General features: G+C 36.9%; 2 protein-coding genes, 2 long non-coding RNA genes and 3 pseudogenes across 6 annotated transcripts; 3 read left to right on the forward strand and 4 right to left on the reverse strand.

Moving 5' to 3' along the window:
* Positions 1-7266: 7266 nt before the first annotated feature.
* Positions 7267-17753, reverse strand: LOC139781147 (uncharacterized; annotated as a pseudogene).
* A 1333-nt stretch (positions 17754-19086) lies between these two features.
* On the reverse strand, positions 19087-19995 carry LOC139781151 (uncharacterized). Its single transcript, XM_071719985.1, has one exon. It carries the CDS (start codon positions 19993-19995, stop codon positions 19087-19089), a length of 909 nt encoding a protein of 302 aa, XP_071576086.1.
* A 7698-nt stretch (positions 19996-27693) lies between these two features.
* LOC139781143 (cGMP-dependent 3',5'-cyclic phosphodiesterase-like) lies at positions 27694-30156 on the forward strand. Of its 3 annotated transcripts, XM_071719973.1 has the most exons (6): positions 27696-28332; positions 28560-28669; positions 28769-28908; positions 28994-29180; positions 29255-29457; positions 29530-30156. In XM_071719973.1, exons 3-6 carry the CDS (start codon positions 28798-28800, stop codon positions 29713-29715), a joined length of 687 nt encoding a protein of 228 aa, XP_071576074.1. In that variant the 5' UTR covers positions 27696-28332; positions 28560-28669; positions 28769-28797; the 3' UTR covers positions 29716-30156. The 3 variants fall into 3 exon arrangements, with proteins under 3 accessions (XP_071576072.1, XP_071576074.1, XP_071576073.1); XM_071719971.1 differs by having other exon boundaries at positions 27694-28669; XM_071719972.1 differs by having other exon boundaries at positions 27698-28669; positions 29276-29457.
* Positions 29735-31346, reverse strand: LOC139781145 (uncharacterized). Its single transcript, XR_011720435.1, has 3 exons — positions 30641-31346; positions 30291-30560; positions 29735-30102 (listed from the first exon to the last, which is right to left on the reverse strand). It is a non-coding gene; the product is annotated as an uncharacterized lncRNA (long non-coding RNA).
* Positions 31347-32132: 786 nt separating this feature from the next.
* LOC139781152 (receptor-mediated endocytosis protein 6 homolog) lies at positions 32133-35808 on the reverse strand (annotated as a pseudogene).
* A 4855-nt stretch (positions 35809-40663) lies between these two features.
* On the forward strand, positions 40664-43479 carry LOC139781146 (GTPase-activating protein and VPS9 domain-containing protein 1-like; annotated as a pseudogene).
* Positions 43480-45638: 2159 nt separating this feature from the next.
* On the forward strand, positions 45639-46365 carry LOC139781148 (uncharacterized). Its single transcript, XR_011720436.1, has 3 exons — positions 45639-45718; positions 45802-45927; positions 46053-46365. It is a non-coding gene; the product is annotated as an uncharacterized lncRNA (long non-coding RNA).
* The last annotated feature ends 25479 nt before the right edge of the window (positions 46366-71844 follow it).

A 71844-nucleotide genomic window follows, 5' to 3' on the forward strand; every position in this document is an offset into this window, starting at 1 on the left:
AAGAAGGAAGGAAGGAAGGAAAGGTATTTAAAAGAATAAATAAAGAATTTTAATTCTTTTTTATTTTTCCTTTTGGATGTATCAAGATTGTTTTTCAAATACGAGATTTAAAAGCATTGGGTAAAAAAGGAGATAAATGATAAGGAAAGAAGGAAGGAAAGATATTTAGGGTAACTCCAGTATTTATGTCACGCGGGTTTTACTCCGCAGATGTCAGAAAAAATGAAGGAATGAAGGTATTTGCCCGCAATTATTCTTTTACGTGCCTTTATGCCCATATTAGTATTGTGTTGTAATTTCAGTTCTTTACTGTTAATATTAACGAAACTGTCGTGATTGAATCGATTTCTTTACCGTAGTAAGAAGCCCGATCTTGTGTTACGACCTACGTAAAATGATTACTGTAAGAAATGTAAAAGGTTTAATGGTTATTTTATGATACATAAGGTGTAGGGATAGTAAATGATGGAATACAGCAAATACAAGTGCATAGCTCTTATATGTTTTGTTTACTTAATATCTCGTATATTTCTTCTATTTAGGATATAGGCAAGTTAGGATGCGAGATTTATGCCATATAGTCTCCCTCTCTAAAAAAGGAGTGCAAAGTCGATACTCGAATGTATCGCGGTTATTGTTGCCTCTCTTTTTGCCGCGATGCCGATTGGTTCTCTCTCGATTGATTGCCGTCGCGCGCCGTGGCTTGCTACATCTCGTGAGGGCCTGTCATCGCGGAGTGTGAACGTTTTGACAGTTTGAACGTTAGCGTAATGTCGTGTGAGTATAATAGTGTGATGACGTAGTAAAATTAAGTAATAGTAGTAAAAAGTTAAATTATAATAAAAATTATAAAATTTAAAAAGTTAAATAGCGCGCGTGCAGCGCGCGTCTGTGAACGGTCGTTATCGAAAAATTCAGATACGTTTCAGATAAATTCTATATAATGTTTTTTATTATAATTTTTTATATTATTTTTAATATTTTATTATTTTACATAAGATACTTTGTGTTATCTTTTTATTTCAGTTATTAAATCAGTTCGCAAATTGAAAAAAGTCAAAAAAGACAGAGAAAGAAATAGAAGAAGACGGAGAGAAAAAGTGAGAGATAAAAGAGAGAGGTAAGCCTTAAAATAATAATTAAACTTATATTGGCGTAACTCGTTTACGATGAAGATGCGTGTTTCGTCCCGTAATTTTTTTATTCTTTGTGATTAGATTTAACAAGGTTAAAGATGGAACAAGAAAAAAAGAAGGAGACAGAGAGAATAAGAGAAAAGAGAGAGAAGAGAGAGAGAGAGAGAGAGAGAGAGAGAGAGAGAAGAGAGAGAGAGAGAGAGAGAAGAGAGAGAGAGGAGAGAGAGAGAGAGAGAGAGAGAGAAGAGAGGAGAGAGAGAGGAGATAGAGAGAGAGAAGGAGAGAGAGGAGAGATGGAGGAGAGGCAAAAATTTGAAAAGAGAGGAGCTGAGAGAAGTCCGCCGATCGGATAGAGGAGACGAATAGATAGAGATAGAGTGAGCAGAGAGAGGAATGGAGATGACAAATGAAAGAATCGGTGGGTGACTAAGTAAACGGCATGATAACGGGGAAAAACGCGCAGAAGCAATAGATAGAGGTCAAATGACAACCCTTGTCAATGAGTTCAGTTAGCCAGTGAGAAGCGTTCATGGCATAGTTTACAATTTATTTAAAACGGCTATATATGCATGGTGTAAAAATTCGTGTCATCCTGCAAATTATACTATTTCTCTGTAATTTTATATGAGTCATTTCAGAGACTAATCTTCTGGATAAATATCTTTCTTTATCAAGGATTTCCACGTTCTCCCAATCAAATTCGTGATCCAAATTTAATCTGTGTTCCGTGATGACAGATTGTTCGTGGTATTTCTGTGAATGTGGTTACAATGCTCTGAAATTCGCGTTTTAATTGCCTTATCGTCTGGCCTACATATGAAGCGTCACAATTTTTGCAGGATATTTATAAACCACATTTTTATTAGATTGAGTTTGGGAGAACGTCTTTTTGTACCTTGATAAATTTGTTAAGTTTATTTAAGCTGAAGAAAGAGTTAAGTTTATTTAAGCTTGTTAATGCTAAGGATGGCTAAAAAATGAGCCGAAAACGTTTATTTTCAATGTACTCCAAGAAGACGAATAAACTGATTCCACGCACGAAGAACCGCGTTCGACCCTAATAGCCCCTTTTTCTCTATTATTGTAATTCCCGATAGTCATTCTATGATTTTAATTAAACATATATTGTGTGTAACTCGTGTGCGATGAAGATGATGATAACGTGTTTGTTCGTAATTTTTGTATTCCTTTGTGATTAGATGTTTTGTGTACAAAGTTAAAGATATAAACAAGAGGAAAAAGTAGGAGACGGAGAAAAAAGAAATGAAGAAAGAAAAAGAGAAAGAGGAGAGAGAGAGAGAGAGAGAGAGAGAGAGAGAGGGGGGAGGTAAGCCTTAAAATAATAATTAAACATATTGTGCATAACTCGTCTACGATAAAGATGATGATAGCGTGTTCGTTCGTAATTTTGTTATTCTTCGTGATTAAATATTGCAAAGTTAAAGATGAACAAAAGAAGAAAGAAGGAGACAGAGAAAGAAAGAGAGAAAAAGAGAAAAAGAGAAAGAGAGGCAAGTAAGCTTAAAATAATAATTAAACTTATATTGTGCGTTACTCGTCTTGATGAAGATGATGTGATGGCGTGTTTGTTTGTAATTCCTTAATTCTTTGCGATTAGATATTGCAAAGTTAAAGATGAACAAGAGAAAAAGAAGAAGACAGAAAAGGAAAGAGAGAAAAAGAGAAAAAAGGAAGAGAGAGAAAGAGAGGCAGGTAGCCTTAAATAATAATTAAACTTATATTGTGCGTAACTCGTTCTACGATGAAGATAGTGATAACGTTGTGTGTTCGTAATTTCTTCGTTCTCCATGATTGGGATATGAACCAAGTTAAAGATGACAACTAAGAGAAAAAGAAGAAGAGTCGAGAGAGACCGAAGAAAGAAAGAAAGAAAAGAAAAACATAGAGAACAGAGAGAGAACAAGAGAGAGAGAGAGAGAGAGAGAGGGGCGAGGCCGTGGGAGTTAAGAATTTACTTTCGTAATCAAAGAGATAATAGGCATGTTAAAATTTTGTATATAAAAATTGTACATATTTTTTTTCGAGGTTTTTAAATAATTATTAAAAGTGTATTTATATCGTTGCAAAAAACATGAAATTAATTTAAATAAAGATTTTTCCTGTACAAAGTCATTTGAAAGTCATGTTGTTATGTATATACCGTTAAATTTTTCTTAATGCGTTATTATTAAAGAGCAATAGCGTTGCAAATGTTGTTTTGTGTAATGATATAGAAAAAAAGCTAAATGACGCGCGCGTAGCGCGCGCTTGTAGTGTTCTAGTAATCTATAAAAAATTCATTGTCCTAAGATGTAAGAAATTATACTTTTAAAAATAAGTACATAATATAAATATACATTGGCCTAAGATGTATGAATAATTCTGTTACAAGACAAATGAACAAAAGTAATTATTATTATTATATGCTCTAGAAAGATATAAAGAAGTGCTCTAGAAACCACACGCAGTGCTTACTGCTTACTGCACATGAAATTTAAAATAAAGAGAGAAAAAATTAAAATCAATTTAATCTTTTAAATATTCCGCTACAATATTGAATTTTTTAACTTGTATGTATTATATTGATCTATTGTTTATAAAAATTGAATATGTATAAGTAATAAAAAGAAATGTGAATATGAGCGATTTAAATTTATTATTACACAATTGAATAAGCACATTTAGAATTAAAATTGCAAATAATTGTTACATGAATGTCTGATGATAAAAACCTTTGTCGCTCAATTTCCTTTAGCTGTTGATTGTTTTATTATTACATTTATTTTATAACCCTTGTTATTTTGATAAATTGTTGAATGTATACTTACTTATGTTTACTCTTTGAATGTCGTTTTAAAAGGTTGAAATCTTTTACATAAAATATTATTATATCACATTTATTACATCTTGCTTTATATTCTGATAAGTCCAAATAATATTCCCGTAGCTTATCAGGTAGTGTGTAGCACAGATGTTTGAGATGTTACGCTGGTTTTTGAAGCGTTTCGGCGTTTATGCTACAATGATACACACCCACGTACACGCATATGGAATATTGCTTCATGTATGAATGTATGTGTTAAAAATTGCGCTGAAAATTTTATATGTCTGTGAAGTTGGCATATCATTTTCCAGCAGATCAAAAATAAAAGGGAGTTCTTGTCGCATGCAGTCGAGTTCTATAGTTCCTGATACTTTTTAGTAATAGTTCTGGTGATTTTGCCAAAAAACAGTCGATCGAAAAAATGATCTGCTAACTTCCCGTAGCAGATCATTTTCTAGCAGATCAAAAATAAAAAAGAGTTCTTGTCGCATGCAGTCGAGTTCTATAGTTCCTGATACTTTTTAGTAATAGTTCTGTTGATTTTGCCAAAAAAGTCCATTGAAAAAATTATCTGCTAGTTTTTCGAAATCTCGGAGTTCCGGTTTATTTAAAATATTTTTCGAACAGTTCTGAGCATACTGAGCATTTTCTAAAGAGTTCCCGACACTAGCAATGTTGTATAATTGTTTAAAAAATTAATACCGCTCAAAAACCGAGTACTTAGAGAGAAAAGAGTGATATGCTGTACGAAATGTAACAGTTCCGGTTTATTTAAAATATTTTTCAAATAGTTCTGAGCGTACTGAAGCATTTTCTACAGAGTTCCCGACACTAGCATGTTGTATAATTTTTTTATAAATTAATACCTCCTGAAAGCCGAGTATTAGAGAGAATAGGGTGATATGCTGTACGAAATGTCGCAGTTCCGGTTTATCTAAAATATTTTTTGAATAGTTCTGAGCGTACTGAAGCATTTTCTACAGAGTTCCCGACACTAGCAATGTTGTATAATTTTTTTATAAATTAATACCGCCCGAAAGCCGAGTATTAGAGAGAATAGGGTGATATGCTGTACGAAATGTCGCAGTTCCGGTTTATCTAAAATATTTTTCGAATAGTTCTGAACATACTAAACGCTGATTATTACTCGCCAACAGTTCCCGACACTGGCAATGTTGTATGATTGTTTAAACAATTTAGGCCAGTCATATTAGAGTAATTTAGGGGGTTAACCTTCCAATTACTCTTTTCAGGTTGCAACCACCATGAATCGCTTTGATTTAAGGTGCTGTAAGTGGGATTAATTTTGCTTCGCATAATTAATGCGCATTAAAAAGTTATTAACAATATTATCAACAAAAAACGCAATTTTTTTTATTTTTTCTCAAATATCTCGAAAACTAAGCAAGATAGGGTAACTAACTACACGTACTTTTTTTGTAGAGCGTAAAATTATCTACAATAATGATCTGAACAACATTTATCGTCAAGTCAGTCGTTTAGCTTGCACGCGCCGTCAAAGTCCGAGACTCGGATCTCGAAAACCCTCGATTCATCGTTTTTTTGATGTTGCGTCGGTTTTATATTAATTATAATTAGATTTTGGCCATACCGTTTTTTTCACTCACTTAATTCATTTTAGGGTTGTGATTGATTGAGGTTATATGACTATATGGAAGATCACGGCATGTATTTTATTTTAAGTTTTGCTCGAGATATTTTTTTCCTTGATAGCGATGATGAAAACGAAACTTTAAATATTCCAAAAGTTTCTCAGTATGCAGAAGAAACTGTACCTCGCTTTTCTGATGAAACTTTCAAAATGCATTTCCGAATAACGCCGAATACTTTTGAAGCATTATTAATAAAAATGTGTAGCATCCAAAACGATAATATTATTCATGTTGGAAATAAACCACTTCCAATGGATAAACAATTAACGATTACACTTTGGTGTTTGTCAAACATTGAATCTTTCCGGTAAGTTATACTCGTAAACTGCCATAAGAGTGATAAAAAAAATTTATTATCTTATATACATGTAATTGAGAGCAAAAAACATATATTTTGTTATTTTTTAGATCAGTGGCCGATCGTTTTGGCATTAGCAAAAGCACTTGCTGAGATGTACTGTATAGAACTTATAAAATTCTATTAAAGGTTAATTTAAGATATAAAATTATATCATGGCCAAATAGGGAACGTGCCTTGAAAATAATGAGAGAATTCCAACAAATTAATGGATTTCCTAGTAGGTAAATTTTAAATTTTTTATTATACATAATTCTCTAAATTTTCATTCTTAATCTTGTTTCAGGAATTATCGGAGCTATCGATGAAACAATTCGCATATTAAAACCGAAAAAGCATCCAAATTCTTACTGCAATAGAAAAAATTATCATTCTGTTCTATTACAAGGTGTATGTGATAGTAAAAAAATGTTCCTAGATGTTTATACAGGAGAGCCAGGATCCATTTATGACATGCGATTGTTCAGAAAATCCGATTTATGTGAAAGGATAAAGAACTTATCAATTGATTTTTATGAAGATAGCCATATAATAGAAGATCTAGCCTATAAGTTATCTACATGTCTTCTGGTTGGCTTTAAAAATATTGATAGATTAAGTAATAGACAAAAAATTTAATTACAAGCTATCACAGTGTCGTGTAGTAATAGAGAATGCATTCGGTTTACTTAAAGGTCGATTCAGGCGATTAAAATACCTAGAAACGGTTAGATTAGATTTAATTTCTTTATTAATTATTTCTGCATGTATTTTGCATAATATATGTATTTTAAATCAAGATTTACCTGAAGAATTTGTAGATGAGATAGAATGGAGGGACATAAAAGCACAGGATAATTTTATTGTAAACGTTAATGAAGAACAAGAAAATAATGTAGCTCTGTTGAAACGAATCGAAATTATGAACATTCTTCCGATATAAAATTATGTAGTATATAAGGTTAGTTAAACATTAATTAAGTATTTTAGTTATAAGCAAAATTGCAAAGGTTAGTTATAAACAAAAGTACAAATGTAAATGTAATATAAAATGATTGTTAAATCTTGAAAACTGAAAATACAAGGAACATACGAGATAAAGTATATAAGTCGAGATACGACTTACATAGTATGGAAATGATATATTAAATTAATTATTAAATGATATATTAAACTAAAGAATGTGTGAGCGTTCAATTGTGATTATTAATTGATTAGTTTTATGTATACATTAAATGTAAGAACGGAATGTAACTAAATTTGCAAGTTGTATATGATAAAAAAACTACACATACATTAAATATTAATATATTTTATTATAAACTCAGTAGTACAAATGTAATACTAATTAATGAAAATATAATAACTATTCAATCATTAATTTTTTTGTTAAAAACAACTTATTTTGTCTTATTAGAAATCTTAGCACCTTTTCCTCTTAATGACTAGATATTCTTAAATCTTAGTATTTAATAAAACAAGAAATAACACGTATATGCCTTAAGCTTCTTATTGAAAATTACATGTTAATCTAACAAGTTTGTGCCTCTTTTTGCATATAAGTAGTTAAGTTTTAACTTTTAACATAAATAAATAAATAAAAGTATGGTTAGACTTGACTTAATCACAGAATACCTCAATAAAATAACGTTTATACTAATGTTACTAATCTATTACTATATTAAAGTTTAAGAGACTAATAGTACTTTACTTACAATTACTTATTGCAGCTATATCACATTTAACTATGTTAGATATTATACTGTTTTTCACAAAAAATACTTTGTATTAACATGTATTTGACTTTAAATAAGTTATAAAAGAAATTAAACAATTAATTAATTTTTAATTTTACTTCCTTTACAGGTAAACCCACAGATGAATCACCTCCAATAATTGATAATATTTTTAAATCAGAATCTTTAAGCTGAATTGGTTCCCCGATATTGCCAGTAAGTTTTTTTGTGCTTTACCCTTTGCTGCCCGCGCTCTAGCTTGGTTTCTTTGATCACACCAAAGCTATAACATGGAATATATAAGTAATAACGCGTACATCTTCGCTCTGAGCCCGACGAATTCCGTCATGATCGCACCATTGTTTTCATCTTTCATTAAGCACGGCACCTTCTTGTTTGCAAGCGGTACCACAGTTAGTAGTACCACATTCTAATCTAATACAGGACAGTAAAGGTGAAGTCCCATGGAGCTAGCATATAGCTTACTGGCGTATGGCGTATTAAGCTTGGCTAATTCACAGGCTTTAAGCTCGTTTTCGTTACGCCAGCACGAACATCGGCTGTCCCATGGAGCGTATTTAAGCAGCGTAATAATTAATAAGCCAATCACAGTGTTGCTTTACAAAGCTTATTTTCAAAATGGATGCTCAAGGGGTCTTGTGATTGGCTTATTGATCATTACGTCGGCGTAAATACGCCCCATGGGATAAAATTTATGTCTGTGAAGTTGGCATATCAGTTTCCAGCAGATCAAAAATAAAAGGGAGTTCTTGTCGCATGCAGTCGAGTTCTATAGTTCCTGATACTTGTTAGTAATAGTTCTGGTGATTTTACCCCAAAAACAGTTGATCGAAAAAATGATCTGCTAACTTCCCGTAGCAGATCATTTTCTAGCAGATCAAAAATAAAAAAAGAGTTCTTGTCGCATGCAGTCGAGTTCTATAGTTCCTGATACTTTTTAGTAATAGTTCTGTTGATTTTGCCAAAAAAAGTCCATTGAAAAAATTATCTGCTAGTTTTTTGAAATCTCGGAGTTCCGGTTTATCTAAAATATTTTTCGAATAGTTCTGAACATACTAAAGCATTTTCTAAAGAGTTCCCGACACCGGCAATGTTGTATGATTGTTTAAAAAATTAATACCGCTCGAAAACCGAGTATTTAGAGAGAATAGGGTGATATGCTGTACGAAATGTCGCAGTTCCGGTGTATCTAAAATATTTTTCGAATAGTTCTGAACATACAAAAGCATTTTCTAAAGAGTTCCCGACACTAGCAATGTTGTATGATTTTCTTATAAATTAATACCGCTCGAAAGCCGAGCGGTTAAATTTTTTAAACAATCATACAACATGCCAGTGTCGGGAACTCTTTAGAAAATGCTTTAGTATGTTCAGAACTATTCGAAATGTATTTTAGATAAACCGGAACTGCGACATTTCGTACAGCATATCACCCTATTCTCTCTAAATACGATCGGCTTTCGGGCGGTATTAATTTATAAAAAAATTATACAACATTGCTAGTGTCGGATACTCTGTAGAAAATGCTTCAGTACGCTCAGAACTATTCGAACAATATTTTAGATAAACCGGAACTGCGACATTTCGTACAACATATCACCCTTTTCTCTCTAAATACTCGGCTTTCGGGCGGTATTAATTTTTAAAAAAATCATACAACATTGCTAGTGTCGGGAACTCTTTATAAAATGCTTTAGTATGTTCAGAACTATTCGAAAAATATTTTAGATAAACCGGAACTGCGACATTTCGTACAGCATATCACCCTATTCTCTTTAAATACTCGGCTTTCGGGCGGTATTAATTTATAAAAAAATCATACATCATTGCTAGTGTCGGGAACTCTTTAGAAAATGCTTTAGTATGTTCAGAACTATTCGAAAAATATTTTAGATAAACCGGAACTGCGACATTTCGTACAGCATATCACCCTATTCTCTCTAAATACTCGGCTTTCGGGCGGTATTAATTTATAAAATAAATCATACATCATTGCTAGTGTCGGAAACTCTTTAGAAAATGCTTTAGTATGTTCAGAACTATTCGAAAAATATTTTAGATAAACCGGAACTGCAACATTTCGTACAGCATATCACCCTATTCTCTCTAAATACTCGGCTTTCGGGCGGTATTAATTTATAAAAAAATCATACAACATTGCTAGTGTCGGGAACTCTTTAGAAAATGCTTTAGTATGTTCAGAACTATTCGAACAATATTTTAGATAAACCGGAACTGCGACATTTCGTACAGCATATCACCCTATTCTCTCTAAATACTCGGCTTTCGGGCGGTATTAATTTTTAAAAAAATCATACAACATTGCTAGTGTCGGGAACTCTTTATAAAATGCTTTAGTATGTTCAGAATTATTCGAAAAATATTTTAGATAAACCGGAACTGCGACATTTCGTACAGCATATCACCCTATTCTCTCTAAATACTCGGTTTTCGAGCGGTATTAATTAGGCCAGTCATATTAGACATCGAACCTTCCAATTACTCTTTTCAGGTTGCAACCACCATGAATCGCTTTGATTTAAGGTGCTGTAAGTGGGATTAATTTTGCTTCGCATAATTAATGCGCATTAAAAAGTTATTAACAATATTATCAACAAAAAACGCGATTTTTTTTATTTTTTCTCAAATATCTCGAAAACTAAGCAAGATAGGGTAACTAACTATACGTACCTTTTTTGTAGAGCGTAAAATTATCTACAATAATGATCTGAACAACATTTATCGTCAAGTCAGTCGTTTAGCTTGCACGCGCCGTCAAAGTCCGAGACTCGGATCCCGAAAACCCTCGATTTCATCGTTTTTTTGATGTTGCGTCGGTGATTTTAAAACTAAGAGTAGTCCAAAAAATCAAAATTTTTTGCTTACATAGCTACAAACTAAAGAAAAAGGTTCTAAAAAATCGGTTATACCCTGAAAAGTATTCTTTGTAGTTCTCAGATGATGTGTGATTTTTTGGGAATTTTTAATTCCATTTTAAATGACTGAAAAAAATCACCGACGCAACATCAAAAAAACGATGAAATCGAGGGTTTTCGAGATCCGAGTCTCGGACTTTGACGGCGCGTGCAAGCTAAACGACTGACTTGACGATAAATGTTGTTCAGATCATTATTGTAGATAATTTTACGCTCTACAAAAAAAGTACGTATAGTTAGTTACCCTATCTTGCTTAGTTTTCGAGATATTTGAGAAAAAATAAAAAAAATTGCGTTTTTTGTTGATAATATTGTTAATAACTTTTTAACGCGCATTAATTATGCGAAGCAAAATTAATCCCACTTACAGCACCTTAAATCAAAGCGATTCATGGTGGTTGCAACCTGAAAAGAGTAATTGGAAGGTTAACCCCCTAAATTACTCTAATATGACTGGCCTACATCTCAGATTTGCATTACCGAACGCAGTAATTGGAATTCTTCGTCTTTTGCGGTATCGACGTTCTCTTGTGATCGTCAATTACAATTAATGGCAGTTTTCACGTGATATTATTATAATTGGAGTCGTTCAAACTCGACACAGGTGCCACCGGAATATTATTCGTAACTCTTGGTATCGCGGCAATGACTTCGGTGTCAATTTCGTTACTACAGCGGAATCATTTATCACGGATTCCTCCAAAGTGGGCAATCGCAGCTCGTTGATATTAAATTGCATATTTTGTGTGGATGGACGCAACATTAACATAAAGTCTTCCGTCTCTTCCGGCACCTCGGAGTGCCCTCGTCTCAGCGTCACGAAACTCGCGAATTTCATTGTATCATCCGCGTTACTGTCTTCTACGTTATCTAAACTTTTTTCATGGTTGGACACAGTCTCTACCGGCAGTATCTCGCAAATACTACCATCCGCATCTTTCTCGGGCAGATATGATTTGGAACGCTCGGTAATGGGCGCTGCATCTCTCTCTGAAGTTTGCATATCGCTCATAGATTCGTTTAAGGGGGTAGTCCTCTAAATAATTTTTTAAAAAGAAAAAGATGGACGAAGCCCTCCACGTCAACCTCGAAGGGATGCTGTATGGGCCAGGCATGTATGGACTAGAGGTATGTTGAACTAAACTGCAAAAAATGTAATCCGAAACTTCAAACGCGTTTTTTTCGAAACGGTGTTTTTGAAATCAGTGGCCGGCATAACGTTTTATCGACACGTACGATTTTGATCGGACTTTGCGTTTCGCATTCTCAATTGAATTATCTAGTCCCCTACGTAGCCGTTTTTGGATCCCTTGAAAAATCTGTGCTCGGTGCACGTTTCTGTGCCGATTTTAGGCTGAAAAATAACGTTTTTTTTTAAACGTTTTTTTAACACGTCATCATTTTTTTTTTTTATTTTTTTTTTTTCAATTCTCCTACGTAGGGGACTGGATTTAGCATTTGACAATAACTTAAAAACATTTATTTTGTTGCAGGACCAATCGGAAGACCCCCAGGCCGGCCACCGAAAATGGGCGTTTCCAGAACAAGGGGTGCTTTCACCTCGTGCAGCGGTCACGGGAAGCGGCCGATGGAGTAAAAAAAAATTATGCCCGAAAGCTATTTATATGATTAATAAATGGATACACTCAAATTTGTCATTCCCTTTTATTTTAGTATTAAAAAAAAATTCCGAAAAACACCAATTTTACAGCCATATTTAGAGGACTACCCCCTTAAATTCGATGTCTCTTCTATGTTGCTTTCTGTGACGCTCGAATCATCATACACCTTGTGATGTATTATTGTTAACGTCAGAATCGTCAACAGAATCGAGTTCCTCTAGCTCGTTATCTCGCGACGGCATAGTATTGTTAAACAGCCAGCTCGGGCCTTCCAGTGGATCTTCCTCCTAAATTTTAGTATTATTTTGTGACGGTCTTGAGTTACAGTTTTCCGCTACACTCAAATTCCTACTAATATCTTTATTAGAGACCTTATTACTTATTTGCCCATCAAGGTCTTTTTTCGATGTGTCCACGTGTGTTTCATCTTCCTCATTCGAGTTAATCGATACCTGCGATGTTACGTTTACTCTGTCTGATAGATCGGGAGGTGTATCATCATTACTCTCTTGAGTTTCAATATCAATCCTGGTGCCAATTACCTACGGGAAAATAGTAATGCAATAACAGTTTAAATATATGTAATATCTAAAAGGTAAGGCAAGAGTTGATACCCTTATTAGACATATTAGACATTTTTTTACATTACATGGATGAAGCAACTCTCCAAAAAATTGGAGAGTACTGCAATAATTTAGTAATATTATCCTGAAGTTTTATTGTATCACTTACATTAATATGTCCCGTAGTTGTTGGAGTTTCATCTATTTCGGACCATCTATTTCGCGATCGCGAAAAAGATACTACAATCTTGAATGGTGACTTCTCCTTCTTCTTCTTAATCTTTGTTTGTCTGCCACTGTAAATGTATCTAAATGTTAGTTAAAGATTATATTAAGGGGGGAACCTGAATTAGAACGCTAAAAAAAGCACAATTTTTGCAATTTTTGACGTAGAACTACGTCTCTGTCGATAGTAAGGGGGGGTAAATTCAGGCACAGATGCAACGTTTTCTTGCAACGTTTTTTTTCTCGGCTCCAATAAAACGAATCTTTTCGAAACTTTTGGGGTGTTTTATCACACATTTTGACATTAACAAAAAAAATTTTTTATACAAAAATATTGATTTTTAGTATTAAATGTTCAGCAATATCTACAACCACGTTTTTCGAATTCTCGTACAAGATAGAGAAAAATCTATTTAACTAATCGACTTGATCCAAGATTTTTTAGTTACATAATTGCATTCTCTTCTATGTGAACCTAAGAGATTTATAAAAAAATTAAATTTAACAACTTTTTTTTAAACAATTAAGTTGAACATTTTTGGCGAAAATCGTAACTTTTTTTTCAAAGTCTCACAATTAGTTTAATTTTCGATATTAAAAAATTTTGTTAGGTTCACATAGAAGAGAATGCAATTAGTAACTAAAAAATCTTGGATCAAGTCGATTAGTCAAATAGATTTTTCTCTATCTTGTACGAGAATTCGAAAAACGTAGTTGTAGATATTGCTAAACATTTAATACTAAAAATCAATATTTTTGTATAAAAAATTTTTTTTGTTAATGTCCAAATGTGTGATAAAACACCTCAAAAGTTTCGAAAAGATTCGTTTTATTGGAGCCAAGAAAAAAAATTCCAAAAATTATGCTTTTTTTAAGCGTTCTAATTCAGGTTCCCCCCTTAATTCATCGACCAACGTATCATGCTTAAGTAATTAAATTACTATTTGTGATATACCATACCATTAACTCTGAGCGAAGAAATTGTAAGTCTTTCTGGCAGTCTGCACGTACGACCATTTTCCTAAAACAATTGTGTATTGTTTACAAAGAAATATATAAATAAGTATACAAATGTTTCACAAATTTTACATATGTAGGATGTTTTTTAAAGAGCACCCACTAATTACATAGCGCCATTCCCTATCAAAAATTGAATCGAAAAGTTCTGAAGCATTTTTTTTCTATAACGCTTAATAAAGCAGTAATTATTGAGTAAATCAATCTAATCAGCACTGTCCTTTATTATAGATTATAGGATATATCTAGTAGGGGAGACCGGGGCTAAGCCGACAACGGGGCAAACTTGACACTAGGCTTTTTGCCAATTTAAATCTATCGTAGAAACTTGCCTTTCCTACTGTAAATGCGTCTTTATGTGCCAGTATTATCAACGAAATTTGGTAACATTCTGAGTTATAGTGTAATTTTTAACGCGACATAAGCGTTTTTGATAGTGAAAAGTAATTTTTCTGATCTCTCGAAAATGTCTACTCTTTCATCGAGCTTTACTCTTGCGAATCTACCGGTAAGTGATTTTGATGGGAAATTTGATGCTCTATATGAATCCGATAATCGTTTTTGCATATTTTCAAAATTGTCATGTTTTTGAAGTGACAAAAGTGAAAAACGACGTCCGGGGCAAAGTCAACACCACGCCGTTTCGTCGGCTCCCAGTAACAAACGATGCTTGTCATGCAGCCGTATGGCTCATGACAAATGTATGCGCACATCCGATCGCGAGTTTACCTGCATTAATTGTTTTTCAGACATGAGTTTAGATGAAGATAATTGAAAGTTCAACAATTTTTGTTCTCATTATTTCAAATGATTGTTCTAGCTACTTTATTCCGAATTTTTCTACTTTTTAAATACACAATAAACAATGTATTTTCATTTTCAGACAGTAAAAAATAAGTTCCAGATCAAATTGTGTCGATCAGACAAAGTGTTGAGTTTGCCCCGGCGGGGTGTCGAGTTTGCCCCGGCATTTTTCAATTCGAAAATTTGTCTTCGCGTCACTTTTCCTTTCCTGGCGGCAAAACAAAGCGACGTACAGCAAAACTTCCTGAATCAATTTTGTACCTGAAGAAACACTCTTTAAATATGTACCATTGAATTTGCCTAAAAATTTTAATTAAATATTAAAAATTGCCTTTGAAAAAATAGTGTCGGCTTAGCCCCGGTCTCCCCTATTATAGAAAAAAAATGATTCAGGACTTTTCGACTCAATTTTTGATTAAAAAATAGCGCTATGTAGCTAATCGGCGCTCTTTAAGAAACATTCTGTGTATATGTATGAGAGATAATAATACAAAATAAATATATACATACATATCTAAGAGGTAGGCATAATTGGCGATCTAGTCTCATTCATTTCCTGGCTTCTATTAGGTGAAGTTACTTCTTGTATATCACTTAGTCTCGATATATTATTAATACTTTCCATATTAATCCGGCTTAAATTAATCGTGGGCTTAGTAATAGTATGCCCACCCACCACAGGCTTCACAACACCTTTAGCTGCTGATTTTGTTGACAATCTATTGGTCGATTCTTTCCCTGAAATATATTCCAATGTAAAGACTAGACATTACAAATAATGACGCAGACAATACATGAATCATGAAAAAAAAATAAAAATGGAAAATTTTTGAAGTTTAATATATTTCATTATCGACATATTCTTTACTTCCAGCTGAAGCAGATGACAGTCTCACAGTAGTATTGAAAGCAACAAGCTCTTGACACATAGAGATAGTGTTTATCATATAACCAGTCATTGTCACCAACATTTTTAGTATTTCCTTTGCATTATTCAGTACATTGGATATTACAGTCTGAAATAAATAGATATAAATAAGAAAACTAGCATGTAGATTAAGGGTGTCTCAGACCACCCGTATCACCCGATTTATTCGTAAACGCAACATTTTAGAGAAAAATGTTTCAGACAAAAGTTGTATGGTTTAAAGGGGTACATAAGATGGTGTTATTTGTTTGACCTTGGATGGTTGTTTAAAGCTCACGTGAACAACACCTTTAATTTCTTAAATGAAAACCCCTATTTTTCAATGCATATTCCTGTAGCTAATCTCGAGAGCTTTTCAAAACACTATAATAATCTCTAATATCTCTAATATCAATCTCTAATAATTCAACATCTACCTCTGCATCAGAAGAAGACAAAGATACAGAAAAATCACTATGTAGGAAGAAAGCCAAAATGGATTTATTTAACGAAAGAATAGAAAAGAAGAAACAGCGTGTTGTAATATATGAAAAATATCTTCAGAGAGGCAGCATTAGAAATCCTGGTTTAAAAGAAATCCCTCAAAAGAGAGTAAGAAGCTTTACATGTAACAATAATATTAAAGATAATTCTGAAAAGAGCATATAGATACTGTTCTATGATAAGATTTTCAATTGACTTGATTTTTAGGGTACCGAGAATTGCTTAAGGGGGGAGTCTCGTACACGCTAAAAAGTAAGGTAACTTTTGGAATTTTTTTTAAGAATCAATGCGACGGATCTTTTTCAAACTTTTAGGGTATTTTATCATACATTTTAAGAAATAAAAAAAAATTTTTTGTTAAAAAATAATAGTTGTGTTAAAAACTATGGAGGTACGAGGCCGCGGTCTCGTCGCCGGAGTTGTAAATCGTCGTTATAGCGTCTGTTGTACTCGCTATCTATTCCTATTTTTTCTTTATGTTTGCTAAACGAGATCGAGAAATCGAGAGAAAACTTCCAGACGACAAAATCCAAACAGACAAAGCATATACGACTACGCTTTGTCAATTTTGTCTGGCCCACTACTATAAAACACGGCGACATGACACGCCAAAGGGGGCCTTAATCCCAGACGGAGTTTGCTTAGGATCTTTATTGCATCACGCGACTAGCTCAAAATTGCGAAGTCTAAAACGTGCTTCTGGAAATCTTGTAAGAGCACGTGGCGGAAGTTTCTGTTTGCAATAAAACTGCAATTAAGATTAGATGGAATGCATTTGTCTGTCAGTACTGAAAACAGGGTCGCAAGATAAACTAAGAACCCAGAGCCCTAATAAAAGAGAAATCGACAATAATAAAAAAAATGGATGCGTCACTGGAAAAATCGATAACTTAGACCCTCAAAAAATAAGACGGCGGAGGTGGGCCTTACGACAAAACTCGCCAATGGACAACCTTAAAAATAGATAATTATATCATGTTTGTCATGTTTGTCACGTCCAGTACGAGATAAAATTGCAATGGTCTAAAAATTGTTAGCGAAAGAATTTTTATAGATAAAATATGTGCGATAACATATGAAATACAAATTGTATAAATAAATACTATTTTACGAAATATTTCCGTTTTCGTGACTTACGTTTCAGCCGGCAACACATCCCAATTAGTAATCTGCACACTGGGTAGCATCTCAATGGTTATAAAAACAGATGAAATTCTGCAGTATCCAGTTACCAAGCCTTCACCTCCTGAATATTTTATCCTCAATTGACCTTCGATAATATTAGACGTCTGCAAAGGTACCGCAAGTTTCGACAAACGCGTGCTTGCTAAAGAAGAGTAGCCGGAGTGCGAACTTATTCCCGATCTGAAGGAAGAGGTCAGCTCGGATTGTCTTTTCATATGAGACGGAGAACTAAGCCATAAAGAACTGTGGGCTGAATGTGACATTAAACTACTTGGTTGACTATGACAGTGACATCTGAAAATAAATTGTAAATTTAGCAAAGAGGAAAAATTAATAAAATTTCAAAATTATGTTAGCATAATAATATAATTAACGATTATATTACCATTTCTAATCGAAGTCGCTATAAAATCCGTCGCTGCATACAGATATAAAGTAAGACTCGCACTGCTGCCAGGTTGTAAAGGCAATTGCGTCATTAGATTCTCATCGCTCCATTTGAAAATTTTACTCTCAGTTACAGCATCCAGAGTGGACTGTACTGATAAATCGACCATTTCAGTAGGAACTTGACCGGCGTTCGTTATCGTCACGGTACACTCGGCGCTGCAAATGTAAGCGAAACCATTTTACACGAAAATAATATTGAGGGAAAAAATTTTGTTATGGCTAACAGTAGACACAAACCTCTCACCGCCATAGAGAAATATACTCGCACTGCTAATTATATTGTCGCCGGAACTGAAACTAGCAGTTTGAGGCAAACTAGTTGCGACATCATATCTTGGTAAGGCTGGAATGACTTCGACCGTATATTGAGGATGTAACATACCCTCCATGTATCTCACTCTACAGTTAGATTTAACTCCTAATGTATGCGTGCTGAATCCGAGTATTTCTAAATCACCACAACTTCCTTGTATTGGGTCTGCCTGCTAACGTAACCGCAATCGGACCAGACTCAGCAGGCAGGCTAATACTTTCTGGTATCGATTCAAATACTACACCGTTTGTCAAAAGTCTTATGTTAGACACGTGCAATTCAAATGGTAAAGGATTTATGAGCAGCATTGACACCTCACAGATATCTCCTTCCACCCACAAATAATCTGTTGGAAAAAGTTTATCTTCAATGATATTACACTTTTATTGATGGTGATAATAAAACATCTAGGTATGCACGTTTTACGCGCGTAATAGGCCACTTTCCACGCACTTGTAATATAAAATAGGGTATGTAACACGTGCGGTAGGTTGAAAATTGCAGGTGCGGGTGATCGCACTCGCCTTCGGCTCGTGCGTCCACTCCGCACCCGCAATTTCCATCTTACCTCACTTGTTACACAAATAACTATTATTAAATGTGGTAAATCTGAAGAATAGTGGCCTCCTCACCGATTTCGTTGAACTTAGGCTTAATCGACGCGTTTTTGCACAAAACGACCGAATCTGGCAGAAAAAAGTGTCTCTGCCCCGCGAAGCGAGATATTAACAGTTAAAGTTTTTTTTTTTTTTTTTGGAAGTTGCTCCCCTTGGGTCAGGAGCGTAGACGCCTTCAGTCCTGCCTTTGGACTATGTGACGCAAATATTGAAGAACTAAATAATTCTGTTAATCTTTTTTACAAAGTTGTAAATTACTCCAAGCTTGAGCCAGTCTTCTCGCTGTATTATAACCTCAATAGCCTCCGTTCCCGCAATGCCGCGCCTCATCAGCTCCTCGTCCATCCTCTCTCTCTGCCGCTCGTATCTACTGCACTGCCAGATCACGTGATTGATATCCTCCTTCTCGTACCCGCATTCGCATTCCGGCGAATCGATATAACCTTTTCTTGCCAATGACTCACTCAGATTGTAGTGATTGGCTCGAACTCTATTTACAAATGAGTAAAAGTATCTGTCGGCTTTGATTTTCTGGAACCACGGTTTTTTCTTGTTTTTATCATAGAAATAGTTGAAATAAGCTTTGCCCTTGTAACCGCTTTCTCTGACTAAAACATCCTGGGTTCGTTGCCACGCTTCCTGCTTGAATAAACTGCGATAATCCAATATAGGAACCTCTATATGCTCATATGCTTCGCTCTGCGCACCCGTCCTTGCCATCAAGTCCGCCGCCTCGTTGCCTACATATCCACTATGAGCCGGTATCCATTCGTATATAATTAGTAATCCATACTCCCTTTTAAGTTTAAAATGACGTCTTCTAATATCTAATATGTACCGATTTTTATATACATCCAACCTATTATTCTTAATAGCCTTTAACACGCTTTGACAATCTGATAAAATCAGAATGCTGTTGCCAATATTCTTTCCTTGTGCTTTCTCATACTCCACTTTTTCCAGGGCCGCTTTAACCGCGAAGGCTTCTGCCGTATAAGATGAGCTATGTCTAGGGAGACTCACATAAAACGCCTCATTCCGCTCCTCAAATACTATTCCCGAACCTGTAGCACTAGACATCTCTGGTCTTGATCCATCCGTGTAAATCACCAGAGGGCTGTTCATCTCGTACTTGCGATTAAATTATTCAATGAAGTCCAAATCCTTCTGACCATATTTAAGGTTCTCCAAACTGTTCCAAACTTTGGTCCTTTTACCCGGCGTCACATCTTTACCTACTTCTATGTCTACTATAATACTGTCCGTCAGGGTCTCATATTCATTTTCCCAAAGATCATATACTTCCTTAGGTTGGCCAATGTACCTCATAAGTGGTCTAACTTTCTCCCACGCCACTGAGATAACACTCTTTCTTAGGTTAGGTTGTCTAAGTCTAATAAACTGTTCCTTATTACATAGGTTGTCGATACTTCGTCTAATCTCCTCGTTACCATATTTTAAGATCTTGCAGCAGAAGTTCCTTGCCAACATCAGCGCTCGCTCTCTAAGTAGATCGACCTTGGCCTCCGCTAACATCACGTTCGTGGGGGTACTATTTCTATACCCCATCGCTGTTCTCAATCCTAGGAACTGACCCCTCTCTAACTTGAGGATCTGTTGCTCAGTCACCGGTGCGTACACAAAACATCCATAATCCGAAACCGATCGAACCAAGCTCTTGTAAAGCATGAGGGCCGTACCTCCATCCGAACCTCTAGTAACATTATTCAAATAACGCAAAATAGAGTTAGCCCTTTCGATCTTACCCCTAACGTCTTGTACCTGATTCTTATACGTCATTTGATTGTCCACTCGTAATCCCAGAAACTTAGCTTCTCCATTGTTAGTTACGCATACCCCCTTAACCCGAATCGTCACATTCCTGTCGATGAATCCACTCTTGGAAAACTCCACCAATGACGTCTCTCTAGGCTCCAAATCCAAGCCGATTAACCCCAAATTGTTGGCCACAATATTTACAGCTTCCTCTACACGTGCCCTGTTTTCTTCTCTATTGGGTCCTGTTGAGTATACTAATATATCGTCCGCAAACTGGAGCACGACCACATCATCACCTACATCCACCGTAATATCGTTAGTGTTTAACGCGTACAGTATCGGACTCAATACTGCTCCTTGGGGTAACCCTTTCCTAGATATTCTCTTAACCTTTTCACTGTTGCTAACGATATACTCTACCTCTCTATCCTTTAACCATACCTTAACAAACGACCTGATTCTTTTAGGACACTTCATCTTCTTCAGTTTCCTATTGAGAATGTGAAACTGTACATTGTCATACGCAGACGATACATCCAAAAAAGCCGCTAATCCGTAAGTACCACCGTGTATTGCCACCTTAATATCCGCCGTCAACTTAGCCAAATTCTCGATACAGGATTTACCACGTCAAAATCCGTTCTGCAGGGGATGAATTTTACCTTCTCTCTCCGTCCACCAGACTAGTCTCTCGTTAACCATGCGCTCCATTACTTTGCCAACACACGAGGACAGGGATATTGGTCTAACTTTCTCCTTATTAGCTTTATCGATGAAAAGGACTTGATATTCTCGCCATTCTTTGGGGAACCCATTACCACGCCAGATTTCATTGAGCAGACTTAACAGAAACTCCAGAGCTCTTCGGGGAAGTTGTTTTATCATCTTGTAATCGATGCAATCGGTACCCGGTGCAGAATCCTTCCTGATCATATTTATTGCTCTAAGCAATTCCTCCATTTTGAATGGAGAGTCCAGACAATTCTCTTCCTGTGATGGATGCTCCTCATCTTCTTCTTCCAAAGAGACCCCTGGCGCCGACAATTTGTCAATCTCTTCCCTGATGACTTGATTCCGATCCGTCGTCTGCCATTTGTTCCAGTTTATCTTATTCTTGCCTTTCTTGAAAGTTCGCATAACGTTCCACACATACGAAAAGTTAGTAAACCTAGTGATACTGTTACAGAAGTGGTGAAAGTTTTCCTTCTTTTTCTTCTTTAATGTTTTCCTTGCCAATGCTTCGACCCTTTTATACTCAAACCAGGAGTGTCTTGAATCCGAATGATTAAGATAAATCTTCAACTTCTTTTTCCTATCTTTAATGGCTTTCGAACAATCTTCGTCCCACCATCTCACCGGTTGTTTTTCTTTCCTAAACGATTTTATATCTGGCTGCGTAGACTTCTTATATCCCTCCCTTCTTCCAGAGGCGACATTGATTGCCTTCTTCATGATGGCCGTAAAAATTTCATATTTTTCCTGCAACACTTTACCTAAACAGGCTTCCTCGATATTCTCCATTTCTTTCTTCATATAGTCCTGAAACTTGGCCCAATCAGTTGTTTTTGTAGATAAACGATTCGTAGTTTTCTTGTAAGCAGAAACATCCGTTTCCACCTTTATAAGAATAGAGAAGTGATCTGAATTCCACGTATCCGGCAATTGTTGATAGCTAACAAAATCTATTATTGGAGCGTCAGCAAAAACGAGATCCAAATTTGAGGCTGCCTGATTCATACAGTTCAATCTAGATTTGGTGTCAACATTAACGCATAGGAATCCCGAGTTGAACATCTTCTCGTATAAATTTTCTCCATTGGAGTCAGTATCTCTACAGTTCCATACCACATTGTGGGCATTGAAGTCACCCACTATAATAGAGCCACATTTCTCATTATTGTATTTCAAAATATCTTCCCAGACTTTAGGATCCTCTCTGACTCCCGGTCTACGGTATATAGCTATAATATTGAACTTGATCGCGGTGTTGTTAATTTTGACGCCATATATATCAAAAGAATCCGATCTCACATTCAGATCCTTTATTACCTTATATTCTATATAATTTTTGATAATGATCGCTATACCTCCGCTGTAACCTATGCTCTCTATACCGATAACTTTATAACCAGTAAAAGATAATCTTTGTAAATCCTTAATTTTAGACTCTGTTATTACAGCTATATCGTAATTACCTATATGTGCATCCAATTCATATTTTTTATTCCTCAATCCTCGTGCATTCCATAGTAGAACCTTAACCATATATTTGATTTGACTCTATTACTTTATCTAGGTTCCTGCCACTATAGGTAGATCTTCCACCTGGCTGCCTTTGTTTTCTTGCTTCTCCTTCCTCTTCATCGTTGATTCGTTGCGACATAGCTTGCTGCGTGATATTTAACAGTAATTTTCTGAACTCCTGTGAAGACTCCATGAGTTTCACTATAGTTTCCAGCAGTCCTTCGTTAGATTCTTGCCAATCCAATGTACTTCTTCTTCTTTTCCTACTTTGTTTTTCCTCTTCGCTGTCACTATCCGGGTAACTAAGAATTATTCCTCTTTTATCCTTTGGAATATCCCCCTCTCTTGTATTAAATTTGCTATAATATTTCTTTGTACTATTTTCAGCTATCACGTGCTTCTCAGGAGTATTCAGTTCCTTAGTCTTAACGTACTTAGACTTATCGTACCTGACTCTATTAATCTCTGCCTGAGGCTCCCTGACTCTGACCTGTGATATACGATGATCCTTCACAGCGCTCTTGACCGATGTGCTTTGTAATGGGGGATCCCTTTTAACCGTGCTAGCGAATGTCCTGGGAAGTGACGGCCATGATTCTGGTTTAGTGAACCTATCATACTCATATTCTGGTTTATTTTCCTTGCCAGCTTGAATTCTTTTAGCTTCATAAAACGACACATTATTATATGCCATAATCACCTTGATGTCTCTATTTACTTGAAAAACCGGGCAGCCCTTGTACGTTGACTTGTGTTCACCATAGCAGTTTCTGCAACAAGCTACATTATTACAAGCGCCGTGGAACTTATCTCCACATATTGCACATCTCTCCTCACTTTTACAAACAATCTTAGTATGTCCGTATCTAAAGCATTTATAACATTGCTTGACCGCATCAACAAATGGTCTAACCTTTATGAAGCCCATATTATCATATATACCTAAACTATCGGGTAATTTATTGCCTTTTAATGTAATAACAATATTGTTCATCTCTTCAATGACGAATGATTTACCATCCTTATCAAACTTTTTCCGAGTCATATATTCCATCTGAATAACTTCTTCCTTGTTGACTAGTTCGTCCCACAACTTAGGTATATCGAACGGCCAGTTTACTATTACTCCTTTGCACGAAATCGATCTATTATCAATGTAAGCCTGCATGAATCCTTTTAGTTCTTTATCAATATTCTCCAGACACAAGTTAGCATCTACTATGTTCTTAAACTTAAGTCTAGCGAGGTTAAATTGATCCATGTCAAAAATATCTGGGAAACTTTTTATCCTATGTAAGGCATCTAATATTTTTAACTTATTCATTTCTTTATTATTACACACCTTGTCAACACACAACCTACAATGAACTATTTTATGACCTTTAAAATCCGACATGAATTTATCACAGCCCTTATTTGGGTCAATGATCAATTGGTCTTTTCTATAGGTATCCTTATTTGCTACTACCAGATTACCTTGGTCTTGTACGTACACTTTGTGCTGCCGCTCTATTATCTTACCACTATCGTTCGTTTTATTCTTATTCAACATATCTTCCTTACACGTTGTCATCACCCTATTTATATCTTCATCTGACAGCTCCATCTCATTGTTGTTTTGTAAAACATCTACCGTTAACTTCTTATCTCCTCTGTCCTTTCGGCCCAATTCTTTGTCGATTTCCTCCAATTCCTTGATACTTGCTACTACTGATCCGTTGATTTCATTTTCATTCTTGAGCGCGTTCTCACTCCTTTTATCCTTCACGCACAAATCGCTCTCTCCTCTAGTCTTGCCATAACCTGAATTTTCTTTCGGCATATTTCAAGATTGGACCCCCCACCGAGGGGGGGCTCAAATACAACTAAATTTTTCTTTGCTAATCTCCGACATGTCCTGGCACCCTCTAATATCGCACTTCAGCCTCCACTACCTCACAAAATAGCTTTATATTACTTTTATTTTAGCCCGCCAACGATAACACGTCCGCCACTCAACACGGCCGCCCTCCCCTTAAAGTTGACGACTCAAAACAGTTAAAGTTGACGACTATCAGGTTATGAGACCTGTCATACCGACGAGATGTAGCGACTACGAACATGCCCTGTGGCCATATGCGCATGCTCAGTGGCCGCACGCGCATGCAAGAGGTCACGTGACAACTGTTTGGTTGGTAAGTCAGAAGTGTAACATAATTCGAAATGATATTCTTTCGGCGTATAGATTAGTGACGCGCTTTAAAAGTATTTAAGTGTTTAAAGCGCGTCAACTAATCTATGTAGGTTAGAGACGCGCTTTAAAAGTATTTAAGTGTTTAAAGCGCGTCACTAACCTAAGCAGGGCACACATGTGTGTGCCCTGCTTTAACGAAAATCACAACTTCTATAAAGCAGGGCATACTCACGTGTGTGTGCCCTGCTTTAACGAAAATCACAACTTCTATAAAGCAGAGCATACACACGTGTGTGTGCCCTGCTTTAATAAAAATCACAACTTCTATAAAGCAGGGCATACACACGTGTGTGTGTGTGTGTGTGTGTGTGTGTGTGTGTGTGTGTGTGTGTGTGTGTGTGTGTGTGTGTGCCCTGCTTTAACGAAAATCACAACTTCTATAAAGCAGGACATACACATTGTGTGTGTGACCTGCTTTAACGAAAATCACAACTTCTATAAAGCAGGGCATACACACGTGTGTGTGTGCCCTGCTTTAACGAAAATCATTAAACAGTTAAATACTTTTAAAGCGCGTTTCTAACCTACATAGGTTAGTTGACGCGCTTTAAACACTTAAATACTTTTAAAGCGCGTCACTAATCTATATGCCGAAAGAATATCATTTCGAATTATGTTACACTTCTGACTTACCAACCAAACAGTTGTCACGTGATCTGCTGCATGCGCGTGCGGCCACTGAGCATGCGCATATGGCCACAGGGCATGTTCGTAGTCGCTACATCTCGTCGGTATGACAGGTCTCATAACCTGATAGTCGTCAACTTTAACTGTTAATATCTCACTTCGCGGGGCAGAGCGACACTTTTTTCTGCCAGATTCGGTCGTTTTGTGCAAAAACGCGTCGATTAAGCCTAAGTTCAACGAAATCGGTGAGGAGGCCACTATTCTTCAGATTTACCATCATGGTAAAAACTCACATCCAGGCATTATTGAATAGCAGTGTACTTGGCCCTTACTTCAACAACGAGTTGCTCAGCGATATTGGGAACGGAAAATACAGTCTACTATTAGATGAGTCGAACGACGTATCCGTGAATAAACTGTTGGGTATTGTCATAATATACTACAGCGACAAACAGGGAAAAACGATCTCGAGTTTTCTAGCACTGACCAAGCTGGAAACATGTAATGCCGATTTGGGAATTGTGATTTGGGAATTGGGAATTGGGATTTGGGATTTGGGAATTGGGATTTGGGATTTGGGATTTGGGAATTGGGATTTGGGAATTGGGCCTTGGGAATTGGGATTTGGGAATTGAGAATTGAGAATTGGAAATTGGGAATTGGGATTTGGGATTTGGGATTTGGGAATTGGAATTTGGGATTTGGGATTTGGGAATTGGGATTTGGGAATTGGGATTTGGGATTTGGGAATTGAGAATTGGGAAATCCCAAATCCCAATTCCCAAATCCCAAATCCCAATTCCCAAATCCTAAATCCCAATTCCCAAATCCCAATTCCCAAATCCCAAATCCTAATTTCCAAATCTCAAATCCCAATTCCCAAATCCCAATTCCCAAATCCCAATTCCCAAATCCCAATTCCCAAATCCCAATTCCCAATTCTCAATTCCCAAATCTCAATTCTCAATTCCCAAATCCCAAATCCCAATTCCCAAGGCCCAATTCCCAAATCCCAATTCCCAAATCCCAAATCCCAATTCCCAAATCCCAAATCCCAATTCCCAATTCCCAAATCGGCATTACATGTTTCCAGCTTGGTCAGTGCTAGAAAACTCGAGATCGTTTTTCCCTGTTTGACGCTGTAGTATATTATGACAATACCCAACAGTTTATTCACGGATACGTCGTTCGACTCATCTAATGCTGGGTCTACAATGCGAGTCGCAAAGTCGTGAGTCGCAAGAATTGACCAATCACAGTCGAATTTGAGGAGAATAATCGATTGTGATTGGTCAATTCTTGCGACTCACGACTTTGCGACTCGCATTGTAGACCCAGCATAATAGTAGACTGTATTTTCCGTTCCCAATATCGCTGAGCAACTCGTTGTTGAAGTATTCATAGTCGAATCTTATATTTAAGTCCGTCTTAAGTACGAGCTTAAGATGCCATTAACCAATCACAGAGCCGTATTAGCATCTTAAGATATTACTTAAGACGGTCTTGAAATGAGATCTGACTATGAATACCGGCCTAAGGGCCAAGTACACTGCTATTCAATAATGCCTGGATGTGAGTTTTTACCATGATTTATCCCATCTATGCAAAATGTGATGTTTAAGGTTGTAGACTGCTAGAATGGGTGCGTTCAGCCGATACTCCGCTAGCCTAGCGCACGTAAGCAGCGAGCGCTTTGCTACCATTTGCTACGGAAAAATTTGGCTGAACAGAAGCGCTAGTAGTTAGCGGTTGTTAGCGGTTGGTCGTTGCAAATCAAAACCGCTACCAAACGAGCGACTGCTCACGATTGCTAGGCTAGCGGAGTATCGGCTGAACGCAGCCAATGTATGGATATAGGCCGGTATTCATAATCAGATCTTGTTTCAAGACCGTCTTAAGTAATATCTTAAGATGCTAATACGGCTCTGTGATTGGTTACTGGCTGCGTTCAGCCGACCTCCGCTAGCCTAGCAGTTCGCTCGTTTGGTAGCGGTTTTGATCGCAACGCCGCTTAGCGCTATCGAAGGGTCGGCTGGACAGCTCTTAGCGGTTGTTAGCGGTCGCCATCTTTGTTTTCATCGAACATAACCCAACATAACCGCGAGTAACACCGAACTAATCTCGTTGTGCGACGACGACGACGACGATCGTGTACTCACAAAAAATACGCGTAACGAGCTCGAGAGCGACGACAAGAGCCTGCAGGAATTGATAGAGAGCGAGCTGGCGCTGAGGATCTGCTCGAGCAGCACCGACGACGAAGCCGTCGAGGAAACCGAGAACGTCGTCACCCAACCGAAGACGATCAAGAGGATCGTCCTGGACCTCCGGCGCAGTTCACAGCGGCCGAGAGCGAACATTATTCCCTGATCGAGGAACCGTACGACCATCGAAACGGTTATTTGTCTCCACACATCGACGTCGAGGTCGTGAAACCAGAACCGGTGCGCTTCCACGACGAGGAAGAGGATTAGGCGTTCGTCGAGCAGCCGGAAGCCGGCGCGGGCGTTGCGCCGATAATTATTCAGAAAGCGATCAAAAGTCGAGCTGCGACGAAGTCGTCAACGTTAGCAACGACAGCGAGTATTCTATAGTGTTTGTTAAATTGGCGTATCCATAACCAGTATGGAAAATATTGTAAATTTGATTTTGAATGAATTATTGAATGATGATGATGACGATGATGATGATGATGATGATGATGATGATGATGATGATGATGATGATGATGATGAAATACTGTACATAGAAATACTGTACGATTGCCAATGGAACGTAATTTATATTGAATGAAAAAATATCGCAGGTTTTGTCTTGGATACTTGCTCAGTTCGTTGCGTTGCTACGAGGAAATTCGTGTGAAACGACAGTGTCAAAATTTACTAGCTGTTTCTAGGAAGCTCTTCACGTATTTGGGTATGAATCAACTCCCAAGTACAATATATATCCAATATATTATACTCCAAGATGTTTAATCTGTACCATCTTTTATTTATCTTCCAATCCAAAATCTAGGAGACTTTTCTGATCTCCTGCGCGAGATTATGGCGGAGGTCAGAAATTTGACAAACGCAGAGAGATGCTCTTTATTCCTTTTGGATCCCGATCAACAAGATTTGGTTGCCAAAGTGTTCGATGGCATTTCCACGGGAGAAGTAGGTAACTTGCGCAGTTAATTTCACATGCAAATGGATCAATGTTTTGTAATTAACTCGACGTTTTTTTTTTTAACGTTCCTAGGCTATAAGCGAGATGAGAATACCTATTGGACAGGGTATAGCCGGTCATGGTGCGACCACCGGTAAACTACTCAATATTCGAGATGCTTACAATCATCCCCTTTTTTATCGCGGGATAGACGAGGCGACAGGATTTAGGACTAGAAATATTTTGTGCTTTCCAATACGGGACGAGAAAGGCATTGTTGGTAAATTAAACATACTGGGTTAAACGTCCTGCAAGAATGTTGCAATTGAAATAAATTGTAATAAAAACCTGAAGATGTAAAGAGTTATGTTTTAGGAGTGGCTCAATTGTGCAATAAAATAAACGGTTTGTATTTCGATGCCTTTGACGAACAGATCGCGACAGCGTTCAGTATCTATTGCGGTATATCGATAATGCATAGTATCGTTTATAAAAAGATGCAGGACGCTCAAGCTCGAAATAAGCTTAGTAACGAGATAATGATGTATCACATGAAGGTAAGACATTTGTCGGACAAACGATATATTTTATAATCGATTAATGGATTACGTAGAGGGATTTCTTTGTAGGTGGAGGAATCTGCTGTGCAAGCGTTGTTAAATTGCGGGGACGACCACAATATTAAAGATTTCAACAAATTTCACTTCAGTCCGAGGAATGTACCTTACAAACATATACCTTGCTACACTATTAAAATGTTTACAGACTTGAATTTCTTAAAGCAAATTAAAATGCCGACCCTTGCAAGGTACTGATGCGAAATACGAAGTAATGTATGATTCAATAAATTTTATTTTGTAACGTAACAATTTTTAGATTCATACTGTATTTACAGTATTTTTTATGTATTTCTTCCTATTGCGAAAATTCTTACATTGTATCACTGCGATCTCTATCCTACGGACGCGACTATTAGTTCAGCGACATCTGGATCTTGACAGAGAACAGATAGTTGCGCGTGAACTTGCGTTCCATTCAGTGCTAGTCTAGCACGTGCTAATACTTCCTTTCCTCCTCGGAAGACGCCACTCAAAAGCAGATTGTGAGCAGCCGCTCCGGCTCCTTATAAAGACGTCACTGTGTCTCCCAAAGCGAATGATACTCTGCGTATTCAGCATGCGACTGTTGTACGAAGGCAAAATCTGAGAATATTGTAATTAATGATTATTGTAATACATTAAAGAAAAGTCACATGATATATTAACGATAGAAAGAAATACAAGCAGTATTCTTTAATAATTTCCATGTATATGTAATGATAATCTTACATTATAAAAGTTATTTTACAGCAATCAGTGAATGTATTTCTTCCTATTGTGAAAATTCTTACATTGTATCACTGCGATCTCTATCCTACGGACGCGACTATTAGTTCAGCGACATCTGGATCTTGACAGAGAACAGATAGTTGCACGTGAACTTGCGTTCCATTTAGTGCTAGTCTAGCACGTGCTAATACTTCCTTTCCTCCTCGGAAGACGCCACTCAGGAGCAGATTGTGAGCAGCCGCTCCGGCTCCTTATAAAGACGTCACTGTGTCTCCCAAAGCGAATGTCTCCTCTAGATGTCCCTGATCGGAGAGAGTGTTCACACAATCAAACTGCAAAATGAAAAATTCATACATGTGTTTATCGATATATTTTATATTGCAATAATATATAATTTAAAGAAATATAATACCTGCTTCAGTTATTCATAGTTCTTCAGAGACTTTTCACCGAAACATCAATAAATTTCTCAGGTTATGGAATGTTTGGGAGCTTGGTCCGTCTAGGAGATCGCTCGATATTGCTAGAATCTGGATCAACCGTGAAAAGTACGACTTCCTTGATGACCGCCTGATACTCGTAGTCGTTGCTAACGTCGACGACTTCGTCGCGGCTCGACTTTTGATTAATGAGCTTTCGTTCGTTTTCTGAATAATTACAACGCCCGTACCAGCTTCCGGCTGTTCGACGAACGCCTGATCCTCTTCCTCGTCGTGGAAGCGCACCGGTTCTGGTTTCACGACCTCGAGGTCGATGTGTGGAGACAAATTACCGTTTCGGTGGCCGTACACGGTTCCTCGATCAAAGAATAATGTTCGCTCTCGGCCGCTATGAATTGCGCGTTAACGTCGACGGGATTTTGCCGGCGGTCCAGGACGATCCTCTTGATCGTCTTCGGTTGGGTGACGACGTTCTCGGTTTCCTCGACGGCTTCGTCGTCGGTGCTGCTCGAGCAGATCCTCAGCGCCAGCTCGCTCTCTATCAATTCCTGCAGGCTCTTGTCGTCGCTCTCGAGCTCGTTACGCGTATTTTTTGTGAGTACACGATCGTCGTCGTCGTCGTCGCACAACGAGATTAGTTCGGTGTTACTCGCGGTTATGTTGGGTTAGGTTCGATGAAAACAAAGATGGCGACCGCTAACAACCGCTATCTATAGCGCTTCTGTCCAGCCGAATATTTGCGTAGCAAGCGCTCGCCGCTTACATGCGCTACGGGTAGCAGAGGGTCGGCTGGACTCAGCCAATGATGCAATAGCGCTAAGGGCCGTGGCACATAGAAAAACTTAAGCAGTAAAACTTAAGCAGTAAGGAAATCAATGGTATGGATTCGCTACCGCTTAGGGTCGTGCCTTAAGTTCTTGACTGTGATTGGCTGATTTGCTTACTGCTTCAGTTTTACTGCTTAAGTTTTTCTATGTGCCACGGCCTTATAATAGCGCGCTACCCGAACGCAGCCTATGGCTGCGGTCCACTTGACGCTACAAATGCTTTGGAGCGTTCTTCTTCTCCTTCTTTCTTCATTGAAAGAAAAGAGAAGAGGAATGCTTCGAAGCATTTGTAGCGTCAAGTGGACCGCAGCCTAATCTGCCTATCTAGGGACATTATGACCGGTATTCATAGTGGGTTCTTATATTTAAGACCATCCTAAGTAAAATCTTAAGATGTCATTGGCTGCGTTCAGCCGATACTCCGCTAGCCTAGCAATCGTGAGCAGTCGCTCGTTTGGTAGCGGTTTTGATTTGCAACGACCAACCGCTAACAACCGCTAACTACTAGCGCTTCTGTCCAGCCAAATTTTTCCGTAGCAAATGGTAGCAAAGCGCTCGCTGCTTACGTGCGCTAGGCTAGCGGAGTATCGGCTGAACGCACCCAATCTCTATAAGTTCTTTATTGTTTACACATAAATTATAGAATATCTAAACGTTTCTTTTTTTTCGATGTCCTGTGAAATTGTACAATAGAGTTACAAATAAAGATAAAGCCACACTTTACGTATAATCTGATTCAGTCTTTGCTAATGTTACATAATAACGTGCGAAAGAACTAACAGTTAGACTATTTAAGAGGCTATTTAAGAATTTTAATTAAGATACTGAAAGCATAAAACTGTTCAGCTAGCTTTACACAAGATATTGGTCTTCTTCTTTATGAAATCGTCAAATTATGATTATGATACATTTCTACATTATCACCAGCATCGAATCTAATCTTATTTATCGTGATACTCTTGAGAAACTGTTAATCCATTGTCTTAACTCGATCGCGGCGCAGAACTGCGTCCACCAATATTGTTCCTCTCCCTCCAATCGATTCCCGTAAAAGCTGTCTACATATTGAACAGTCGATACAACGACGGCGGATTAGTCTGAAATTAAGCACACGTTAACAATCACTCTTCTTGCTAAAATCACAATTCTCTTTTCAATCGCATACTTTGATTATGACATAGACCAGCACGGGAGTCAGATCGTCGGCAGCAGGTATGCCTCTTTCCGACGCCATGGAGAGGAGATTCATGATGGTAGTCGCGCAACGAAATACACACTGCAACTTATCCCTAGGAGTCTTATACGCCGATATCACAGCCAATTCAGCCTGCGCCCATGACCAGGGGCATTCGTAATGATAAACTTTTGAAATGTGTAGGTCCTTGTGATTTGGATGAGTTACGACCTTTGCCAACTTTTTGATGTGACCGTGAAAAAGCTGGTCCCTATATACATCTCCATCTTCATTTAGATAGAGCGCATTGTGGTATACCCATGCCATGACGGTTCTTTCCACCACGACTCGCCAAATCTAACTGGTTGGCGCTCGCCGCTGAAAGTAAGAAGTAAGTTCAGACGTCTCTGAGCACTCCGCTAAGATCAATTGCGAGATAAATAATTATATTCATGTACATTGCCAGATCGGATCGTTGTCCATTTCCACGTGGACCTTCCCTAGAAAATTATCCACGAGATCCTGTTTCTCGTCAGCTAGCGTAAGCTTTTTAAACTCTTCGCAGAAACGCAGGAGGAAAGCCTTCTTTTTTTCCAAAAATACCCTCACACAAACGGATACAAGATGATTATTGATAGCATCCCGATCGCACTTAACTCGCACGCATAATCTGAAAAATATTATTATTAAACGGTTAACATCTTACATTTAAACATCTTACATTTACTTATACATTACATACAAAGATGATATTTATATATAAACAGTACCTATCTAAGTGAGCTAATGTCGACAGCAATCCCTGACGACATCTGATTAAATATGCGATATAAGGAGATCGCTTTTGATAATCCTCTCGAAGTGATTTGAAGAGCTTTCTACATCCATCGTCATTAAATAGACGCACGCAACGTAAAGTTTCATGAAGATGAGCTAGTAATGCCATATCCTGCAGGTTTATAGCTTCTGCCAATTGTAGTTGTAAAAACGCAACCAGTTCGTTTTCTTTCTGCGACTAACAATGTCTCTGTAATAAAATGTTATGTGCGAATATTTGAACATTAAGTAATTAAGTAATCCATAAAAAAATCACACTTTGTTTTGTACGCCATGATTGAAAAATAATACAATAAATACCTCTGAAGTATTCCATGGAATGTGTTGAAGGTCAGCAGTGCTAAGTACCATACGTAATTTTCTTTTAGCATCCGCAAAAGCATAAGAGAGTTCTACATTATTCGAATCGATTGAAAGTCTTTCGTCTTCCACCTCTTTTGTATGGGACTGATTGCTTTCGACCGAAGCTGTATCGCCTAGCTGCGCTTGGCTTTCTTCTGTATTTCGCTAATATATCATCGGTAGTATCTGAAATTAATCAAAAGAACAATTTATTACTGTCTAAAACTTGCAGGAAAACTTTTCCTTTTTTTTAGCATTACTTTCCGATTTATCTTCGATTCTACAAAACTATTAAAACAGAAACCGTTTATATTGTAACAAAATAATATATGATAATTGTTAATAGTTATTTATTAATATCTTACCGCCCGCGACATTACCGGATGATGTTACATCTTCCGACATAATCCTGCGTAATCTGTGCCTGCACACATCGACGCCGTCGCCACCAGCTTCTCGATCGAAACATCTGTCGTCCGTCACGCGGATTGCTTTACCTCTACGATTTTTCAATGACAATTTTAATTTACCAAAGAAACCGCGTTTGTTTTTTAATCGTTGTCCAACAATTCCTTATCGCCACGCTCGGCGGTCATGTCAAAGCTTATGCTCTTTGGAATAGCTCCCGTTGATGCATTTGGAAAAATTGGGAATCGAACCATCTACCGCGTCACACGTGCCATTAACCGTTGGTGTTGGTAAATCTGACGTTGAAATGTTACTCTTCACACGAGGTTCTGATCCGGAACTGCTGCTGGATGTTACGCTAGCCGTGCTTAATCGGCCTACGGTATTCCCGACTGACGCCATGCAGCTGTCCAACTCCTGATTCACAAAATTCACGTTAGATGTATAACGTTCTTCGGTGGGAAAGACAACAGATTGACAGAAGAATTAAGTGAAGAAATGCAAACCTCTGTTTTCACGTCACCGTTTTGGGACTTCTCTGACAAAACAGGCGCAGAAATATGATTAGCTGATAGCAACGCCGGTGCGACTGCAGCCGCAGCGATGTAATTGTGCGCAGGTGCTTGACGTTCAACTTGCTTACCATTGTCAATTTGAAGTTTATCTATCAAGTGGACCAGCCTATCTATCTATCTTGAAACGGGCGAGCAGCACCAGAAACAGTGCTAACGACAGCTCGAACACTTCCGGCACCAAAGACACGCCATTCTTCGACAGCGCGACACACAAGTACTTTAATGGCGATAACAAACATCTCGTTAGAGCGCAATATTGGACCGGCATTCTGCAAGATTCCCAGAAGTAACTGAAGCGACAAGATCTTGGAACGGAGCTTGTGCGATCGGGATCGAGAGTGCCGTCCGGCAGCGGTTACATAGAGAGCTTGCAGAGAGCACGAAACACCAGGACTGCATCCTTTTGCAGCACATGGGTGAATTTCGCAGTTACCATTCTCAGTGGCCGCCTTGTCATCGTTGTCCTCCGGACTGCCGTTCTCCAAACTGACTTCCTCTTCCAATGGCACCACAGATTTTACTACATCATCAAGAATACTCTTGACAATTGTTTGAGAATCAATGTTATCATTACTAGGAGCATTCTCTAGACTTAGTTCAGCTTCAGTTTCACCGTTTGCTATGACAGAACCCTCCTGCTGATGTTCCCCATCAAGCCTCACGTTCTCTTCCTCCGCCTGAGTCTCCATTCGCGCGAAGATCACGTTGATCATCTGCGTGAGAGTAGCACAGGCTGTTGTTTGATTCACCAGGTTGCGCGACGACAAGTAAACGTTGTAAACAGTACGAATTGTTAATAATACCGTACCCTCGTATACCTCCACATGCTGGCTTGTCATTACAGTCAGCAAAGCTTTAATAATCTGCAGCTGCACACTCTCACCGGTCTGTGGACCGGTGAAGCAACCGCAAATTGTCTCGACAATGCGCACAATCAGCAGCTTGTTCGCCCTTAGGCTCCGTTGAATCAGGCACATTGCCAGTGAGATGGCTATATGCGATTAACTTCTGCAGGCAGTCCAGTGCTGTGTCACCACAATCCGTAGTGACTAGCTCTGACATGCTGATTCAAATGGCAAGAAATACTTCTCAGCGGTAATGACATTTGAGTCGCTCAATTGGGCTGTGGCAGGGCGTTTGAGATAACCTCTTCACCCTGCACAGCTGGTACATCTTTGATCTCGTTACGGAGGTCCTCTGCAAGATGGAATTATATGAGTCACAAACTTAATTAGCAACTATCGCTTATAATTACAGGCTTATTAGTCTGTATATTTATTTATTTCACTATAAAATAATTTTTAAAACGTTTATATTAATTCTGATTGCAGACGGACTTTCGGGAACACTAGCGCCTTCTTCTTTTAACATGAATAACTAAAAATCTATATTTCGGCTAATTACCGAGTTTATAAATATTTAATTAATAAAAAATTATCTGGGTGACTCACAAACCTTTTTAATCACACTTCATAACTCTTCATACGAAATACAAACGATTCCGTATAAAAACTTTTATTAATTTATCTATTTCGGCTAAATGCATGGTGTAAAAATAATTAATTAATTACGATTAAACGAATGACTCACAAACCTTTTCAATTGCACTTCAAAAGTCTTCATACGAAATACAAACGATTTCATATGGTAGATTCTTTCCCGGACATTCATTTCCGGTCAAATACATACGAATTGAGATTGGATTGAAATTTAATCAATCAGAATAAAGAAAACTAACTTCAAGTTTAGTGAACTATGCTCTAATTGGTCAAATTTCAATCCAATCTCAATCCCAATCCGTAGTCTGATACGGGCTATACGTAGTGTGAAGAGCACTTTATGCTGGGTCTATAAGGCCCGGTCTACAATGGATGTCGTAACTGTCGTAAGTCGTTAATCGTAAGAAATTGACCAATCACAGTCGAATTTGAGGAGAATAATCAACTAATGATTGGTCAATTTTTTACGACTCACGACTTACGACAGTTACGACATCCATTGTAGACCGGGCCTAATGCGAGTCGCAAAGTCGTGAGTCGTAAGAATTGACCAATCACAGATGAATTTGAGGAGAATAATCGACTGTGATTGGTCAATTCTTGCGACTCACGACTTTGCGACTCGCATTGTAGACCCAGCATTATGCCCGTGTCACACTACGTATAGCCGTGATCAGACTACGGATTGGGATTGAGATTGGATTGAAATTTAATCAATCAGAATAAAGAAAACTAACTTCAAGTTTAGTGAACTTTGCTCTAATTGGTAAAATTTCAATCCAATCTCAATCTCAATCCGAATGATTGATTGGCTAGATAACGATCCGCGATCCGCAATCTTAATCCGATCCGCGTCCGCGATACGTAGTGTGAAGAGCACTTTAGGGGTAGCTTCGTGAGCGCGTTCGCCACATTCAAAGAAAATCTATATCCCGACAATTACATTCAAGAAGACCTTTTTTCAATAATAAGAACAGCGATCGCAAAAACGGAGCCGATTTCTGTAAACATAAGTTGCTGAAGTTTAATATTATTAATTATTTCACAAAAAATGTAATAAAGTTTTATCACTTATTAACATAGTTGAATTTGTAAACGTTTACAAGTTATAAAATAATAGTAATATTAATGTAAATATTATATGTAGTATTGTTAATAATAATTAAAAGCAAAATGAAAAAGTAGCAAATACTTATCCATTTATTAAAATAAATATAGAAAAAATACGTAAAAAGTTATATTCTACAAAATACATATTAAAGACATACACTTAAAAGACATTATCAAACCGTTTTATTTCACAACTGTCAAATACGGCCAGAAACGATCATAGGTTAAGTCTGTTTCTTTAGGGACATTTTCATGCGTATAAAGCCCCTTGCACAATGCCAGGCAACAGGCAATAGGAACAGGAAATAACCAAAAAATCGTTAATTACAACCTAAAAAATTCGAATGCTATGATTGGTTGGCAACAGGCAATAGGCACAGAATTTCGAACGTGACGGAAACTCTGTGTCTATTGCCTGTGTCACTGTTTATTCTGCATTTATACATGATTTCTGATTTCTATTCCCTGTTCCTATGCCTGTAGCCTGGCATTGTGCAAGGGGCTTAACCTGCGCAACCTGAAACTCATTGAGTCACATAGATGTGAATAAGCACGTTAGAAATGTCACTCCAGGCAAACGGAAGTCCAGGCATTAATGAATAGCAGTGTACACGATACTAGAAATCGGTCCGAGTTTCGGTTTAAGCCAATCAACTTGCAGCTCTTACAGAAAAGCAGTAGTTTCATTGGCTTAAACCAAAACTCGGACCGATTTCTAGTATCGTGTACACAAGGCTTTACAGAAAAGCAGCAGTTTCATTGGCTTAAACCGAAACTCGGACCGATTTCTAGTATCGTGTACACAAGGCTTAAAATATCAAATTACATTATATACCAAAATTCCCGCAAAAAACACCAAATTATCTTAAAATCACCAAAATTCCCGCTAAAAACACAAAATTATCTTAAAATCACCAAATTTCCCACTAAAAACACCAAATTATTTAAAATCACCAAATTTCCTACTAAAATTATCTTGAAATAACTAAATTTCCCGCTAACCACTAAACCGATAATTCCTACCACCAAAAAGCTTTCAAAACCACCAAATCTAGTGGTAAAACCACCAAGTTGGCAACCTCGAGACGCACCTGGAACGCCGGGACCTCCCGTAACTTAGCCGGTCAACTGCGACTTTATTAATTTTTTTTTTTTTTAATCGTTTGTTGGTTGTTTGTTGGTGATTGTTGGCCTAATTACAACGTTTGTTGGTTCTTAATTTTTTTTTAAATTAAAAAAGAAAAATTAGCCTTAAGTTAGCCGGAAAAATTTTATTTTTAATTTAAAAAAAGCCTAATCGATGCGTAATCGTTTGCTGATGATTGTTGGTCTAATTTTAGCGTTTGTTGGTTTATTATTAGTCTTAAAAACGAAAAAAACCGAAAAATTATCTCACGTTAAAAGCCGCATTTGCAGTAATCGAAGATTGGTTTATTTGCTTACGACTTAAGGTTTATTTATATAAATGTAAGGCTAACATCTATAAAACTGGCTATGAATACGGGCCTTAACAATTCGTATGTATTTGACCGGAAATGAATGTCCGGGAAAGAATCTACCATATGAAATCGTTTGTATTTCGTATGAAGACTTTTGAAGTGCAATTGAAAAGGTTTGTGAGTCATTCATCGTTTAATCGTAATTAATTAATTATTTTTACACCATGCATTTAGCCGAAATAAATAAATTAATAAAAGTTTTTATACGGAATCGTTTGTATTTCGTATGAAGAGTTATGAAGTGTGATTAAAAAGGTTTGTGAGTCACCCAGATAATTTTAATTAAATATTTATAAACTCGGTAATTAGCCGAAATATAGATTTTTAGTTATTCATGTTAAAAGAAGAAGGCGCTAGTGTTCCCGAAGGTCCGTCTGCAATCAGAATTAATATAAACGTTTTAAAAATTATTTTATAGTGAAATAAATAAATATACAGACTAATAAGCCTGTAATTATAAGCGATAGTTGCTAATTAAGTTTGTGACTCATATAATTCCATCTTGCAGAGGACCTCCGTAAAGCCAATCAACTTGCAGCTCTTACAGAGAAGTAGCAGTTTCATTGGCTTAAACCGAAACTTGGACACAGTTCTTGCATCGTGGACACCAGGCTTTAACGAGATCAAAGATACCAGCTGTGCAGGGTGAAGAGGTTATCTCAAACGCCCTGCCACAGCCCAATTGAGCGACTCAAATGTCATTACCGCTGAGAAGTACTTCTTGCCATTTGAATCAGCATGTCAGAGCTAGTCACTACGGATTGTGGTGACACAGCATTGGACTGCCTGCAGATGTTAATCGCATATAGCCATCTCACTGGCAATGTGCCTGATTCAACGGAGCCTAACAAGCTGCTGATTGTGCGCATTGTCGAGACAATTTGCGGTTGCTTCACCGGTCCACAGACCGGTGAGAGTGTGCAGCTGCAGATTATTAAAGCTTTGCTGACTGTAATGACAAGCCAGCATGTGGAGGTATACGAGGGTACGGTATTGTTAACAATTCGTACTGTTTACAACGTTTACTTGTCGTCGCGCAACCTGGTGAATCAAACAACAGCCTGTGCTACTCTCACGCAGATGATCAACGTGATCTTCGCGCGAATGGAGACTCAGGCTGAGGAAGAGAACGTGAGGCTTGATGGGGAACATCAGCAGGAGGGTTCTGTCATAGCAAACGGCGAAACTGAAGCTGAACTAAGTCTAGAGAATGCTTCTAGCAATGATAACATTGATTCTCAAACAATTGTCAAGAGTATTCTTGATGATGTAGTAAAATCTGTGGTGCCATTGGAAGAGAAAGTCAGTTTGGAGAACGGCAGTCCGGAGGACAACGATGACAAGGCGGCCACTGAGAATGGTAACTGCGAAATTCACCCATGTGCTGCAAAAGGATGCAGTCCTGGTGTTTCGTGCTCTCTGCAAGCTCTCTATGAAACCGCTGCCGGACGGCACTCTCGATCCCGATCGCACAAGCTCCGTTCCAAGATCTTGTCGCTTCAGTTACTTCTGGGAATCTTGCAGAATGCCGGTCCAATATTGCGCTCTAACGAGATGTTTGTTATCGCCATTAAAGTACTTGTGTGTCGCGCTGTCGAAGAATGGCGTGTCTTTGGTGCCGGAAGTGTTCGAGCTGTCGTTAGCACTGTTTCTGGTGCTGCTCGCCCGTTTCAAGATAGATAGATAGGCTGGTCCACTTGATAGATAAACTTCAAATTGACAATGGTAAGCAAGTTGAACGTCAAGCACCTGCGCACAATTACATCGCTGCGGCTGCAGTCGCACCGGCGTTGCTATCAGCTAATCATATTTCCGCGCCTGTTTTGTCAGAGAAGTCCCAAAACGGTGACGTGAAAACAGAGGTTTGCATTTCTTCACTTAATCCTTCTGTCAATCTGTTGTCTTTCCCACCGAAGAACGTTATACATCTAATGTGAATTTTGTGAATCAGGAGTTGCATGGCGTCAGTCGGGAATACCGTAGGCCGATTAAGCACGGCTAGCGTAACATCCAGCAGCAGTTCCGGATCAGAACCTCGTGTGAAGAGTAACATTTCAACGTCAGATTTACCAACACCAACGGTTAATGGCACGTGTGACGCGGTAGATGGTTCGATTCCCAATTTTTCCAAATGCATCAACGGGAGCTATTCCAAAGAGCATAAGCTTTGACATGACCGCCGAGCGTGGCGATAAGGAATTGTTGGACAACGATTAAAAAACAAACGCGGTTTCTTTGGTAAATTAAAATTGTCATTGAAAAATCGTAGAGGTAAAGCAATCCGCGTGACGGACGACAGATGTTTCGATCGAGAAGCTGGTGGCGACGGCGTCGATGTGTGCAGGCACAGATTACGCAGGATTATGTCGGAAGATGTAACATCATCCGGTAATGTCGCGGGCGGTAAGATATTAATAAATAACTATTAACAATTATCATATATTATTTTGTTACAATATAAACGGTTTCTGTTTTAATAGTTTTGTAGAATCGAAGATAAATCGGAAAGTAATGCTAAAAAAAAGGAAAAGTTTTCCTGCAAGTTTTAGACAGTAATAAATTGTTCTTTTGATTAATTTCAGATACTACCGATGATATATTAGCGAAATACAGAAGAAAGCCAAGCGCAGCTAGGCGATACAGCTTCGGTCGAAAGCAATCAGTCCCATACAAAAGAGGTGGAAGACGAAAGACTTTCAATCGATTCGAATAATGTAGAACTCTCTTATGCTTTTGCGGATGCTAAAAGAAAATTACGTATGGTACTTAGCACTGCTGACCTTCAACACATTCCATGGAATACTTCAGAGGTATTTATTGTATTATTTTTCAATCATGGCGTACAAAACAAAGTGTGATTTTTTTATGGATTACTTAATTACTTAATGTTCAAATATTCGCACATAACATTTTATTACAGAGACATTGTTAGTCGCAGAAAGAAAACGAACTGGTTGCGTTTTTACAACTACAATTGGCAGAAGCTATAAACCTGCAGGATATGGCATTACTAGCTCATCTTCATGAAACTTTACGTTGCGTGCGTCTATTTAATGACGATGGATGTAGAAAGCTCTTCAAATCACTTCGAGAGGATTATCAAAAGCGATCTCCTTATATCGCATATTTAATCAGATGTCGTCAGGGATTGCTGTCGACATTAGCTCACTTAGATAGGTACTGTTTATATATAAATATCATCTTTGTATGTAATGTATAAGTAAATGTAAGATGTTTAAATGTAAGATGTTAACCGTTTAATAATAATATTTTTCAGATTATGCGTGCGAGTTAAGTGCGATCGGGATGCTATCAATAATCATCTTGTATCCGTTTGTGTGAGGGTATTTTTGGAAAAAAAGAAGGCTTTCCTCCTGCGTTTCTGCGAAGAGTTTAAAAAGCTTACGCTAGCTGACGAGAAACAGGATCTCGTGGATAATTTTCTAGGGAAGGTCCACGTGGAAATGGACAACGATCCGATCTGGCAATGTACATGAATATAATTATTTATCTCGCAATTGATCTTAGCGGAGTGCTCAGAGACGTCTGAACTTACTTCTTACTTTCAGCGGCGAGCGCCAACCAGTTAGATTTGGCGAGTCGTGGTGGAAAGAACCGTCATGGCATGGGTATACCACAATGCGCTCTATCTAAATGAAGATGGAGATGTATATAGGGACCAGCTTTTTCACGGTCACATCAAAAAGTTGGCAAAGGTCGTAACTCATCCAAATCACAAGGACCTACACATTTCAAAAGTTTATCATTACGAATGCCCCTGGTCATGGGCGCAGGCTGAATTGGCTGTGATATCGGCGTATAAGACTCCTAGGGATAAGTTGCAGTGTGTATTTCGTTGCGCGACTACCATCATGAATCTCCTCTCCATGGCGTCGGAAAGAGGCATACCTGCTGCCGACGATCTGACTCCCGTGCTGGTCTATGTCATAATCAAAGTATGCGATTGAAAAGAGAATTGTGATTTTAGCAAGAAGAGTGATTGTTAACGTGTGCTTAATTTCAGACTAATCCGCCGTCGTTGTATCGACTGTTCAATATGTAGACAGCTTTTACGGGAATCGATTGGAGGGAGAGGAACAATATTGGTGGACGCAGTTCTGCGCCGCGATCGAGTTAAGACAATGGATTAACAGTTTCTCAAGAGTATCACGATAAATAAGATTAGATTCGATGCTGGTGATAATGTAGAAATGTATCATAATCATAATTTGACGATTTCATAAAGAAGAAGACCAATATCTTGTGTAAAGCTAGCTGAACAGTTTTATGCTTTCAGTATCTTAATTAAAATTCTTAAATAGCCTCTTAAATAGTCTAACTGTTAGTTCTTTCGCACGTTATTATGTAACATTAGCAAAGACTGAATCAGATTATACGTAAAGTGTGGCTTTATCTTTATTTGTAACTCTATTGTACAATTTCACAGGACATCGAAAAAAAAGAAACGTTTAGATATTCTATAATTTATGTGTAAACAATAAAGAACTTATAGAGATTGATAACCATTTAGCAGGATAAACTGTGTTGGCGTACTCTTTCTACATACGTATACCTTTCCCAAGAGCCGAGACTCAAACCAGATCCGTGAAAAATATCGCCACTTTCGTAGAGTTTTTGTACAGTTTTACTCTAGGAATATCGCGAGAGAAAGAAAGACTTCGGAGATTTTTATCTGAATCGATCGACATAAAAAGAGAGCATATAGTAAAGAAGCTAGCTTTCGAGAATTTGAACGCATAATACTTTGTTATAATACCATGAGCGAATTAGTTTACGTCACTCTGTCAAGCTTTAATATTAAATTACTAATAATATATCGATATCGGTAGTTTAATAATAATACATTTAAAAGCGCTCAATTTAAAAGTAGAGCAATCCTAATAAACGACTGTAAAAAAAATTCAAGGTGGGACGCAGTGGACAATCCGGTTGCTCGGACATGCTGACTCAAATGGCAAGAAGTACTTCTCAGCGGTAATGACATTTGAGTCGCTCAATTGGGCTGCGGCAGGGCGTTTGAGATAACCTCTTCACCCTGCACAGCTGGTACATCTTTGATCTAGCTCGTTACGGAGGTCCTCTGCAAGATGGAATTATATGAGTCACAAATTTAATTAGCAACTATCGCTTATAATTACAGGCTTATTAGTCTGTATATTTATTTATTTCACTATAAAATAATTTTTAAAACGTTTATATTAATTCTGATTGCAGACGGACCTTCGGGAACACTAGCGCCTTCTTCTTTTAACATGAATAACTAAAAATCTATATTTCGGCTAATTACCGAGTTTTATAAATATTTAATTAAAATTATCTGGGTGACTCACAAACCTTTTTAATCACACTTCATAACTCTTCATACGAAATACAAACGATTCCGTATAAAAACTTTTATTAATTTATCTATTTCGGCTAAATGCATGGTGTAAAAATAATTAATTAATTACAATTAAACGAATGACTCACAAACCTTTTCAATTGCACTTCAAAAGTCTTCATACGAAATACAAACGATTTCATATGGTAGATTCTTTCCCGGACATTCATTTCCGGTCAAATACATACGAATGCCTTAACATCGGCAGAAAATCGCGAAAAGATCAAGAAACTTGAAACATGGTGGTATTTCCTGTCTTTTTGCGCCAAGCCATCGTTTGAACGAGAGACCGAGTGAGATTAAGGTAATTAATGTATAATTCTATATGCTAATGTTTTAAGCAGAACTTTCTTTGATTTCTAATAGCGTTTTTCGAGCTGGTGCGCATTCAGTGCACATTAAAGCCGTCATACACAAACCAACGTAAAGTGTATGTTTAGTATAAACAGGTTAAATCATGATTGCATTATTTGATAAAATATGTACTGGGTATTTTATCAGTCGAAATATTTGCATTTTACTTTGAATATTAGAGATTAAATCAGTGTATAAACAGCTTTAATGTGCATTGAGTGCGCACCAGCTCTGCCAGTGAAAAACGCTATAAGAGGATATATCTTATTTTTTCTTGCATAGATAAACAGAATGTTATCGGAAAGTCATCTAAGCATTTTGAGAAGAATCTTCGGAAAGATGAACGTAGAAACCAATTGTTGCAATTAAGAAGAAAGAAGCACGAGCAAGTATTTGCGCAGAAGAGAAATCTCGGTGGTTTTTCTTCGTCACCTAATTGCTACTAGTCCAAATGGCATTATACATATTGGGTACGCTATAAAACAGGAAAAGAACTTGTTTATTCTATTATTAGTAAGGTAAATTAAAAATTTGTTAATATTATATATATATATATATATATATATGTATTTGTATTAATTTAGTGTTCCAAGACTGAAACAGCGGTTTTTTATCATTGTACCGTTGATGGGTGACGTTTTAGCAACATTAGATGCAGCCAAAGTTGCTACCACGATACTCTTTGTTACTTCTGTCGCGAGTCAAGCAAACGATGGTACGCAAAGAGATATTATAGGCGATTGGGACAAGGAAATTATTATGTCTTGCCTTACTCAAGGTTTATCTTCTACAATAATTGCAGTGCATAATATTCAAAGACTTCATATTAAGGTAAGTAATGATACGTTTAACACTTTATATAAAATTTACAAAGAGTAAACTCTTCACAATAAGGAATTAATTAATTTCTATATTCGTTTCAAAGATTTTTAACACTTTGAGTGTCAAACTGATTTTGGCTCTCTTGCTACGAGCTTGGCGAGAACGCTGGACTGATTTGCAATGGGGTATTAATATCAAAACGGTAAGCGTCTGTATTTCCTTGATGTGCTTTCTATTTGCTTCTCAAGGTTCTACATGTTTTCTAAAATCAAGATTAATTCTTAGATTTTGCCAAGAGGAGTAAGTGGTGATGTATATAACTTAGCAGATTGTATATTACAACAAGCGTTAGTGGGACCAGGACCTAATCAGTTAGTACTGTCTTATCTGAAGCACTCGTTAAGTTCTCAGGTTTGTTTATTAATTATATATATATATATATATAAAATATATTTCAGGGGTTACTTTAATTTTTTCTTACACAATACACATATACTGTGACTTGTCAGTGATTTATATTTCAAATTGTCTTGCAGCTAGTGTCATACGCTGCAGTGTTGCAGCGAATAAGTAAATATGATGCTTTTCACAAGCCCCATTGCATCGTGAGCCTGCTGGAGTTCCTGGAGTCTATACAAGTTGGTATCACATGCCGCGGTAAACCAGAGGAAGATCTCTTGGCAGCGGCAGTCCTGTCTATTGTACATTGGCTTCTACAATGTTACCTGCACACCTTGACAAAGGCGCCCTAGAGTAATCCTCTCACTCCGCATCCGAGCGAGCTCGTAGACAAACCTGCTAGTATTTTGCAACAGATGCTGAATTCGGACTTTTTGTGCGCGATGATGTATCTGGATAAATACGATGACAAAGGTGTGCTGTGACCAATGGAAAATTATTCAACGTTTTGCAATTGCTTATGCATTTGCACTTTTTCTTTTAGATCTATACATAGAAGTTGTGAAGAAATGCCAGGAGACCGAGACATTACTGAAGACGGCACTCAAAAGTCCGTGGTACCGATAGAGGATTCACTGAAAAAGTTATGCAATCTGGAGATCGAAAGTCTCTGCCCTGAGAAAATGAAAATGGAGTCTATTACGCATTGTCTGCAGCCACTTTTTGTAGCCATCTCAGCGACTGGTGATCGGTGATTACCGTGAATCGGTAGCCCTCGAGGTAGCCGCGCATCCGTCGGATTCCCCAGACTACTGCCAGGCACTCCAGCTCGGTCGCGCTATAATTCCGCTCGGCGTTGTTCAACGTGCGACTGGCGTAAGCGATCACGCGCTCGCCCTCGGGGAAGTATTGCGTCAGCACGGCTCCCAGGCCGGTGGTGCTGGCGTCGGTTTGAAGGTGGAATTGTCGCGAGAAATCCGGACACGCGAGAACTGGCGCGGTGGTCAGGACTGTTTTGAGGGTTGCGAACGCGTGTTGCTTGGCCTCCCCCCACTTCCACCGGGCTTGCTTTCGGGTCAAGGCGGTGAGCGGCGCGGCGAGGGTCGCAAAATCCTTGATGAAGCGGCGGTACCACGACGCGATCCCTAGGAACTGCCGGATCTGGCGGACGTTTTGCGGCGCGGGCCAGTTCGCGACGGCGCTGACTTTGTCCGGGTCGGTTCGGATACCGTCCCGGTCGACAATGTGGCCGAGGTATTTAATCTGCTCGGCGCAAAATCGGCACTTCTCGGGGTTTATGCGGAGGTTGGCCTCGCGGAGTAAACGAACACGTGCGGTTCTAGGTCCGGGCCCAGAATTGTATCCAGCAGGCGTTGGAACGTGGCCGGTGCCGAATGCAGCCCGAATGGCATTACTTTAAACTGCATTAGCCCCTTGCCGGGGACGGTGAAGGCGGTCACGGGTCGGCTTTCTGGCGAGAGTGGCACTTGCCAATAGCCGTTTTTTTAGATCGAGCGTGGACAGGTAGCGCGCCCCCCGTAGTTTGTCCAACGTCGCGGTGATATGAGGCAGTGGATACGCGTCTTTCTCGGTGACCTCGTTGACCAGACGGAAGTCTATGCAGAATCGGGGTTTGCCGTCCTTTTTCCGCACGATCACGACTGGCGAGCTTCACGCGCTATGTGACGGCTCGATAATGCCGTCGCGGAGCATCTTGTCGACTTCCGCGTCGATGATCGCCTGCATGGCGGGGTTTCGCGGCCGGTAGCGTTGCTTAATCGGTCTGTCGGTCTTGACGCGTATCACGTGCTGCCCGCGGTCGGTGGGGCCCTGCACGGCCTCGAACTTCGCGAGTTCGATGGCCAGGAAGCGACGGAGGCGTTCCGCCTCTGTTGTCGTGCCCTCCTCGGACGTGTTTTCGACGGCGGCGGTCCGCGGGTCGGCGTCGGGCGGGCCCGGCGGCGGTATGGCGAAATCCATTTTTGCCCACAGATCCACGCCTATCAGGACGTCGCAGTCTAACATCGGCATAATCTGGAATCGGTGCCAGAATAGCCGTCCCTGCACGGTAATGGGGAAGGTGATTAGCCCCGGGATGGACGTGCTCGACCCGTCAGCGAGGTGCACCTGTCCGTTAACCGGCTGGATCGGGAAATCGCGGGATATTTTGTCGGCGGTCGGTGCGTTGATGAATGAAGCTTCGGATCCGGTATCCAGGAGTGCCTCGAATGGCTGTTTTGCTGCTATCACGGTCAGGTGCGGACGGGGTGTATATGCTATGCGGAGGACCGGGGGACGGCCGCTTCGTCCCCGGCCCGAGCGGCATTTCCCGGCGGCGGGTGACAATCTTTCGTGAAGACGCCATCCCTGCCGCATTGGGAGCAGAACCGGCGCGGCGGTCGTCGGCAGTCGAACCGGGTGTACCCCCGCTGCTTGCACCGCCAGCAGCACTCTCGGCGGTCGTATGCTGCGACGGCGACCGCGGGACTCGGGGCGGCGGTTTGTCGGGCGCGCGTCTGCTCTTCGATATGCTCGAATTCCTCCGCCAGGCGCAGTATGTCTCGCGTGCGCGTCACGGTGTCGCGGCGGATGTACATCTGATACCGCGGATGCATATTGTCATAGAACGCGTCGACTTGCTCCTCCTCCGCGAATCCGGTGGCCCGTCGCATCATCGTCAGCATCTCCGTCGCGAACTTTCGGTACGGCTCGTCCGGTTTTTGCAGGCGCGTTTGTATTTCGCGGACCAGTTTGGTGCGATACCGGCGCGGCAGGTAGTATTCGCGGAAGTCTTCCCACCCCCGCCAGTTGGCTCGGTTGTTCCGGCACCATAGAAGGGCGTCGCCCTTGAACATTTCCGGTAGCCCCATTAATAACTGCGCGCCGGAATATTGGTACGCGTCCTTTAGCTCTTCGAGCCGCTCGAGGAAGGCCACGGGGTCTCTCCCGTCAAAGTGGCACCCCCATTTCCGTATCTGGTCCATGACCTGGGCGGGGTTGTCGTGGGGGCGGTCACTCGCGACCGGGCGCAAGAGTTCGAATGGTGTCATCGTTAGCGGCGGCGTGTGAAACGGCCAATTCGGTGATGGCGGCGGGCGCGTGTCGATCGCCGGTACGCGGAGGTCTCCCGATAGATCCACGGTGATTATGGGTGCAGCCTGCGTCTGGCTGCCCCCCGTGGCGGTGGACTGCACCGTTTCCGGGTGTGCGGTTACGTAGGCGCTTAAGCGTCGGCGTAGCTCGTCGATCGAGCCGTCGGGGTCTAGTTTGAGCTGTTCGAGCTCTACGATGAGCTGGCTCTTGGATAACGCGTATATCCACGCTTTCGGCATGATGTACCCTGCTTACTGTCTCTCGGAACGGATCAAAACGGTCCCTGTTCGGGCGCCACCCTTAGGAAAATTTATTTAAAAAAACTTAAAATAAACTAGAAAGTTTACCAAAGAAATTACTATTGATAAACTATTGATAAACTAGAAGTGATTTCGAACCAAACTTTAAGTATTTCTATAATATACTTTAAAGGTTACTTTAAGTTAACTCATGCAATTACTATTAATCACCCCAAAAAAAATATTCTGTCATTTAGTGGCTCCCGCTTGATTTTAGAGGATTTTCCTCTGAAATACGGTCTCAAGAAGATATTTTAAAATCTAGAGAAATATCCTCTAACCATGAGACACTAGACTTAAGATTGCAGTCCTCTTAATACTAGAGGACACTGATTTCCGATATTCACCCGGAATAAAAAAAAATTATTTATTTCGAAATTTTATTACTATTTTATAACTAAATTTGTTTCTTAAGATGCAGTCTATGATTATAAATATTTTCTCGTATTTGAAAAACACACTTACCTTGGTGGGATTCGAACTCGGGACCTCTGGATCGTGAGCCAACTGCCTTACGTGGTAGACTACCTACTTCTTAATTTGATGTAAGTGTTATATATAGTCTACATATGTCATAACCAGCGCAAATATATAATTTTTCAAAAATCATCTTAAGAAACAAATTCAGTTTAAAAAGAGTAATAAAATTTTGAATTGGATATATGGTATAATATTTCTTAATGTCTCGTGTGGTGCAAGTGTGGTGAAAAAGGGAACTTGTCTTTTTAAGTATACTGTTGAAACAACACGCATAAGTTAAAATCAGCTTTAAGTATTACCTTTATAAAAAGTAAAGTTAAAGTATATTTATAAGTATTACGTTTGTTAAAAGTAAATTTAAAGTATATTTGCGACTTGCTTATAAAGTTTTTATTGAGGTTAATAACTTAAAGAAAACTTTACGTTCGGCTGTCAGTATACTATTAGTCTACTATTATACTATTAGTATACTATTATTACGGATAGTATACTTTATAATACTTTAAAATACTTTAAGTAACTTTAAAGAACTTTAAGTAAATTTTCCTAAGGGGTGCGCAACGCGGTATATTACAAGGCGGAGTACGACGGGACGCGGCTTACAGCTAATCGCGGGACGCGGTACACGACAACGGGCGGTACGAAACGCGGTACCTTACAAGGCGGAGTACGACGGGACGCGGCTTACAGAGAATCGCGGGACGCGGTACACGACAACGGTCGGTATGAAACGCGGTGTATTACAAGGCGGAGTTCGACGGGACGCGGCTTACAGATATTACATGAGTGGCGGAACGCGGTATATTACAAGGCGGAGTATGACGGGACGCGGTCGGTTTAAGACGGGCCGCGGCTTCGCAGATAAGCGCGGAACGCGGTAGGTTACCGTGGTCGGCGGTGCATATGCACTCGGTGCGGTGACGTCGTACGGAGCGCGATATGGGTAACGCAGGAGTGCGGAGTCCCGGGGTCACGGCGGTGAGAACCCTCGCGACGAGGCCGAGCATGCTCGACCTCGTTGGGCCGTGGCCGTCGGGAGCAAGTGGGCTGGAGCTCGGGGACGCTTGAGAACACTCACTCGAGGCCCACACTCTGGACCTCGTTTAGCGCGTCGCCCTAGGAACTGGTGGGTAGGCTTCGTCAGGAACAGGCGGGTTGCCGTGGTATAGACGAAGTGCCGTCTCGCCGCGCGTGCCGGCTTATATACCGCTCGGCGCGGCGAGTCCGGCAGGAGGGAGGCCGATCGTCAGGCGCGCCGCGTGGTGGTGGGAGCGGCGCGATCCCGCGCGTTTGTCTTCGGCGGGGATCGGCTCCCGTCGGCGCTCGTCGGCGTCGTGCGGGAAGGCACCGGTGCGGCGGGTTTCCCGCGCACACGGTGCGTTTCAAAGGTTTAAAAAATTGGGCGCACCGCGCCCTGTCCTCGCCCGACGGAGGATCGGTCGGACGGCATCCGGCGGGTGGTGGCCGGGAACGATGCCTTATTAAAAGGGCGCATCGTTACACAATAACCAGCCTAATAGACCGAGCGATTCTATTGTCAGATAATCGCTTCCATGCAACCAACATTAACATAGTTAAAGAAATTTTATTAAATAACTTATTTCCCACAGAAGTTATAGACAAAAGAATTAATGCTAGACTTAAAACACTCGCGAATACAGTCGAGAGAGTAGACGGAACACAGAGCGGGTTCGATACACGACGTTGTATTACAGTACCATACGTGAAGGGTGTAGGCGAGGATATTCGACGCATTCTTGACACAGTCCACCTCGACACTGTATATACCATCCCGAAAAAACTCGAGGGAATCATAAAAAGTGGAAAGGATAAACTTGTCAAAGATAACGAGACCGAACTTGTATATAGGATTGATTGTGACGACTGTGATGCAATGTATAGGGCAGACTAAACGTCATTTAATAACACGCGTCAAGGAGCATCAAAAAGATACCAAAAATACATGATAGCAATCACTCGGTCGAGTCGGTCGTGAGTAAGCATCGTGTGTTGTGTGGTCACAATTTCAAATGGGCGGAAACCAACATCATCCACAAAGAAAAAAACATTAAAAAGAGAGAGATTGCTGAAATGTTTTTGATTAAAAAGCATTCTAACACGATCAACTTAAAAAAGGACACCGAAAACTTAAATCCTATATATGACAAAGTAATTTCATCGTTATAAATATCACGTGAATATCACATGTTTATATTAACAACCTATAATGTACATTGTCAGGTCCGGAAAACAATTAGTACGCCTCTCAACTCCGACATGTGAACACGCGTTAGTCGTCGCTCCGCGATAATGTCTTGCTCCGAAATTTTTGTGGGCATTAACGACAGCATTTCATTACGGCGGTCACACTCTCTTTATAAAACGCATTCTCTACTGTCACTGACTTATACATGTAAAGTATCTTTGCTTTTCTTGAACTGCATACTTTTCTTTTTTTTTTACATTGCTTATTGACTATTGTTCGTCCAGCGATTAATTTTATGACCATTTTGGGTAAAATCTTCGTAAATACAGATGTTTAAGTTCGTGACAAAAATTAGTTTACCAGGTATCGCTTTTATAATATTTTTTCTTGACTATTAATTTTATCTCGTCGACCAAATTATTGTTACACTGAATTGTTTGTTATTTAGATTGCTTGAGAAGGACCCAATCCTAAAGGTCGAAACGTCGTAATGTTTCAATATACGTATTGCCAATTGTAATCGAGAATAATAAACTTTTCTGATAAATTATTATTCATAATATCACGCAACGTTCGATCCATAATCTTTAGAGTATATCGTGGTGCCATTGGCGCTTCATCCCAAATAAAAATATCTGTTTCTTTTAAATATTGAGCTTCCTTTGATTGGATTCTAATGTTAGATGTTGAATCAATAAATAATGGAACTGGTAATCCAAATATCTTATGAACCGTTTTTTCTGCTGGCAATAATGTCGCTGTAATGCCCGTAAAAGCCATCGTACATACATGTTTATTACGAATTTTGGCTAAATGATAGATAGTTGTATATAACGTTTTACCTGAACCACCAGGACCATCGATATAAAAACAATTACTATTATGATTACTGTTATCTAATCTATATTTAATACAAATTCTACTATTTTTCTTTGTTCATCATTTAACTGTTCATATTGTCTGATACCAATTTCCATAGTTTTTTCGAGCGTCACATAATCTTTTCCCTCATAATTTTCTGTCAACTGTTCCATTTGTGGAAAATCAGCGAAACTTTTACCTTCAACAGAAAGCATAGCGCCGATTTGTGCATAAGTTTTCTGTTGTCCTTGTAACATACCAAAATGTCGTACATAATCTTCCGACATTGCTACTTTAAAACTTTCCCAAAGCTCTTCAGGATGCAACGGTTGACAATGTAATAATATACGTACAAATAATCTCCGAAGTTGTCTTGGCAACATCCATCCAACAGCTTCATTCATCGCTCGTCTGCATTCATCATCATCTTCAATTAAATCTAAAGCTAGACATGCCGCTGAAAACGATTGACGTACTTCTCCATTTACAGTTTTTAAATCATCGAAACTTGTAGCTCTCTTTACAGTGAGTAATAATAGCCGTAAATGAAATAATTCTGTTTGTATTGGGCTAACGGAATACATTCGTCCTATACAATTATAATGACTTTTACGTTTGACCCGACGTGATACACTTCTTCCATTGATTTCTTCTTTCTTGAACGTATAATATTGTGGAATTTGTACATATAAATATTGTCTTGCTTCTTCGTCGCGAGATTTTAAAGAAAAAGAATCAATTAACATTGTAACTTGATTTAAAGCAGAAGTCATTGCTTCTCCAATAGCTTTATTTTCAATTATAACATTTTGTTGATTAGGAAGATGGACTGGCAAACGCATTATAGTATGACTTTTATCTTGTAACTTTTTTTCGAGAATACGCCAACTGGCTTCTACAGGTCCAACATAACAAGTTTCTATAAAATTACGTATTTCATCACGATCAATAATAACATTTTCTGTTGTTGGCTCAATTGTTATAGCAGCAACATCATGTCCTTTATAAATATATTTATATAAATATTTCACCGATTTGATACTTGAAACTACATCAACATTTATGTGACAATTAAAAATAATCGATAAAATAGGACAATACGGAACTACATAACGATTATCAACTATATATTCACCAGGGCGTTCAAAACTCCTGCCATTGTCTCGTCGACGGTAATAAGGATAAGCATCTTCATCCATTCTGATTTCTTCAAGATATGGTTTAGGATAATCTTTTGAACATTTTCCATCCATATGTCTCATAACTATGTCATGTAATATATGATTTTCACGCGAGGATCAGGAATTTCAGCAGAAATATATTTGTCAACGATTTGTGGAGTTGTTATTTTGAAATTATATTTTAAAGTAATTAACTTGTGAACATGTGGCAAACCGCGTTTTTGAAATTCAATGACATATACAAAGGCTGCTACTTCTCCAAAAAATTTTTGCTAAAATTAAATCAATTAAATAATCTTTTTTAATATTAAAAACACGTGCACAAATGTCAGGTCTATCAGAAGCTTGTTGACCAGGTAAAAGATTTTTTTCAATTTCTCGCCATTTTAGATTGCAAGTCATTGTAATTAAAAAATCTAGTTTGCCAAATTTACCAACAATTGCCATTATCTTGATAATTTTGTAACATATTACGCGGTGACCCAATAAATATGGATGGAAGTATAACCATCTTTCCAATACGCCCCCATTTAAATTATTCGCTATAGTTTGTATGTAATCTCTTAAATCTTGATATGTTTTAGTGCGTAATTCTTTTTGATGATGTTTATAATAATTTATTCTGTCCTTTTCAATTTTTACATAATTGTCTACTATATATATCAAATCGGAGTTGCCCTGAATCATTGATGTATGTACTGCAATTCTGGAAAAGAACTTTTAATTCTGTCAAATTAATACGACGCTACGTGACGATAAAGAAATGTCAGTAAAACAGACGACTCCAGCATCACCTTAAGGGTTATTGGATGAGAATTTAATATTTATATTTATTTTGTACATTGGATCAAATGATATAAATCATAAAAATATAAAAGACATTAATATTTTCTACAATATGTCTTATAAATGTACATGCTTCAAATGGTTATCTTTATGGAACGTGTGCGTACCTATCCTAACATTATTTAAAGAGGTTGGTTGCTCAAATCAATATGATAAAAGTTGAAATTTATGGAGAATATTCGTCTACGGGAATATACATATCTGTCGTCTATGCCAAAGTTGAAGACAATTGTCCGCATGGTTGTCGAATAATTAATTATTGAAGTTATATTCTTGTCTCTCTCTCTCTTATATATAAGCGACATAGCAAAAATGTTACCTAACTTGTAATAACTCTCGAAAACATATTAAAAAAGATAAGAATTTAATGAAAATAGATGCAAATAATTCTTTACATATTTAGGAAGGACTTTTTCAAAGACTGAAATAATTTATCTACATAGTTATCAAGAAATTGTACAAATAAAACAGGACCACATTTATTATTGCCACATTTCAACGTGGATAATAATGTATTTGAGTTTTAATTGTAAGAACAACTCTTTTTAAACCTTAAAGCAGGGCACACACACTTTTCGTAGAACGTAACTAAGGAATCGCGTTGCTTGATTCAGCCGTTTGTAACCGTAGAAGTAAGAACCGAGCAACACAATTGGTCGAAACCTTACTGTTACGTTCTACAAAAAAGGTGTGTGCCCTGCTTAAAAAACAGCAATTGAATGCATTTCATATATTTATTTGCTAAAATTTGTTTATTTCACGCGACAAAAATCTAACGTATATGCTTTCCCCCTGCCGCGCCGCCTGCCTGTAGCGGGACGTCAACCAACCTCCTTAAGAAAATTTTAATAAAATGTATACATCTTTAAAAATGAAAGAAAAATATTTGTATAAAAATATTTCTCTATAAAAATATTTTATTTATTTCAAGATTATTTTATACAAATAAATATATAAGAAGATATATATATATCTAAATATATGCTAAACTTTTATTTTTACATATAATAAGTAATACATATTACAAGTATATATAAAATAATTTAAAAAAAATAAAAATAAGAAATAAAATTAACAGCGCAGGTTTGAAACCTGAGTTTTTGCTATTATACTCTACTCTTGTACTTATACTCACTACACTATATTCTACTGTTCAATAACGTACATCTGTCTTATAACCTATATTAGAATTTCTCCAAATTTCAAGTATAAAAAAATATTACAAGATGCATTGGACGAAAAATTTTTACAGAACTTAACTATAATATTTAATATAGATTTATTACAAAAAAGAATTGGTGAAGAGTCAATTGCGACCTATCTTAATTTGTTAAGTGTATCATATATATTTTTTCTTATCGCATTATACATAATTTTTTATATTATAAGAAACACAAAAATATTGTGGTATAATTAAGAAATATAATAATGTTGAAACTGCAGCATATACAATATAACACAAAAATATTTCAAGTATAATAAAGTATATTTTAAAATAGGATAAAACTTAAATGTAAAAAAAATCAGGAACTTTGCTTTGCTAGTAGACAAATTTCGGTAAACAATTTTTCATATACATATAATCATATATGTGCTAACTTCCCCAGGAACCACTGCAGTTGGATATGTTATTTGCCCGCCAGGGTAAGTTGTGACTCCAGGAATGATTCCTGTTCCAGGTTGTGTAATACCAGGTATTCCAGTACCTATCGGTGGAACTTGTACCTTATCCGGTTTCCCTTCAGGATATCCAACATATCCAGGATATCCAGGACAATCTTCGCAACCGGTGCCACCTGATGACATACTTTGCGCTTGACCCATACCGCGACTACCACCTGAAAAGGAGTATTAATACTTATACAAATAACTAAAGAAACATAATAATCATAAATTTTTCTCTAACAAAAGTCTTATTTATATATTCAGCCATAATATCTCACAACTCTAATCTCGAATCATAGAAATTTATATACTATATGTATAAAATTATATAGAAATATATAAAATTATGTATAAGCTATTATATAATTATATATAATTTTATATGAGTCCTATATACATAACTTTATATAATATTAGCTGACTCCTACATATATCTTAATTATAATAATATATAAGGTGGCCCATGATTTTCAAGATCGCATACATTAAGAGTGTGTTATTGAAGTCATTTAGAATTAAAATTATTTAATAAACATGTCCGTAAGACTTCCTAACAGAGCTACAACCATTGAAAGTTGATATAATATTTGAAAAAAAGGAAAGAAAAAAGATATTTTTTTAATTTGTTTATTTACAAATGTATTATAAATTCTGTTCAAAATTATCTCTTGCAGATTGAATACAAAGTCTTGTCCTGCGTAAAAATGATCTAACAGCTCGCTCTACCATGCCAGGAGAATTTCTTATTTACGTTACTGCATCCATAATTCACAAGTTTATTCCTATTGCAAGATTGTTCTGCATAAACTATTGACTTCACAGAAAATGTAAACACTACCAGACTGACAGAAAATGTTTCAAATATTTACATTTCAATGGTTGTAGTTCAGGGGCTCGATTCTTGAATGCATACTGTGCAGTCACCTAAAATTGAAGGAGCTCTGCAAATATTCAGGTAACTTAAAAAAGAACATTCTTTTAAGCTAAACATTTTTATTTAAGTATTTAAGGGGATGCTGGAGCCGCAGGCGAACTCGATCAGCGTCGATAAAGAAGTGCTCACCGACTATATCTGTCCTTGTATAGACAAAGATATAGACAAGGATAGCACGCTACATTGCACGCACACATACGCACGATATACACATCGAAATTATACTTTTATATTATGCTTCCAAATCTTGATTTGGGGGGTTTATCGATGTTTTTATTGTTGTACAATTCAGGGGAACTTGTTTTCGCGTTCGTACCAATGGTATATCTCTTATATGAAATACATCTTGTGACGAGCTGACAGCTCGTCGCAACTCGAGACGCCATATTGGGATAAAAGTAGATAAGGAAATCTGTACTTTCGTAATTTTTTTTCGTTTTCTATATAAAATCGGAGTTCCCCTGAATCATTAATGTATGTACTGCAATTCTGGAGAAGGATTTTTAATTCTGTCAAATATTAACGACGCTACGTTTCGACAAAAAAATGCCGGTAAAACAGACGGCTCCAGCATCACCTTAAGGGGATGCTGGAGTCGTCTGTTTTACCGATAAAACTAATTTTCTTTCTACTCATGTAACGTCCTAGCTCGCCATAGTCCGGTCTAGTGGACTGCTGAACATTTTTCGGTTTTCTAGTTTTCAGATAATATATATCACATAGTAATAACATATAATTTTCTTATATTAGAGGAAAGTCCCCTATTATGAGATAGGAATCCTAATATGAGATGGCGGGGTTTTTTCATGGTGGGATCAACAGATGGGGCCTATATAGGGCCTTTTAGCTTAACATATCTCATATTAGGATCCTGTCTCATAATAGGGGACTTTCCTCTATAAGTTTCCTTATAATAAGTTCAGTTTAAATTTAAATTATTTTCTTGACCTCATATTATTAGAAACATCTTATTCAAATATATAAAAAATAACTTCCTCCGCCAGTGAATTAAAAACGAAATATTCTTTATTCTCGACTACCTGGCAAATTATAATTATGTGCACATAATTATAATTTGCCAGGTAGTCGAGAATAAAGAATATTTCGATCTTATTCAAAGTCTGTATTTCCAATTCTTATACATATGTATATATATATATATATATATATATATATATATATATATATACATATGTATAAGAATTGGAAATACAGACTTTGAATATATATATATATATATATATATATATATATATATATATATATATATATATATTGTTGCGCTCGACCACGCGTTCGCTGCACACACACACTCGTGCACACACACTCGCGAACGCGGCGCGCAATCCCGTTTCCGGGAATAAGAACTCTCAGTTGGAAGAGAACTCGTTTAATGCAGAAATGTAATAATGTACAATCGCTCGTGAACACGTCTGATCGGCTCGAAGGCCCGGCGGAGAATCTCAATGACGACTATTTACAAACAACGCAACAACGACAGGATCGTCGTCAGGCACGACGTTAGGCAGCGTTTCGCGACTGCCTTCCGGGCTTCCACCGGGTGTCTCGGTACGGGCGCAACAATATATATAGCTTAAAAATATTAATTAAGACTGAAAATGACAAAGTTGAACGGTCTCACAGACTGGAGTATGCCGAATTAAAAACTTGAAAATAAGTGTGGCTAGCTAGGGTTAAGTAAAGATTTTCAAAAGAATGTAATAAATTTTTTATAATAACATCATAGTATCAGGGATGGATTATTTTTAAGCCTTTTAATCTTTAAAACTTTAAAATAAATTTTTTTTTAATTTCTTAACTTTTTGCTTCCTTATAGAAGCTTTGTTTTCGTAAAAAAATTTTTTTTGTTTTTCTGAATGTGTTCAGAATGTTCTAAAACGTCAAAAAATTGTAATTTTAAAAAATGTCTGTATGTATGTATGTGTGTATGTGTGTGTGCAGAGGAAAGTCCCCTATTATGAGATACCACATCTATTTTGTGTGATTATCGGAAGTCTATGGGCAGAATTGAAAAAAGTAATAGGTCATTTTGAAGGGAATTTAATAAGCTGTAAGATGCTGAAATGTAAAATCTAATTTAAATATTAATTTTTCTGAAAATTAGAAAAATGTAAAAAATGAGCTTCATGCAAAATCGAAAAAGTGTGCTCCTAATATGAGATACCCCGAGAAATCGCTAAAAAAAAGTGCAAAATACATCGGTATTGCAATTAGAAAACTTCATTTAATGTCTCTGAAATACAAATGTAATGGAGAAGCTTATTTGCAATAATCGCAAACCCACTTATACTCAATATTTCCAGCGCAGCCAGTGTGCGCCCAGCATGAGCATGCGATCACCATCAGCACACTTTTATAAGTTCGTATGAACCTTCCCTTAACTTCAACACAGTATTTTCCCTCTTTTTATTACTGTACAATAACCTTCATACTCTAGAAACGAGCGTCACCCTGAATATCTCATATTACGGACCCCACGCCTTGCGGTTTCTCGCGATCACCAAATCTATCCTCTACAATTAAGCAACTCAACATATCCTGTATTTTCCTATACTAATACGACCTTACTCTATCGCTGCATACAGAACTCGTTGTCAAATATTTATTTATTATATAATAAACAAGGTTCAAAGTCTCACCTTCATGGAACTTGACAACATCCAAATTCACAATTTCGATATTCGTAACGAGTGCATGCACGATCGAACAATGAATTTTCTACTAAATAGGTTTTACACCAAGGGCAATAAGTTCATGGTGGACCCAACAAATAGAACCTATTAGTTTAGCAGAAACCCCGCTATCGCATATTAGGAGCTTATCTCATAATAGGGGACTGTCCTCTATGTGTGTGTATATGTGTCAAATTTACCGAAATTTCTATAACTCCAGAACTAATCAACCAAATCTTAACGAATTATATATGAAATAGGGGTAGAAAAAACTGAAGAATATAATAGAATTAATAAAAATTGCTAATAATTATAATCAAGGAGTTCCTTTTTTAAATTTAAATTTTGAATTTTTTTAAAAATATCCATGGTTGCTCTAACTTCCGCAAATATTGAGATATCGGCCTGTTTTTTTTTTTTAATCGATATAGTAGGGGAGACCGGGGCTATTCGTGACACTGCTGAAATTTTGTCGCGGGCCTAACTTTAAAATGCTTGCTGCTAGAAACCTGTAATATCAATCACAGATGTCTCTTAGTGTCCTCTAGGTACCAACGGAATGGCATTTGCGTGTCAACCATTTTTCTCTCTCAGTGACAGAAAGTTTGATTTCAAGTGCTCAAAGTAAAATTTTTCAAATCCCGAAAATTTGTTTTCTCGCCGAATAAAATAATAAGAGATCCGAAACGGTAAGTTGTATTATGTCACTCGACTTCACTAAGCATAATACATGAGTAGATTTTATAGTATTCTTTCTTATCTGTAAGTCACGGATCATGAATGAGGAAAAACCACGCCGGGGCATTTCGTGACACGAGCAATCGGGGCAACCAAAAAAACCACGAATAAGCGTTCAAAGGAAGAACCAGTTCGCAGGGGCCGTGGACGCCTTCGAGAAGTGGTTTCCCGTAATCGAATGTGAGCGATGAGGGCGATTAATGGAACAGGCGTTACTTTTTTCTTCATAATTTTTTATACACTTAATATGTAAATTCTGACAAATAAAGGCTTTTTCAAAGTATAAAGTAGATAAAAATTGCACAAACGAAAGAAATACATATAGTTTGTTCAATCAGAGAAAGTGTTACGCATGGTTACGCATTACCCCGTGGTCTGTCACGAATTACCCCGGCTCCGGGGCAATTCGTGACACGTGACACAGCGATACATTTCTTGATATATTTCAAGACTCGTGAGAGAAAAACCTATATATTTTTTTTCTTTTAAACTAGAGAGATGGACGATTACATCGCACTAATAAAAATTTTTTAAACATTTATACGAAACGAGAAAAAAATTCGAAACAAAAATGTGTCACGAATAGCCCCTATCATTTAAGGAAGGTTGATATTGAATTTGGCGATGATTGATAAAGAGGTTTTTTTTTTAATTTTGAATTTTTTTAAAAATGTCTGTGGTTGCTATAACTTCTGCAAATATTGAGATATAGGGCTGAATTTTTTTTAAATCGATAGAGTATTATTTAAGGAAGGTTGGTATTGAATTTGGCGATGATTGGTGTAAAGGGGTTCTTTTTAAAAAAATTTTTGAATTTTTTTATAAATGTCTGTGGTTGCTTTAATTTCTGCAAATATTGAGTCGCATATGGACCTTTAATCGCATATAAAGTTGGGTCGAATCAACCAAATCTTAAAGAATTATATATAAAACAAGGGTAGAAAAGACTGAAAAATATAATAGAATTATAAATAGCCCGATATTTCAAAATTGGCGGAAGTTAGAGCAACCACGAAAACAATGTATAAATTTTTATCAAAATAAGAGTAAATAAAAGAATTGTACTACCTTACTCAAGTGAAAAATACAACGCGATACAAAATTAGAAGAAATAATTTAAAAGTGTGCAAATTAGAAAGTTGCACATTAGAAAGGTACCCAGTCGTCTACTAGGGGTACCTAGTAGACTCTCTTAAGGTAGCCAAATGCCTCGTCATCTAATTAGTGACGCGCATGAATGGATTAACGAGATTCCCACTGTCCCTATCTACTATCTAGCGAAACCACTGCCCATTACTTTCGTGGAAGAATTAATTCACCGATTGAACCAAATAGAAATAAAAAATATCCGCAATTAGTAGAGATCATTTTAGTAAAAACATTAATTATATTTAATTGATTTTTGTAATAGTATATCATAAATTAGTATAACAGATATTAGTCACAATAAAACTTATCACAATAAAAAAATGGTGCAAGTAGAAACTTGCACATTGCTTCCTCATAGTTTTTAAGTGTGCAAGTATATAGAAACTTGCACATTGCTTCCTTACAATTTTTAAGTGTGCAAGTAGATACATGCACATTGCTTCCTCATAGTTTTTAAGTGTGCAAGTAGAAACCTGTACATTGCTTTAGTTTTTAAAATACTAATAATTATGCATCGAATAAAATAAAAGCTTCCTCATAGAGGAGCTTTGTGAGCGAAGGTTTCTACTTGCACACTTTTTTAAATTTCTTATATATTTTTTTAAATTTATCTTTTATTAATTCCGAAAAAAATTATTGTTTTGAAGAAAAATACAATTATATTATAAAAGATAAGGTTTTATTCAAATAATAAGACAGTAATTTCACATTATACAAAATTAAATTAATTAAGAATAAAATTTATTAAAATAAAAAAAATTAGCAGAAATTATAAGAAATGCAAACTTAAGAAATAAGCTTGGTATATTATGATAAAATAACAATTATCAATTCATTATGCATTAGAAGATAGTTATTAAATAATAAGTTACTAAAAGATAATTATTAAATATTTTTGTAATTTTGGTTAAATTTATTTTATTTTAGTAAATTCTGATTCTAATACAATTAATTTAATTTATTTTCTATTTTATAAAATTACTACTTTATTAATATAAATAAAGATTTATCTTCTAAGGATAAAGTATGTTTTTCTATTAAATAATTAGTTTCTTTTTAAATAAAAAGAAAATAACGCAAAAAATTTGAAGTATACTAAAATAATTTAAAATAAGATAATTACCCAAAATTTTAATTTAATAATAAACAAATATAAGTATATGAGTAAAATAAGTAATATCAATGTATATAATTTTACTTACTTATAAGGACCTCATGAAGATTCCTGCTTTCTCGCTGATCTACATTTTAAAAAGTTTACCTCCTTACAGCGCACTCCCGTTGCTATATAGCGTTTTATCAACTCATTGGCAGTTTCGTTATCTTCTCGAGCGGCCGCAAGAACCGCACCCATTGCCAAAATACCCCAATCGCCTAGAAGAAAGCCTGTGCCGGAGCGACGTTGCACCATTGATAAAGACGAACGCAGATAACATTCAGCCAATGACAAATGCTTCTTATTGGTTTCTGCTTCCAAGGCGGCACACTCGGCAAGTCGCATAAATGCATAAGAATCATACATACATACATACATACATATCAGAAGAATAGATCTATTATATGTTTCAGAACAAAAAATATTAACAATGTTTAAACTGTTACCTCATCTAATACCTCCGAAAGCAATGAAAAAAATTGATAGAGTATGCAAAAAAGCTTCTATTTATGCTGCCGAGAAATGCATGATAAGGACTGTGAAAGTATGTACATATTTAAGAAAAAATTGAACTTATATGGTCTATTCTCTATTTAAATTATATTTAGCTGTGGATTTTTTAATTTAATCATATTAGTAACTTTGAAGCAAGCCAAATTTTGCACATTTTAATTATATTAGTTCTTTCGACGTTAAATACCGAAAGCGGTCGATGGACATTACATATATAGAGAGATAGAAAGAAAGATTAGAAGAGGCAGCGTGAGCATTACGCAAGGATGATTGGCGGCACTTAATGTGTTAACGCTAGACGTTGCATGCATAAAGAGAAAAAACGAAATAAAAAGAGATAGCAAATGCTTATTACAGCGTTTCATTAAAATGCACAAAATAAGGCTTATTATAAAATTTGATAAACAATATATCAATTACATTATTGTTTCAACTATTTCTTGTTTTTTTTTTTTAGATTGCTGGAGATGTTACTTTAATAAGGCATGAAGCAAAGCAGCAAGCCCAAATGTTAAAAGTTACACTTCAACCATATATCATTAATGTCGATGGAGAGGATCTGCATGAAATATATGTTTGCGTCGATGACATATTATATAAAACAAATACTGCTTTAGAAGCTATTGATGTCTGCTTCAAAGCATTTCAAGTTTTTCATGTAAAATATCCATCAGCTTGCGAGCATTTATGGTTGCTAATTCAAAAAGGTATTTACATGTTCGATACTATATATGATGCACAAATACCTCATATACAAAATGTGTTGAGCAAAATTGTTAAGCCCGATGAAAAGAACATAGATACTTCTGATCATCCTGATGAATTATCAGAATAATATTGAATCTTTTGTTTTACATATATATAAAGTTCTTTCAATTTACAGTTCCTTTAAATTACAGTTAATACTTTAAGTTCTTTAATATAAGATTTTTATTATTTCTTTCAAAATGAATTGTTTTTTTTTGCGAGAAACAATTTATAACTATGGACCTTGTTATGCAACACATAAGGTTAAAACATAAGTTTATGTTAAATTGTACTGTTACGTGTAAGTTTGACAATTGTAATGATCAGTTTACTAATGTTTACTCTTTACGAAGACACGTTCTCAATAAACATTATATATCAGAAACAAAATTAGCTTCAAGTATAACTTCAAAGCGTATAAATAATACAGTTCTTGCCACAAACGCTTCTGAAATTTCTGATGCGACTTCAACTATTCCTCATTTTGATCCAAAGTCAAACAATTCTAATGAGAGTCAAAAACAAATGTATAACACGATTGAAACGAATGATTCTGTAAATAATGAAAAGTTTGACATTGACGTTTACCAATCAACTGTTTTTAAATCGGCTCTTTCTACTATAGTAAAAATGTATGCTGACTTAATATTAAGTAGAGGAACAATACTTAAAATTACTAAAACTGTAAGTAACATTTATTTAGAAACGTGTATACAAGCTTTACAGCAGTGTTGTGAAAATAATAATAATTTGAATTTCGTTAAACATGCTAAAAAATGGTTTTGCATTCTTTAAATCAGAGACAAAAACTTTTAAATATTTAGAACAAATAAATTGTCTTTTTTTGCCTAAAAATATAATTGTTCGAACATATTTAAGTTTCGGAAAAGTTAGAAAAGTTGGCCGAAACAAAGTTCATTACGGTAAATTAAGTTTGATTCCTTTAGAATCTGTTTTAAAACGTTTTTTGGAACTCCCCAATGTGCTCGATGCAATAGATTCATTTGCTGTAAAATGTAGAACAAGTAAAGACTTGCAGTCGGTTTTTCAAGGTCAATTTTGGGAATCTGCATTAAGCGAAACAAGTAAATATATTCTTCCTTTCACAATTTATTTTGATGATTTTGAAATCAACAATCCGTTGGGTTCTCGAAAATGTAAAAATAAACTTGGAGCAGTGTACTGTTGTATTACATGTTTGCCACCAGAATACGCGAGTAAATTAGAAAATATATTTTTACTTCAGTTAAATAAATATGAGGATCATAAATTGTTGGGCAATAAAAAAATTTTTATTAACGTTGTTAACAAAATTCAAGAGCTTGTGAGTCATGGGATTGTCATAAATAAAAATAATAAAGAAACAAAGATTTTTTTCAAATTATGTTATATAGTAGGGGATAACCTAGGTTTAAATACCATTCTTGGGTTCAGTAAAAATTTTAATCAGTCGTATTGTTGTAGAATATGTGTAGCTAATAAAAAACAGATACAACATATGAGAGTAGAAAATTCCGAAATTTTAAGGACAGTTGATAATTATTTAGAACATGCTTCTAATCATTCTTTTGGTGTAACAGAAAAATGCATTTTCAATGATATCCCTGGATATCATGTGATAAGCAACGCGTCAGTCGATCCTATGCACGATATAGTTGAAGGCGTTTGCCGCTATGATATGGCTAAAGTTTTGAGCAACCTTATTGATAAATATAAGTTCTTCACTATACAAATATTAAACGAAAGAATTTGTACTGTCAGTTCAAGTTGTGATAAAAACGTAACTCCCATTTTAAAACATGAAGCAATAAAAAATCAAAAAATTATTCTTTCTGCTTCGGAAATGCATTATCTTGTTGATAATTTGATCATTTTTGTTGGTGATTTAGTCCCTATAGAAAATCCGATATGGAAACTGTATCTTATGTTGCGTCAAATCACTAATATTGTTTTATTCGACATTATTTCTGACGAAATAATAGAATTTTTTTCATCCACCGTCTCTCAATATTTGAATTTATACTTGGAACTTTTTAAGGGTAGTACACTCAAATTAAAACATCATAATTTACTTCATTATGGTCAACTTATGCGTAAATTTGGTCCATTAAAGCATATGTCTTCTATTCGTTTTGAAGGCAAGCATAAAATGTTTAAGGATAATAGTAAAGTAGTTACATCGCGCAAGGACCCATCCTATACTTTTGCTCTTAGGCATCAATTGTATCTTTGTAATAGATTTATTAATGACGAAGGTTTTTCATTACAAGTGATTAAAGGAGCGATACAATCAAAATTATTTTTAGTTGAAGATTTCGATAACATTAAACACATTCTACCTTCCAAGTTGTTTTATGATTATGATTCAGTTTCATGGGTTAGGGTAAATGGTACACTTTACACAATCAATAATATTATAAACATGAGTAATAACTTTAATTTTTTATTTGCAAATATTAAGTATATATTAGTAAATTCTCTAAAAGAAGTTTATTTTCTATGTCAAACATACTCAAACGTTTGTTATTGTAATCATTTTCAATCGTTTGAAGTAAAACAAAGTAACAATTGGGCCATAATACAGCAAAACATACTCGTAGACTATAAGGTTTATACAAAACATTTCTTGTCTAATAACATAAATTATATTCCATGTACATTTTTTTCTTAGTATAAGCTATGCGAAAGAAGTTTATTTTGATTATTACTATGTATAAACGTTTACCTAAGAACGTGTACCTAAAGATATTAATAAAGAGTGTAATAATTATAGAAAATAAACGTTATAACTTATTTATTTCAAACTGTACCTTTTTCGTACTATAATGACTAATATTGATAGTGATTGATTAATTGTCTATATTATATAACATTTTGTATATTATTGTTTTATATAATTGATATATAATACATATATTAATTACGACATGTAGAAAGTTCTGTAATAATTAAAATTGACCTCAAATTAATTTTATATTGATTTATCATAATTTATCATAATTTTATATTGATTTATTATTATTTTATATTGATTTATCATGATTTAAATTGATTTATATTGATTTCATATATGCTTATTAAGGCTGCGTTTCGATATTAACTGCCAGTACTGAAAATCTATAGTGTACGTAAACTATAGATTTTCAGTACTAACAGTGAATATCGGAACGCAGCCTTAATAAACATATATAAAATTAATATAAATCAATTTAAATCATGATAAATCAATATAAAATAATAATAAATCAATATAAAATTATGATAAGTTATGATAAATCAATATAAAATTAATTTGAAGTCAATTTTAATTATTTTAGATAATAATGTATTATATTTTAATAAATATTTATTAAGTTTATGAAATATTTATGGAAAACCATCTTACTATTTTGTGTAATAAATCAAACATTAATTTGAAAAGAGATAATGCTTCTTCATTTTTAGATTTCGGATGCTCAGTTTTAAGTAAATATTAAGTCCATTTAAAGTCTATGCCAGAGTTTTTCATAAAACGATTAATTAAATTTAAGTTAATATTTTGTTACTACAACAAGCGTTTCTGAAGATTTAATTTGTGAATAGTTCAAATTAAACAACTGTTTATTCAAATGTGGTAAACAGTTACTCAATTTTAGTAGCGCAATATTAAAAACCAGTAGATGGAATATATATATAAATAAATATTTTCTACATTTCACTGTACATATCTCGTATATAATAAATAATTTATTACTTCTTAGCAAACAGTATCTCATTCTGAACAATATTTTAATTTGATTCAAAATAATTGGCCATTGGTACTATGTGACTGAATTATTTACTCAAAACAAATTATTTTTTTTTGGATTGAACAATTTTTTTTTTTTAGTGTGGCGTAGCCGAAGAGATCGAAGAGCAAGCCGAAGAGGTGAATAACGCGACCATGGAACAGCACGTCGTGAAAGAGCAGCTCGCGGAGGAACAACCGCCGGAGCAGCTGCATCTCGACGGGCAGCAACATTTGGAGAACGGCATGACAACGGTCGATCCCTATCTGGATCCGCTACTGATGATGCAAGAGCCAGTGCACGTGTCGCATGATGCCGGCCGTGCCGCAGCCGTACATGTATCCTGGTCACTATACATGTTCGGGCCTCCCTTGGTCAACGTTAATGGTGTTACCATCCAGGGCGGGCCATTGGTGAGAACTATGGACGTAACAGCTATGACAATGGTGTGCGCCAAGCGAAGAAAGAAGAGAAAGAAAAGAAAACAGAGAAGACCTACTTTGGGTAACACCGAAGATGAGGAAGAAGGAGAATACCCGATCAGAATGTCCGACCTCGACCGCGACTGCAACGACGACGGCGGCGAATCGACCGCTCAATCCCGAGTGCCAGAAATTTCACAGTTGCGGCCGGACCTGCAATCGCGAATCCCCTCTGGTCCTGTTTCGACATCCATCGACACCACCGTGGCCGAAGAAGTCGAAGATACTGATCTAATATAAATATCAAACAACTTAAATAGATGATAACAAAACACCTATGTGAACCTGGCACCCGACTTTTAAAAAATTAATTTTTTTACGGAAAACGTTAGCATTTCGTTTGTAGTTGTTTGTAGTAACAAAAATTTCGTTTGTAGTTCAATACATTAAAGATTATAAACATTTAAAAAATGACTCGCACCCCACTTTGAGATATCTCAAATCCGCTTGCGCCATCTTCTTCAGAATCGTTTGTAGTTGTTTGTAGTGCTTTTCTTTTCGTTTGTAGTTGAACCGTTTAAAAGTTACAACAATTTAAAAAAATAACGGCAAATTAAACGTGCAGCTATAAACGAAACGAAAACCATTACAAACAACTACAAACGATTCTACATCGAGTCGCGCAATCAGTTTTAAAATAACTCCAAAATAGGGGAAGTTACACTTTTTGTTTATTGCAAAAATATAATAACTTTTGAACGGTGCAACTACAAACGAAAAGAAAAGCACTACAAACAACTACAAACGATTCTGAAGAAGATGGCGCAAGCGGATTTGAGATATCTCAAAAATTGGCAAAGTTACACTTTTTGTTTATTGCAAGAATATAATAACTTTTAAACGGTGCAACTACAAACGAAAAGAAAAGCACTACAAACAACTACAAACTATTCTGAAGAAGATGGCGCAAGCGGATTTGAGATATCTCAAAAATTGGCAAAGTTACACTTTTTGTTTATTGCAAAAATATAACTTTTGAACGGTGCAACTACAAACGAAAAGAAAAGCACTACAAACAACTACAAACGATTCTGAAGAAGATGGCGCAAGCGGATTTGAGATATCTCAAAAATTGGCAAAGTTAGGTTTTTTTTATTTTTTTAATTTGTTGTAACTTTTAAACGGTTCAACTACAAACGAAAAGAAAAGCACTACAAACAACTACAAACGATTCTGAAGAAGATGGCTCAAGCGGATTTGAGATATCTCCAAAATAGGCAAAGTTAGGTTTTTTTATTTTTTTAAATTGTAATTTTTAAACGGTTCAACTACAAACGAAAAGAAAAACACTACAAACAACTACAAACGATTCTGAAGAAGATGGCGCAAGCGGATTTGAGGTATCTCCAAAATTGGCAAAGTTAGGTTTTTATTATTTTTTTAAATTGTTGTAACTTTTAAACGGTTCAACTACAAACGAAAAGAAAAGCACTACAAACAACTACAAACGATTCTGAAGAAGATGGCGCAAGCGGATTTGAGATATCTCAAAGTAGGGTGCGAGTCATTTTTTAAATGTTTATAATTTTTAATGTATTGAACTACAAACAAAATTTTTGTTACTACAAACAACTACAAACGAAATGCTAACGTTTTCCGTAAAAAAATTAATTTTTTAAAAGTCGGGTGCCAGGTTCACATAGGTTGTTCGCCTACGCGAACTTGCAAATAGCCGCCCGATAAAAACAGTCACGTCACATCCACGTCGAATCCACGTAATTTACGTGGACTACGTGGATGCAGATTTATCCACAAACTATCCACATGGATGCAACGTTCTTTTCTCATCACTACATCGAAGTCTATTATCTCCGAAATATCAATGTAGATTCTCTGTGGATATATCTATTAAGAAATATGTACAGGGAATTTTTATTGATATTTCGAGGATAAAAGACTTCGATGTAGTGATGAAAAAAAAACGTTGCATCCATGTGGATAGTTTGTGGATAAATCTGCATCCACGTAATTTCTATTAAAGATTATAATTAATCAAAGTGATATAAAGATTATAATTAATCAAAGTGATATAAAGATTATAATTAATGAAAGTATTATTATACTGCGTTTATGCGCTAACCGGATGAGGTCCCGATCATTATTTATTAGGGATGCCATAAGAAAGGTTTCCTTATTTTTGTCTAGTGAGGCCCTTGTAAGGATTTGATAAGAATGTTTTAACCTTATAAATATACTTTTTTCATAAATATATTTACGAACACAAAATTTCATAATGAGCCGGCACTGGTTTCTGACATTCACCCGACATTAAGAAATATTATATCATATATCCAATTCAAAATTTTATTACTCTTTTTAAACTGTATTTGTTTCTTAAGATGATTTTTGAAAAATTATATATTTGCGCTGGTTATGACATATGTAGACTATATATAACGCTTACATCAAATTAAGAAGTAGTCTACCACGTAAGGCAGTTGGCTCACGATGCAGAGGTCCCGAGTTCGAATCCCACCAAGGTAAGTGTGTTTTTCAAATACGAGAAAATATTTATAATCATAGACTGCATCTTAAGAAACAAATTTAGTTAAAAAATAGTAATAAAATTTCGAAATAAATAATTTTTTTTATGTCGGGTGAATAATTATTCAGTGAAACATGTCACTCTTTTCAGAGTTGAAGAATCACTCCAAGTAAAGAATGAATAACTCACTTTTTCGAAAAGTGAAATTTCACTCCAATTAGACTGGCAGTATTTTCACTCTTTTGGAGTGAGATTCCACTCCAAGAAATTCAGAGAGAAAGCTCGTGGATTTCACGTCAAATCGATGATCTCATCCACGTGGACTACAGTACCGTTCTTGAGCGGATTGTCCACTCGAATGTCCACGTGGATTCCACGATGCTGATCCACGTAGCAATAACGTGGATTGCACGTACTGTTTTTATCGGGCGTTCGATGCCACGGACGCTGACCGCACTTCACCTCCTACTGCACGACACTCCCGATTCACTCCCGATTCACAAATCCCAGGTTGGTATTTACCACAACTTATAAATTGAAATAAAGAGAATAATAATAAACAGTGCCATCGGGGCACATGCAACGACAATCATCAGCCACGCCATGGTGGCGACGGCGCGGTGACTGGCGGTGA

The sequence above is a fragment of the Temnothorax nylanderi genome, unplaced genomic scaffold (assembly GCF_030848795.1).
Source record: "Temnothorax nylanderi isolate EJ_2023f unplaced genomic scaffold, tnyl_v1.0 TNYL_tig0318_pilon, whole genome shotgun sequence".
Taxonomy (NCBI): domain Eukaryota; kingdom Metazoa; phylum Arthropoda; class Insecta; order Hymenoptera; family Formicidae; genus Temnothorax; species Temnothorax nylanderi.

Bases quoted from the DNA above. Each gene is read 5' to 3' on its own strand.
- LOC139781151 (XM_071719985.1), bottom strand. From the start codon at position 19,995: ATGAACAGCCCTCTGGTGATTTACACGGATGGATCAAGACCAGAGATG.
- LOC139781143 (XM_071719971.1), top strand. From the start codon at position 28,543: ATGAAAAAATATCGCAGGTTTTGTCTTGGATACTTGCTCAGTTCGTTG. The intron at 28,670-28,768 runs GTATGAATCAAC...TCCAAAATCTAG, and splicing joins GAAGCTCTTCACGTATTTGG to GAGACTTTTCTGATCTCCTG. The intron at 28,909-28,993 runs GTAGGTAACTTG...TAACGTTCCTAG, and splicing joins ATGGCATTTCCACGGGAGAA to GCTATAAGCGAGATGAGAAT.